A 72,089-nucleotide genomic window follows, 5' to 3' on the forward strand; every position below is an offset into this window, starting at 1 on the left:
TAGCGGTGTAGTTATTTACATGTTTATATGGATAGCGGTGTAGATATTTCCATGTATATACACATGGCTGTGTAGATATTTCCATGTTTATACAGATGGCGGTGTAGATATTTCCATGTTTATACAGATAATTTTGTAAGTATTTCCATGTTTATACAGATGGCGGTGTAGATATTTCCATGTTTATAGAGATAGCAGTGGAGATATTTCCATGTTTATACAGATAGCGGTGTAGATATTTCCATGTTTATACTGATCGCGGTTTAGATATTTCCATGTTTATACAGATGGCGGTTTAGATATTTCCATATTTATACAGATGCCTGTGTAGATATTTCCATGTGTATACAGATGGTATTGTAGGTATTTCCATGTTTATACAGATTGTGGTGTAGATATTTCCATGTTTATTCGGATGACTGTGTTGATATTTCCATGTTTTTACAGATGGCAGTGTAAATATTTCAATGTTTATAGAGATGGCGCAGTAGATATTTCCATGTTTATACAGATAAAGGTTCAGACAATTCCATGTTTATACAGACAGCAGTGGAGATATTACCATGTTTATACACATAGCGGTGTACATATTTCCATGTTTATAGAGACAGCGGTGTAGGTATTTCCATGTTTATACAGATAGCGGTGCGGATATTTCCATGTTTATACAGATGCCTATGCAGATATTTCCATATTTATACAGAGTGCTGTGTAGATATTTCCATGTTTATACAGATGGCAGTGTAGATATTTCCATGTTCTTTCACATGACTGTGTAGTTATTTCTATGTTTATACAGATGGCTTTGCAGGTATTTACTTGTTTATAGACATAGCGGTGTAGATATTTCCATGTTTATACAGATAGCGGTGTAAATATTTCCATGTTTTATACAGATCGTGCTGTAGATATTTCCATGTTTATACAGATACCGGTGTAGATATTTCCATGTTTATACAGACCGCAGTGTAGATATTTCCATGTCTATACAGATGGCGGTGTTGATGTTTCCATCTATTCACAGATTGCCGTGTAGGTATTTCCATGTGTATTCAGATGTCATTGTAGATATTTCCATGTTTATACAGATGGTGGTGTAAATATTTCCATGTTTCAACAGATGGCGTTGTAGGTATTTCCATGTTTATACATATAACGGTGTAGATATTTCCATGTTTATACAGATAGCAGTGTAAATATTTCCATGTTTATACAGATCACGGTGTAGATATTTCCATGTTTATAGAGCTAGTGGTGAAGATATTTCCATGTTTATACAGATAGCGGTTTAGATATTTCCATGTTTATAAAGACCGCGGTGTAGATATTTCCATGTTTATACAAATTGCGTTGCAGATATTTCCATGTTTGAACAGATGGCGGTGTTGACATTTCCATCTATACACAGATGACCGTGTAGCTATTTCCATGTTTAAACAGATGGCGGTGCAGATATTTCCATGTATATGTATATGGTGGTGTAGATATTTCCATGTTTATATCGATAGCGGTGTAGATATTTCCATGTATATACACATGGCTTTGTAGATATTTCCATGTTTATACAGATGGCGGTGTAGATATTTCCATGTTTAAACAGATATCTTTGTAAGAATTTCCATGTTTATACAGATGGCAGTGTAGATATTTCCATGTTCCTTCACATGACTGTGAAGGTATTTCCATGATTATACAGATGGCTTTGTAGATATTTCCATGTTTATAGAGATAGCGGTGCAGATATTTCCATGTTTATACAGATAGCGTTGTATATATTTCCATGTTTATACAGATTGTGGTGTAGATATTTCCATGTTTATACGGATACCGGTGTAGATTTTTCCATGTTTATACAGACCGCAGTGTAGATATTTCCATGTTTATAGAGATAGCAGTGTAGATACTTCCATGTTTGTACAGATGGCAGAGTTGATGTTTCCATCTATAAACAGATTGCCGTGTAGGTATATTCATGTGTATACAGATGGCATTGTAGATATTTCCATGTTTATACAGATGGTGGTGAAGATATTTCCATGTTTACACAGATGACTGTATAGGTATTTCCATGTTTATACAGATGGCGGTGTAGATATTTCCAAGTTTATAGAGATAGCGGTGTAGATATTTCCATATTTATATACATAACGGTGTAGAAGTTTCCATGTTTATACAGATAGTGGTGTAAATATTTCCATGTTTATAAAGATCACGGTGTAGATATTTCCATGTTTTTAGAGATAGTGGTGTAGATATTTGCATGTTTATATAGATAGCGGTGTAGATATTTCCATGTTTATACAGACCGCGGTGTAGATATTTCCATGTTCATACAGATAGCAGTGCAGATATTTCCATGTTTGTACAGATGGCGGTGTTGATATTTCCATCTATACACAGATGACCGTGTAGATATTTCCATGTTTATACAGATGGCGGCGCAGATATTTCCATGGATATGGAGATGGCGGTGTAGATATTTCCATGTTTATACAGATAACGGTGTAGCTATTTCCATGTTTATATAGATAGCGGTGTAGATATTTCCATGTATGTACACATGGCTGTGTAGATATTTCCATGTTTATACAGATGGCGGTGTAGATATTTCCATGTTTATACAGATAACTTTGTAAGTATTTCCATGTTTACACAGATGGCGGTGTAGATATTTCGATGTTTATAGAGATAGCAATGGAGATATTTATATGTTTATAAAGATAGCGGTGTAGATATTTCCATGTTTATACTGATCGTGGTGTAGATATTTCCATGTTTATAGACATGGCGGTGTAGAGAATTCCATGTTCATAGACATAGCGGTGTTGATTTTTACATGTTTATAGAGATAGCGGTGTGGATATTTCCATGTTTATAAAGGTAGGGGTGTAGATATTTCCATGTTTATAGAGATGGCGGTGTATATATTTCCATGTTTATACAGATCACGGTGTAGATATTTCCTTGTTTATACAAATAGCGGTGTAGTTATTTCCACGTTTATACAGATAGTGGTGTAGATATTTCCATGTATATACAGATGACTGTGTAGATATTTCCATGTTTATACAGATGGCTGTGTAGATATTAAATTGTTTATACAGATGACTTTGTAGGTATTAACATGTTTATACAGATGGCGGTGTAGTTATTTCCATGTTTATAGAGATAGCTGTGTAGATATTTCCATGTTTATACAGATAGCAGTGTAGATATTTCCAGGTTTATACAGATCGCGGTGTAGATATTTCCATGTTTATACAGATTGCGGTGAATATATTTCCATGCTTATACAGATAGCGGTGTAGATATTTCCATGTTTTTACAGATATCAGTGTAGATATTTCCATGTTTACACAGATTGCGGTGTAGATATTTCCATCTTTCTACAGATGGCATTGTAGATATTTCCATGTTTATACAGATGGCGGTGTAGATATTTCCATGTTTATATAGATGGTGGTGTAGATATTGCCATGTTTATACAGAGAGCGGTGTAGATATTTCCATGTTTATTCAGATCGCGGTGAAGATATTTCCATGTTTATATAGATCGCGGTGTGGATATTTCCATGTTTATACAGATCGCAGTGTAGATATTTCCATGCTTATAGAGATTGCGGTGTAGGTATTTCCATGTTTATAGACATAGCGGTGTAGATATTTCCATGTTTATATAGATGGCGTTGTAGATATTTCCATGTTTATACTGATAGCGATGTTGGTATTTCCACGTTTATACAGATAGCGATGTAGTTATTTCCATGTTTACACAGCTCGCGGTGCAGATATTTATATCTTTATACAGATGGCTTTGTAGATATTTCCTTATTCACACAGATGGCGGTGTAGATATTTCCATGCTTATACAGATGGTGAAGTAGTAAGTTCCATGTTTATGGAGATGGCAGTGTAGATATTTTCATGTTTATAGAGATGGCGGTTTAGACATTTCCATGTTTATAGAGGTAACAGTGTAGATATTTACATGTTTATACAGATGGCTGTGTAGATATTTCCATCTATACACAGATGGCCATGTAGATATTTCCATGTTTCTACAGATGGCGGCATAGATATTTCCATGGACATACAGATGGCGGTGTAGATATTTCCATGTTTATACAGATGGCGGTGTAGATATTTCCATGTTTACAGAGATGGTGGTGTAGATATTTCCGTGTTTATACACGTGGCGGAGTAGATAATTCCATCTTTATGGAGATGGCAGTGTAGATATTTTCATGTTTATAGAGATGGCGGTATAGATATTTCCATGTTTATACAGATCGCGGTGAAGATATTTCCATCTTTATACAGTTCGCGGTGAACATATTTCCATGTTTATACAGATCGCGGTGTAGATATTTCCATGTTTATACAGATAGCGGTGTAGATATTTCCATGTTTATACAGATAGCGGTGTAGATATTTCCACGTTTATAGAGATAGCGGTGTAGGTATTTCCATGTTTATAGACATAGCGGTGTAGATATTTCCATGTTTATATAGATGGCATTGTTGATATTTCCATGTTTATACCTATAGCGGTGTTGGTATTTCCACGTTTATACAGATAGCGATGTAGTTATTTCCATGTTTATACAGCTCGCGGTGCAGATATTTATATCTTTATCCAGATGTCTTTGTAGATATTTCCTTATTCACACAGATGTCGGTGTAGATATTTCCATGTTTATACAGATGGCGAAGTAGTTAGTTCCATGTTTATGGAGATGGCAGTGTAGATATTTTCATGTTTATAGAGATGGCGGTGTAGATATTTCCATGTTTATAGAGATAGTAGTGTAGATATTTACATGTTTATACAGATGGCTGTGTAGATATTTCCATGTATACACAGATGGCCGTGTAGATATTTCCATGTTTATACAGATGGCGGCATAGATATTTGCATGGACATGCAGATGGCGGTGTACATATTTCCATGTTTATACAGATAGCGGTGTAGATATTTCCATGTTTACACAGATGGTGGTGTAGATATTTCCGTGTTTATACACATGGCGGAGTAGATACTTCCATCTTTATGGAGATGGCAGTGTAGATATTTTCATGTTTATAGAGATGGCGGTGTAGATATTTCCATATTTATAGACATAGCGGTGTACATATTTCCATCTTTCTACAGATGGAAGTGTAGATATTTCCATGTTTATTCAGATGGGCATGTAGATATTTCCATATTTATCCAAATGTGTGTGTTGATATTTCCATGTGTACACAGATGGTATTGTAGGTATTTCCATGTATATACAGATGGTGGTGTAGATATTTCCATGTTTATTCAGATGACTGTGTAGATATTTCCATGTTTTTACAGATGGCAGTGTAGATACTTCAATCTTTATAGAGATGGCGCTGTAGATATTTCCATGTATAAACAGATAACGGTGGAGATATTTCCATGTTTATACAGATAGCAGTGGAGATATTTCCATGTTTATACTCATAGCGGTGTACATATTTCCATGTTTATAGAGACAGCGGTGTAGGTATTTCCATGTTTATACAGATAGCGATGCAGATATTTCCATGTTTACACAGATGCCTATGCAGACATTTCCATATTTATAGAGAGGGCTGTGTAGATATTTCTATGTGTATACAGATGGCAGTGTAGATATTTACATGTTCCTACACATGACTGCGTAGGTATTTCAATCTTTATACAGATGGCTTTGTAGATATTTCCATGTTTATAAAGATAGCGGTGCAGAAATTTCCATGTTTATACAGATAGCGGTGTATATATTTCCATGTTTATACAGATCGTGGTGTAGATATTTCCATGTTTATACAGATACCGGTGTAAATATTTCCATGTTTATACAGACCGCAGTGTAGATAATTCCATGTTTATTGAGATAGCAGTGTAGATATTTTCAAGTTTGTACAGACGGCGGTGTTGATGATTCCATCTATACACAGATTGCCGTGTAGGTATTTCCATGTGTATACAAATGGCATTGTAGATATTTCCAAGTTTAAACAGTTGGTGGTGTAGATATTTCCATGTTTACACAGATGACTCTGTAGGTATTTACATGTTAATACAGATGGCGGTGTAGACATTTCCATATTTATACAGATAACGGTGTAGAAATTTCCATGTTTATACAGATATCGGTGTAAATCTTTCCATGTTTATACAGATCACGGTGTAGATATTTCCATGTTTATAGAGATAGCGGTGTAGATATTTCCATGTTTATACAGATAGTGGTGTAGATATTTCCATGTTTATACAGACCACAGTGTAGATATTTCCATGCTTATACAGATATCGGTGCAGATATTTCCAAGTTTGTACAGATGGCGGTGTTGATATTCCAATCTATACACAGATGACCGTGTAGATATTTCCATGTTTATACAGATGGTGGCGCAGATATTTCCATGGATATGTAGATGGCCGTGTAGATATTTCCATGTTTATACAGCTAGCGGTGAAGTTATTTCCATGTTTATATAGATAGCGGTGTAGATATTTCCATGTATGTACACATGGCTGTGTAGATATTTCCATGTTTATACAGCAGGCGATGTAGATATTTCCATGTTTACAGTGATAACTTTGTAAGTATTTCCATGTTTATACAGATGGCGGTGTAGATATATCCATCTTTAAACAGATAACGGTGGAGATATTTAGATGTTTATACAGACAGCAGTGGAGATATTTCCATGTTTATACACATAGCGGTGTACATATTTCCATGTTTATAGAGACAGCGGTGTAGGTATTTCCATGTTTATACAGATAGCGGTGCAGATATTTCCATGTTTACACAGAGGACTATGCAGATATTTCCATATTTATACAGAGGGCTGTGTAGATATTTCTATGTTTATACAGATGGCAGTGTAGATATTTCCATGTTCCTACACATGAATGTGTAGGTATTTCCATCTTTATACAGATGGCTTTGTAGATATTTCCATGTTTATAGAGATAGCGGTGCAGATATTTCCATGTTTATACACATAGCGCTGTATATATTTCCATGTTTATACAGATCGTGGTGTAGATATTTCCATGTTTATACAGATACCGGTGTAGATATTTCCATGTTTTTACAGACCGCAGTGTAGATAATTCCATGTTTATAGAGATAGCAGTGTAGATATTTTCATGTTTGTACAGATGGCGGTGTTGATGATTCCATCTATGCACAGATTGCTGTGTAGGTATTTCCATGTGTATACAGATGGCATTGTAGATATTTCCATGTTTATACAGATGGTGGTGTAGATATTTCCATGTTTACACTGATGACTGTATAGGTATTTCCATGTTTATAGAGATGGCGGTGTAGATATTTCCATGTTTGTAGAGATAGAGGTGTGGACATTTCCATATTTATACAGATAACGGTGTAGAAATTTCCATGTTTATACAGATAGCGGTGTAAATATTTCCATGTTTATACATATCACGGTGTAGATATTTCCATGTTTATAGAGATAGCGGTGTAGGTATTTCCATGTTTATAGAGATAGCGGTGTAGATATTTCCATGTTTATACAGACCACGGTGTAGGTATTTCCATGTTTATACAGATAGCGGTGCAGATATTTCCATGTTTGTACAGATGGCGGTGTTGATATGTCCATCTATACACAGATGACCATGTAGATATTTCCATGTTTATACAGATGGCGGCACAGATATTTCCATGGATATGTAGATGGCGGTTTAGATATTTCCATGTTTATACAGATAGCGGTGTAGATATTTCCATGTTTATATAGATAGCGGTGTAGATATTTCCATGTATGTACACATGGCTGTGAAGATATTTCCATGTTTATACAGAAGGTGGTGTAGATATTTCCATGTTTATAGAGATAACTTTGTAAGTATTTCCATGTTTATACAGATGGCGGTGCAGATATTTCGATGTTTATAGAGATAGCAGTGGAGGTATTTCCATGTTTATACAGATAGCGGTGTAGATATTTCCATGTTTACACTGATCGTGGTGTAGATATTTCCATGTTCATAGAGATAGCGGTGTTGATTTTTCCATGTTTATAGAGATAGCGGTGTGGATATTTCCATGTCTATACAGATAGTGGTGTCGATATTTCCATGTTTATAGAGATGGCGGTGTAGATATTTCCATGTTTATACAGATCACGGTGTAGATATTTCCTTGTTTATACAGATACCGGTGTAGTTATTTCCATGTTTATACAGACCGCAGTGCAGATAATTCCATGTTTATAGAGATAGCAGTATAGATATTTTCATGTTTGTACAGACGGCGGTGTTGATGTTTCAATCTATGCACAGATTGCTGTGTAGGTATATCCATGTGTATACAGATGGCATTGTAGATATTTCCATGTTTATACAGATGGTGGTGTAGATATTTCCATGTTTACACAGATGACTGTATAGGTATTTCCATGTTTATACAGATGGCGGTGTAGATATTTCCATGTTTATAGAGATAGCTGTGTAGATATTTCCATGTTTATACAGATAGCGGTGTAAATATTTCCATGTTTATACAGATCGCGGTGTAGATATTTCCATGTTTATACAGATCGCGGTGAAGATATTTTCATATTTATACAGATCGCGGTGTAGATAATTCCATGTTTATACAGATAGCGGTGTAGATATTTGCAAGTTTACACAGATCGTGGTGAAGATGTTTCCATGTTTATACAGACAGCAGTGGAGATATTTCCATGTTTATACACATAGCGGTGTACATATTTCCATGTTTATAGAGACAGCGGTGTAGGTATTTCCATGTTTATACAGAGAACGGTGCAGATATTTCCATGTTAACACAGATGCCTATGCAGATATTTCCATATTTATACAGAGGGCTGTGTAGATATTTCTACGTTTATACAGATGGCAGTGTAGATATTTCCATGTTCCTACACATGACTGTGTAGGTATTTCCATCTTTATACTCATGGCTTTGTAGATATTTCCATGTTTATAGAGATAGCGGTGCAGATATTTCCATGTTTATACACATAGCGCTGTATATATTTCCATGTTTATACAGATCATGGTGTAGATATTTCCATGTTTATACAGATACCGGTGTAGATATTTCCATGTTTATACAGACCGCAGTGTAGATAATTCCATGTTTTTAGAGATAGCAGTGTAGACATTTTCATGTTTGTACAGACGGCGGTGTTGATGTTTCCATCTATGCACAGATTGCTGGGTAGGTATATCCATGTGTATACAGATGGCATTGTAGATATTTCCATGTTTATACAGATGGTGGTGTAGATATTTCCATGTTTACACAGATGACTGTATAGGTATTTCCATGTTTATACAGATGGCGGTGTAGATATTTCCATGTTTGAAGAGATAGAGGTGTGGACATTTCCATATTTATACAGATAAAGGTGTAGAAATTTCCATGTTTATACAGATAGCGGTGTAAATATTTCCATGTTTATACATATCACGGTGTAGATATTTCCATGTTTATAGAGATAGCGGTGTAGATATTTCCATGTTTATAGAGATAGCGGTGTAGATATTTCCATGTTTATACAGACCACGGTGTTGATATTTCCATGTTTATACAGATAGCGGTGCTGATATTTCCGTGTTTGTACAGATGGCGGTGTTGATATGTCCATCTATACACAGATGACCATGTAGATATTTCCATGTTTATACAGATGGCGGCACAGATATTTCCATGGATATGTAGATGGCGGTTTAGATATTTCCATGTTTATACAGATAGCGGTGTAGTTATTTCCATGTTTATATAGATAGCGGTGTAGATATTTCCATGTATGTACACATGGCTGTGTAGATATTTCCATGTTTATACAGATGGTGGTGTAGATATTTCCATGTTTATAGAGATAACTTTGTAAGTATTTCCATGTTTATACAGATGGCGGTGCAGATATTTCGATGTTTATAGAGATAGCAGTAGAGATATTTCCATGTTTATACAGATAGCGGTGTAGATATTTCCATGTTTACACTGATCGTGGTGTAGATATTTCCATGTTTATAGAGATGGTGGTGTAGATATTTCCATGTTCATAGAGATAGCGGTGTTGATTTTTCCATGTTTATAGAGATAGCGGTGTGGATATTTCCATGTCTATACAGATAGCGGTGTCGATATTTCCATGTTTATAGAGATGGCGGTGTAGATATTTCCATGTTTACACAGATTGCGGTGTAGATATTTCCGTCTTTCTACAGATGGCATTGTAGATATTTCCATGTTTATACAGATGGCGGTGCAGATATTTCCATGTTTATATAGATGGTGGTGTAGATAGTGCCATGTTTATACAGATGGCGGTGTAGATATTTGCAAGTTTATACAGATCGTGGTGAAGATATTTCTATGTTTATTCAGATCGCGGTGTAGATGTTTCCGTGTTTATACAGATCGCGGTGTAGATATTTCCATGTTTATAGAGATTGCGGTGTAGATATTTCCATGTTTATACAGATAGCGGTGTAGATATTTCCATCTTTATATAGATGGCGTTGTAGATATTTCCATGTTTATACCGATAGCGGTGTTGATATTTCCACGTTTATACAGATAGCGATGTAGTTATTTCCATGTTTATACAGCTCGCGGTGCAGATATTTATATCTTTGTACAGATGGCATTGTAGATATTTCCTTATTCACACAGATGGAGGTGTAGATATTTCCATGTTTATACAGACAGCGGTGTAGATATTTCCATGTTTACACAGATGGTGGTGTAGATATTTCCGTGTTTATACACAAGGCGGAGTAGATACTTCCGTCTTTATGGAGATGGCAGTGTAGATATTTTCATATTTATAGAGATGGCGGTGTAGATATTTCCATATTTATAGAGATAGCGGTGTAGATATTTCCATCTTTCTACAGATGGCAGTGTAGGTATTTCCATGTTTATACAGATGGCGGTGTAGATATTTCCGTATTTATACAGATGTCTGTGTAGATATTTCCATGTGTATTCTGATGGTATTGTAGTTATTTCCATGTTTATACAGATGGTGGTGTAGGTATTTCCATGTTTATTCAGATGACTGTGTAGATATTTCCATGTTTTTACAGATGGCAGTTTAGATATTTCAATGTTTATAGAGATGGCGCTGTAGATATTTCCATGCTTATACAGATCGCGGTGTAGATATTTTCATGTTTATACAGATGGCCGTGTGGATATTTCCATGTTTTTACAGATATCTGTGTAGATATTTCCATGTTTACACAGATTGCGGTGTAGATATTTCCATGTTTATACAGATAGCGGTGTAGATATTTCCATCTTTATATAGATGGCGTTGTAGATATTTCCATGTTTATACCGATAGCGGTGTTGATATTTCCACGTTTATACAGATAGCGATGTAGTTATTTCCATGTTTATACAGCTCGCGGTGCAGATATTTATATCTTTGTACAGATGGCATTGTAGATATTTCCTTATTCACACAGATGGAGGTGTAGATATTTCCATGTTTATACAGACAGCGGTGTAGATATTTCCATGTTTACACAGATGGTGGTGTAGATATTTCCGTGTTTATACACAAGGCGGAGTAGATACTTCCGTCTTTATGGAGATGGCAGTGTAGATATTTTCATATTTATAGAGATGGCGGTGTAGATATTTCCATATTTATAGAGATAGCGGTGTAGATATTTCCATCTTTCTACAGATGGCAGTGTAGGTATTTCCATGTTTATACAGATGGCGGTGTAGATATTTCCGTATTTATACAGATGTCTGTGTAGATATTTCCATATTTATACAGATGTCTGTGTAGATATTTCCATGTGTATACTGATGGTATTGTAGTTATTTCCATGTTTATACAGATGGTGGTGTAGGTATTTCCATGTTTATTCAGATGACTGTGTAGATATTTCCATGTTTTTACAGATGGCAGTTTAGATATTTCAATGTTTATAGAGATGGCGCTGTAGATATTTCCATGCTTATACAGATCGCGGTGTAGATATTTCCATGTTTATACAGATGGCGGTGTGGATATTTCCATGTTTTTACAGATATCTGTGTAGATATTTCCATGTTTACACAGATTGCGGTGTAGATATTTCCATCTTTCTACAGATGGCATTGTAGATATTTCCATGTTTATACAGATGGCGGTGTAGATATTACCAAGTTTATATAGATGGCGGTGTAGATATTACCATGTTTATACAGATAGCGGTGTAGATATTTCCATGTTTATACAGATCGTGGTGAAGATATTTCCATGTTTATACAGATCGAGGTGAAGATATTTCCATGTTTATACAGATCGCGGTGTAGATATTTCCATGTTTATACAGATTGCGGTGTAGATATTTCCATGTTTATACAGAAATCGGTGTGGATATTTCCATGTTTATACAGATAGCGGTGTAGATATTTCCATGTTTATAGAGATAGCGGTGTAGGTATTTCCATATTTATAGACATAGCGGTGTAGATATTTCCATGTTTATATAGATGGCGTTGTAGATATTTCCATGTTTATACCGATAACGGTGTTGATATTTCCACGTTTATACAGATAGCGATGTAGATATTTCCATGTTTATACGGCTCGCGGTGCAGATATTTATATCTTTATACAGATGGCATTGTAGATATTTCCTTATTCACACACATGGCGGTGTAGATGTTTCCATGTTTATACAGATGGCAGAGTAGTTAGTTCCATGTTTATGGAGATGGCAGTGTAGATATTTTCATGTTTATAGAGATGGCGGTGTAGATATTTCCATGTGTATACAGATGGCATTGTATACATTTCCATGTTTATACAGATGACTGTATAGATATTTCCATGTTTTTACAGATGGCAGAGCAGATATTTCCATGTTTATAGAGATGACTGTATAGGTATTTCCATGTTTTTACAGATGGCAGAGCAGATATTTCCATGTTTATAGAGATAGCGGTGTAGATATTTCCAGGTTTGTACAGATGGCGGTGTTGATATTTCCATCTATACACAGATGGCCGTGTAGATATTTCCATGTTTATACAGATGGCGGCGTAGATATTTCCATGGATATGCAGATGGCCGTGTAGATATTTCCATGTTTATACAGACAGCGGTGTAGATATTTCCATGTTTACACAGATGGTGGTGTAGATATTTCCGTGTTTATACACAAGGCGGAGTAGATACTTCCATCTTTATGGAGATGGGAGTGTACATATTTTCATGTTTATAGAGATGGCGGTGTAGATATTTCCATATTTATAGAGATAGCAGTGTTGATATTTCCATCTTTCTACAGATGGCAGTGTAGATATTTCAATGTTTACAGAGATGGCGCTGTTGATATTTCCATGTTTATACAGATCGCGGTGAAGATATTTCCATGTTTATAGAGATGGCGCTGTTGATATTTCCATGTTTATACAGATCGCGGTGTAGATATTTCCATGTTTATACAGATGGTGGTGTAGATATTTCCGTATTTATACAGATGTCTGTGTAGATATTTCCATATTTATACAGATGTCTTCTTAGATATTTCCATTTGTATACTGATGGTATTGTAGGTATTTCCATGTTTATACAGATGGTTCTGTAGATATTTCCATGTTTATTCAGATGACTGTGTAGATATTTCCATGTTTTTACAGCTGGCAGTGTAGATATTTCAATGTTTAAAGAGATGGCGCTGTAGATATTTCCATGCTTATACAGATCGCGGTGTAGATATTTCCATGTTTATACAGATGTCGGTGTAGATATTTCCATGTTTTTACAGATATCTGTGTAGATATTTCCATGTTTACACAGATTGCGAAGTAGATATTTCCATCTTTCTACAGATGGCATTGTAGATATTTCCATGTTTATACAGATGGCGGTGTAGATATTTCCATGTTTATATAGATGGTGGTGTAGATATTACCATGTTTATACAGATAGCGGTGTAGATATTTCCATGTTTATACAGATCGTGGTGAAGGTATTTCCATGTTTATACAGATCGAGGTGAAGATATTTCCATGTTTATACAGATCGCGGTGTAGATATTTCCATGCTTATACAGATCGCGGTGTAGATATTTCCATGTTTATACAGAAAGCGGTGTGGATATTTCCATGTTTATAGAGATAGCGGTGTAGATATTTCCATGTTTATAGAGATAGCGGTGTAAGTATTTCCATATTTATAGACATAGCGGTGTAGATATTTCCATGTTTATACAGATGGCGTTGTAGATATTTCCATGTTTATACCGATAGCAGTGTTGATATTTCCACGTTTATACAGATAGCGATGAAGATATTTCCATGTTTATACAGCTCGCGGTGCAGATATTTATATCTTTATACAGATGGCATTGTAGATATTTCCTTATTCACACAGATGGCGGTGTAGATGTTTCCATGTTTATACAGATGGCAGAGTAGTTAGTTCCATGTTTATGGAGATGGCAGTGTAGTTATTTTCATGTTTATAGAGATGGCGGTGTAGATATTTCCATATTTATAGAGATAGCGGTGTAGATATTTCCATCTTTCTACAGATGGCAGTGTAGATATTTCCATGTTTATACAGATGGCGGTGTAGATATTTCCATATTTATACTGCTGTCTGTGTAGATATTTCCATGTGTATACTGATGGTATTGTAGGTATTTCCATGTTTATACAGATGGTGGTGTAGATATTTCCATGTTTATTCAGATGACTGTGTAGATATTTCCATGTTTTCACAGATGGCGCTGTAGATATTTCCATGTTTATACAGATCGCGGTGTAGATATTTCCATGTTTATACAGATGGCGTTGTAGATATTTCCATGTTTTTACAAATATCGGTGTAGATATTTCCATGTTTACACAGATTGCGGTGTAGATATTTCCATCTTTCTACAGATGGCATTGTAGATATTTCCATGTTTATACAGATGGTGCTGTAGATATTTCCAAGTTTATATACATGGTGGTGTAGATATTACCGTGTTTATACAGATAGCGGTGTAGATATTTCCATGTTTATACAGATCGTGGTGAAGATATTTCCATGTTTATACAGATCGAGGTGAAGGTATTTCCATGTTTATACAGATCGCGGTGTAGATATTTCCATGTTTATACAGATCGCGGTGTAGATATTTCCATGTTTATACAGATAGCGGTGTAGATATTTCCATGTTTATACAGAGAGCGGTGTAGATATTTCCATGTTTATAGAGATAGCCGTGTAGGTATTTCCATGTTTATAGACATAGCGGTGTAGATATTTCCATGTTTATAAAGATGGCGTTATAGATATTTCCATCTTTATACCGATAGCGGTGTTGACTTTTCCATGTTTATACAGATAGCGATGTAGATATTTCCATGTTTATACAGCTCGCGGTGCAGATATTTATATCTTTATACACATGGCATTGTAGATATATCCTTATTCACACAGATGGCGGTGTAGATGTTTCCATGTTTATACAGATGGCGGAGTAGTTTGTTCCATGTTTATGGAGATGGCAGTGTAGATATTTCCATGTTTATACAGATGGAGGTGTAGATATTTCCATGTTTTTACAGATATCTGTGTAGATATTTCCATGTTTACACCGATTGCGGTGTAGATATTTCCATCTTTCTACAGTTGGCATTGTAGATATTTCCATGTTTATACAGATGGCGGAGTAGATATTTCCATGTTTATATAGATGGTGGTGTAGATATTACCATGTTTATACAGATAGCGGTGTAGATATTTCCATGTTTATACAGATCGTGGTGAAGATATTTCCATGTTTACAGATCGAGGTGAAGATATTTCCATGTTTTTACAGATCGAGGTGAAGATATTTCCATGTTTATACAGATCACGGTGTAGATATTTCCATGTTTATACAGATCACGGTGTAGATATTTCCATGTTTATACAGACGGCAGTGTAGATATTTCCATGTTTATGCAGATCGTGGTGAAGATATTTCCATGTTTATACAGACCGAGGTGAAGATATTTCCATGTTTATAGAGATAGCGTTGTAGATATTTCCATGTTTGTACAGATGGCGGTGTTGATATTTCCATCTATACACAGATGGCCGTGTAGATATTTCCATGTATATACAGATGGCGGCATAGATATTTCCATGGACAAGCAGATGGCGGTGTAGATATTTCCATGTTTATACAGACAGCGGTGTAGATATTTCCATGTTTATACAGATCGCGGTGTAGATATTTCCATGTTTATACAGATGGTGGTGTAGATATTTCCGTATTTATACAGATGTCTGTGTAGATATTTCCATATTTATACAGATGTCTTCTTAGATATTTCCATGTGTATACTGATGGTATTGTAGGTATTTCCATGTTTATACAGATGGTTCTGTAGATATTTCCATGTTTATTCAGATGACTGTGTAGATATTTCCATGTTTTTACAGCTGGCAGTGTAGATATTTCAATGTTTAAAGAGATGGCGCTGTAGATATTTCCATGCTTATACAGATCGCGGTGTAGATATTTCCATGTTTATACAGATGTCGGTGTAGATATTTCCATGTTTTTACAGATATCTGTGTAGATATTTCCATGTTTACACAGATTGCGAAGTAGATATTTCCATCTTTCTACAGATGGCATTGTAGATATTTCCATGTTTATACAGATGGCGGTGTAGATATTTCCATGTTTATATAGATGGTGGTGTAGATATTACCATGTTTATACAGATAGCGGTGTAGATATTTCCATGTTTATACAGATCGTGGTGAAGGTATTTCCATGTTTATACAGATCGAGGTGAAGATATTTCCATGTTTATACAGATCGCGGTGTAGATATTTCCATGCTTATACAGATCGCGGTGTAGATATTTCCATGTTTATACAGAAAGCGGTGTGGATATTTCCATGTTTATAGAGATAGCGGTGTAGATATTTCCATGTTTATAGAGATAGCGGTGTAAGTATTTCCATATTTATAGACATAGCGGTGTAGATATTTCCATGTTTATACAGATGGCGTTGTAGATATTTCCATGTTTATACCGATAGCAGTGTTGATATTTCCACGTTTATACAGATAGCGATGAAGATATTTCCATGTTTATACAGCTCGCGGTGCAGATATTTATATCTTTATACAGATGGCATTGTAGATATTTCCTTATTCACACAGATGGCGGTGTAGATGTTTCCATGTTTATACAGATGGCAGAGTAGTTAGTTCCATGTTTATGGAGATGGCAGTGTAGTTATTTTCATGTTTATAGAGATGGCGGTGTAGATATTTCCATATTTATAGAGATAGCGGTGTAGATATTTCCATCTTTCTACAGATGGCAGTGTAGATATTTCCATGTTTATACAGATGGCGGTGTAGATATTTCCATATTTATACTGCTGTCTGTGTAGATATTTCCATGTGTATACTTTTGGTATTGTAGGTATTTCCATGTTTATACAGATGGTGGTGTAGATATTTCCATGTTTATTCAGATGACTGTGTAGATATTTCCATGTTTTCACAGATGGCGCTGTAGATATTTCCATGTTTATACAGATCGCGGTGTAGATATTTCCATGTTTATACAGATGGCGTTGTAGATATTTCCATGTTTTTACAAATATCGGTGTAGATATTTCCATGTTTACACAGATTGCGGTGTAGATATTTCCATCTTTCTACAGATGGCATTGTAGATATTTCCATGTTTATACAGATGGTGCTGTAGATATTTCCAAGTTTATATACATGGTGGTGTAGATATTACCGTGTTTATACAGATAGCGGTGTAGATATTTCCATGTTTATACAGATCGTGGTGAAGATATTTCCATGTTTATACAGATCGAGGTGAAGGTATTTCCATGTTTATACAGATCGCGGTGTAGATATTTCCATGTTTATACAGATCGCGGTGTAGATATTTCCATGTTTATACAGATAGCGGTGTAGATATTTCCATGTTTATACAGAGAGCGGTGTAGATATTTCCATGTTTATAGAGATAGCCGTGTAGGTATTTCCATGTTTATAGACATAGCGGTGTAGATATTTCCATGTTTATAAAGATGGCGTTATAGATATTTCCATCTTTATACCGATAGCGGTGTTGACTTTTCCATGTTTATACAGATAGCGATGTAGATATTTCCATGTTTATACAGCTCGCGGTGCAGATATTTATATCTTTATACACATGGCATTGTAGATATATCCTTATTCACACAGATGGCGGTGTAGATGTTTCCATGTTTATACAGATGGCGGAGTAGTTTGTTCCATGTTTATGGAGATGGCAGTGTAGATATTTCCATGTTTATACAGATGGAGGTGTAGATATTTCCATGTTTTTACAGATATCTGTGTAGATATTTCCATGTTTACACCGATTGCGGTGTAGATATTTCCATCTTTCTACAGTTGGCATTGTAGATATTTCCATGTTTATACAGATGGCGGAGTAGATATTTCCATGTTTATATAGATGGTGGTGTAGATATTACCATGTTTATACAGATAGCGGTGTAGATATTTCCATGTTTATACAGATCGTGGTGAAGATATTTCCATGTTTACAGATCGAGGTGAAGATATTTCCATGTTTTTACAGATCGAGGTGAAGATATTTCCATGTTTATACAGATCGCGGTGTAGATATTTCCATGTTTATACAGATCACGGTGTAGATATTTCCATGTTTATACAGACAGCAGTGTAGATATTTCCATGTTTATGCAGATCGTGGTGAAGATATTTCCATGTTTATACAGACCGAGGTGAAGATATTTCCATGTTTATAGAGATAGCGTTGTAGATATTTCCATGTTTGTACAGATGGCGGTGTTGATATTTCCATCTATACACAGATGGCCGTGTAGATATTTCCATGTATATACAGATGGCGGCATAGATATTTCCATGGACAAGCAGATGGCGGTGTAGATATTTCCATGTTTATACAGACAGCGGTGTAGATATTTCCATGTTTATACAGATGGTGGTGTAGATATTTCCGTGTTTATACACATGGCGGAGTAGATACTTGCATCTTTATGGAGATGGCAGTGTAGATATTTTCATGTTTATAGAGATGGCGGTTAGATATTTCCATATTCATAGAGATAGCGGTGTAGATATTTCCATCTTTCTACAGATGGCAGTGTAGATATTTCCATGTTTATACAGATGGTGGTGTGGATATTTCCATATTTATACAGATGTCTGTGTAGATATTTCCATGTGTATACTGATGGTATTTTAGCTATTTCCATGTTTATACAGATGGTGGTGTAGTTTTTTCCATGTTTATTCAGATGACTGTGTAGATATTTCCATGTTTTTACAGATGGCAGTGTGGATATTTCAATGTTTATAGAGATGGCGCTGTAGATATTTCCATGTTTATACAGATAACGGTGGAGATATTTCCATGTTTATAGAGATAGCGGTGTAGGTATTTCCATGTTTATAGACTTAGCGGTGTAGATATTTCCGTGTTTATATAGATGGCGTTGTAGATATTTCCATGTTTATACCGATATCGGTGTTGATATTTCCACGTTTATACAGATAGCGATGTAGATATTCCCATGTTTATACAGCTCGCGGTGCAGATATTTATATCTTTATACAGATGGCATTGTAGATACTTCCATATTCACACAGATGGCGGTGTAGATGTTTCCATGTTTATACAGTTGGCAGAGTAGTTTGTTCCATGCTTTTTGGAGATGGCAGTGTAGATATTTCCATCTTTAGAGAGATGGCGTTGCAGATATTTCCATGTTTATAGACATAGCGGTGTAGATATTTCCATGTTTCTACAGATGGCGGTGTTGATATTTTCATCCATACACAGATGGCCCTGTAGATATTTCCATGTTTATACAGATAGCGGCGCAGATATTTCCATGGACATGCAGATGGCGGTGTAGATATTTCCGTGTTTATACAGACAGCGGTGTAGATATTTCCATGTTTACACAGTTGGTGGTGTATATATTTCCGTGTTTATACACATGGCAGAGTAGATACTTCCATCTTTATGGAGATGGTAGTGTAGATATTTTCATGTTTATACAGATCGCGGTGTAGATATTTCCATGTTTATACAGATCACGGTGTAGATATTTCCATGTTTATACAGACAGCAGTGTAGATATTTCCATGTTTATGCAGATCGTGGTGAAGATATTTCCATGTTTATACAGACCGAGGTGAAGATATTTCCATGTTTATAGAGATAGCGGTGTAGATATTTCCATGTTTGTACAGATGGCGGTGTTGATATTTCCATCTATACACAGATGGCCGTGTAGATATTTCCATGTATATACAGATGGCGGCATAGATATTTCCATGGACAAGCAGATGGCGGTGTAGATATTTCCATGTTTATACAGACAGCGGTGTAGATATTTCCATGTTTATACAGATGGTGGTGTAGATATTTCCGTGTTTATACACATGGCGGAGTAGATACTTGCATCTTTATGGAGATGGCAGTGTAGATATTTTCATGTTTATAGAGATGGCGGTTAGATATTTCCATATTCATAGAGATAGCGGTGTAGATATTTCCATCATTCTACAGATGGCAGTGTAGATATTTCCATGTTTATACAGATGGTGGTGTGGATATTTCCATATTTATACAGATGTCTGTGTAGATATTTCCATGTGTATACTGATGGTATTTTAGCTATTTCCATGTTTATACAGATGGTGGTGTAGTTATTTCCATGTTTATTCAGATGACTGTGTAGATATTTCCATGTTTTTACAGATGGCAGTGTGGATAATTCAATGTTTATAGAGATGGCGCTGTAGATATTTCCATGTTTATACAGATAACGGTGGAGATATTTCCATGTTTATAGAGATAGCGGTGTAGGTATTTCCATGTTTATAGACTTAGCGGTGTAGATATTTCCGTGTTTATATAGATGGCGTTGTAGATATTTCCATGTTTATACCGATATCGGTGTTGATATTTCCACGTTTATACAGATAGCGATGTAGATATTCCCATGTTTATACAGCTCGCGGTGCAGATATTTATATCTTTATACAGATGGCATTGTAGATACTTCCATATTCACACAGATGGCGGTGTAGATGTTTCCATGTTTATACAGTTGGCAGAGTAGTTTGTTCCATGCTTTTTGGAGATGGCAGTGTAGATATTTCCATCTTTAGAGAGATGGCGTTGCAGATATTTCCATGTTTATAGACATAGCGGTGTAGATATTTCCATGTTTCTACAGATGGCGGTGTTGATATTTTCATCCATACACAGATGGCCCTGTAGATATTTCCATGTTTATACAGATAGCGGCGCAGATATTTCCATGGACATGCAGATGGCGGTGTAGATATTTCCGTGTTTATACAGACAGCGGTGTAGATATTTCCATGTTTACACAGTTGGTGGTGTATATATTTCCGTGTTTATACACATGGCAGAGTAGATACTTCCATCTTTATGGAGATGGTAGTGTAGATATTTTCATGTTTATACAGATGGCGGTGTAGATATTTCCATATTTATAGAGATAGCAGTGTAGATATTTCCATCTTTCTACAGATGGCAGTGTAGATATTTCCATGTTTATACAGATGGCAGTGTTGATATTTCCATATTTATACAGATGTCTGTGTAGATATTTCCATGTGTATACAGATGGCATTGTAGATACTTCCATGTTTATACAGATGACTGTATAGGTATTTCCATGTTTTTACAGATGGCAGAGCAGATATTTCCATGTTTATAGAGATAGCGGTGTAGATATTTCCATGTTTGTACAGATGGCGGTGTTGATATTTCCATCTATACACAGATGGTGGTGTAGTTATTACCATGTTTATACAGATGGCGGCGTAGATATTTCCATGGACATGCAGATGGCGGTGTAGATATTTCCATGTTTATACGGACAGCGGTGTAGATATTTCCATGTTTACACAGATGGTGGTGTAGACAATTCCGTGTTTATACACATGGCGGAGTAGGTACTTCCATCTTTATGGAGATGGCAGTGTAGATATTTTCAAGTTTATAGAGATGGCGGTGTAGATATTTCCATATTTATACAGATAGCGGTGTAGATATTTCCATCTTTCTACAGATGGCAGTGTAGATATTTCCATGTTTATACAGATGGCGGTGTAGATATTTCCATATTTATACAGATGTCTGTGTAGATATTTCCATGTGTATACTGATGGTATTGTAGGTATTTCCATGTTTATACAGATGGTGGTGTAGATATTTCCATGTTTTTACAGATGGCAGTGTGGATATTTCAATGTTTATAGAGATGGCGCTGTAGATATTTCCATGTTTATAGAGATCGCGGTGTAGATATTTCCATGTTTATACAGATGGCGGTGTAGATATTTCCATGATTTTACAGATATCGGTGTAGATATTTCCATGTTTACACAGATTGCGGTGTAGATATTTCCATCTTTCTACAGGTGGCATTGTAGATATTTCCATGTTTATACAGATGGCGGTGAAGATATTTCCATGTTTATATAGATGGTGGTGTATATATTACCATGTTTATACAGATAGCGGTGTAGATATTTCCATGTTTATACAGATCGAGGTGAAGATATTTCCATGTTTATACAGATCGAGGTGAAGATATTTCCATGTTTATACGGATCGCTGTGTAGATATTTCCATGTTTATACGGATCGCTGTGTAGATATTTCCATGTATATACAGATAGCGCTGTACTTATTTCCATGTTTATATAGAGAGCGGTGTAGATGTTTCCATGTATGTACACATGGCTGTGTAGATATTTCCATGTTTATACAGATGGCGGTGTAGATATTTCCATGTTTATACAGATAACTTTGTAAGTATTTCCAAGTTTATACAGATGGCGGTGTAGATATTTCGATGTTTACAGAGATAGCAGTGGAGATATTTCCATGTTTATACAGATAGCGGTGTAGTTATTTCCATGTTTATATAGATAGCGGTGTAGGTATTTCTATGTATATACACATGGCTGTGTAGATATTTCCAAGTTTTTACTGATGGCGGTGTAGATATTTCCATATTTATACAGATAACTTTGTAATTATTTCCATGTTTATACAGATGGCGGTGTAGATATTTCGATGTTTATAGAGATAGCAGTGGAGATATTTCCATGTTTATACAGATAGCGGTGTAGATATTTACATGTTTATACTGATCGCGGTGTAGATATTTCCATGTTTATAGAGATGGCGGTGTAGATATTTAAAATGTTCATAGAGATAGCGATGTTGATTTTTCCATGTTTGTAGAGATAGCTGTGAGGATATTTCCATGTTTATACAGATAGGGGTGTAGTTATTTCCATGTTTATAGAGATGGCGGTGTAGATATTTCCATGTTTATACAGATCACGGTGTAGATATTTCCATGTTTATACAGATCATTGTGTAGATATTTCCATGTTTATGCAGATCGTGGTGTTGATATTACCATGTTTATAGGGATAGTAGTGCAAATATTTCCACATTTATAAAGATAGCGGTGTAGTTATTAGCAGGTTTATACAGATAGCGGTGTAGATATTTCCATGTATAAACAGATGTCTGTGTATATATTTCCATGTTTTAACAGATGGTGATGTAGATATTTCCTTGTTTATACAAATAGCGGTGTAGTTATTTCCATGTTTATACAGATAGCGGTGTAGATATTTCCATGTATATACAGATGGCTGTGTAGATATTTCCATGTTTATACAGATGGCTGTGTAGATATTTCCATGTTTATACAGATGACTTTGTAGGTATTTCCATGTTTATACAGATAGCGGTGTAGATATTTCGATGTTTATACAGATCGCGGTGTAGATATTTCCATGTTTATACAGCCAGCAGTGGAGATATTTCCATGTTTATACACATAGCGGTGTACATATTTCCATGATTATAGAGACAGCGGTGTAGGTATTCCCATGTTTATACAGATAGCGGTGCAGATATTTCCATGTTTACACAGATGCCTATGCAGATATTTCCATATTTATACAGAGGGCTGTGTAGATATTTCTATGTTTATACAGATGGCAGTGTAGATATTTAAATGTTCCTACACATGACTGTGTAGTTATTTCCATGTTTATGCAGATGTCTTTATAGATATTTCCATGTTTATAGAGATAGCGGTGCAGATATTTCCATGTTTATACAGATATCGGTGTAAGTATTTCCATGTTTATACAGATTGCGGTGTAGATATTTCCATGTTTCTACAGATGGCGGTGTAGATATTTCCTTGTATATACAGACAGCAGTATAGATATTTCCATGTTTATTCAGGTAGCGGTGTAGATATTTCCATGTTTACAGAGATAGCGGTGTAGTTATGTCCATCTTTGCACAAATTGCCGTGAATATATTTCCATGTTTACGCAGATAGCTGTGTAGATATTTACAAGTTTACACAGATAGCTGTGTAGATATTTCCATGTTTACGCACATAGCGTTGAAGATATTTCCATGTTTATACAGATTGCGGTGTAGATATGTCCATGTTTATACAGAAAGCGGTGTAGATATTTTCATGTTTATACAGATATCGGTCTAGATATTTCCATGTTTACAGAGACTGCGGTATAGATATTTCCATGTTTATACAGATAGCGGTGTAGATATTTGTATGTTTACAGAGATAGCAGTGTAGATATTTCCATCTTTGCACAGATTGCTGTGAAGATATTTCCATTTTTACACAGATAGCTGTGTAGATATTTCCAAGTTTACACAGATAGCTGTTTAGATATTTCCATGTTTACACAGGTAGCGTTGTAGATATTTCCATGTTTATACAGATAGCGGTGTAGATATTTCCATGTTTATACAGATAGCGGTGTAGATATTTCCATGTTTAAGCAGATAGCGGTGGAGATATTTCCCTGTTTATACAGATAGCGATGTAGATATTTCCATGTTTATACAGATAGCGGTGTAGATATTTCCATGTTTATAGAGATAGCAGCGTAGATATTTCCATGTTTATACAGATGGCTGTGTAGATATTTCCATGTGTGTACAGATGGCGGTGTAGATATTTCCATGTTTATACAGATGGCGCTGTAGATATTTCCATGTCTATGCAGATGTCAGTGTAGGTATTTCCATGTTTATACAGATATCGGTGTAGATATTTCCTTATTTACAGAAATAGCGGTGTAGGTATTTCCATCTTTGCACAGATTGCGGTGTAGGTATTGCCAAATTTACACAGATAGCGGTGTAGATATTTCCAAGTTTACACAGATAGCTGTGTAGATATTTCCATGTTTACAGAGATAGCATTGTAGATATTTCCGTGTTTATACAGATTGCGGTGTAGTTATTTCCATGTTGATACAGATAACGGTGTAGTTATTTCCATGTTTAAACAGGTAGCGGTGTAGAAATTCCCATGTTTATACAGATCGCATTGTGGACATTTCCATTTTTCTACAGATGTCAGTGTAGATATTTCCAAGTTTATACAGATGGCAGTGTAGATATTTCCATGTTTATACAGATGTCTGTGTAGGTATTTCGATGTTTATGCAGATGGCGGTGTAGATATTTCCATGTTTATAGAGATGGCGGTGTAGTTATTTCTATGTTTATAGAGATAGCGGTGTAAATATCTCCATGTTTATAGAGATGGTGGTGTAAGTATTTTCATGTTCATAGAGATGGCGGTGTAGATACAGCCATGTTTCTTAATATGGCAGTGTAGATATTTTCATGTTTACATAGATGGCGGTGTAGATATTTCCCTGTTTACAGAGATTGCGGTGTAGATATTTCCATGTTTATAGTGTAAGTGGTGTAGGTATTTCCATGTTTATAGAGATAGCGGTGTAGACATTTCCATATTTATACAGGTAGCGGTGTAGGTATTTCCATGTTTATACAGATGGCGGTGTAGATATTTCCATGTTTCTAAAGATGGCGGTGTAGATATTTCCTTGTTTATACAGATAGCGGTGTAGATATTTCCATGTATATACAGATAGCGTTGTAGATATTTCCATGTTTACACAGATAGCGGTGGACATATTTCCCTGTTTATACAGATAGCGATGTAGATATTTCCATGTTTATACAGATAGCGGTGTAGATATTTCCATGTTTATAGAGATAGCGGTGTAGATATTTCCATGTTTATACAGATGGCTGTGTAGATATTTCCATGTGTATACAGATGGCAGTGAAGATACTTCCATGTTTATGCACATAGCGGTGTATATATTTCCATGTTTACAGATACAGCGGTAAAGATATTTCCATCTTTGCACAGATTGGGGTGTAGACATTGCAAACTTTACACAGATAGAGGTGTAGATATTTCCAAGTTTACACAGATACCCGTGTCGATATTTCCATGTTTACAGAGATATCATTGTAGATATTTCCATGTTTATACAGATAGCGGTGTACATATTTCCATGTTTATAGAGATAGAGGTGTAGATATTTTCATGTTTATTCAGATTGCGGTGGAGATATGTCCATGCTTATACAGATAGCAATGGAGATATTTCCACGTTAATACACATAGCGTTTTAGATATTTCCATGTTTATACAGATAGCGGTGTAGATATTTCCATGTTTATACAGATGTCTGTGCCGATATTTCCATGTTTATGCAGAGTTCTCTGTAGATATTTCCATGTTTATATAGATGACAGTGTAGATATTTCCAGGTTTGTACAGATGACTGTGCAGATATTTCCATGTTAATACAGATGGCGGTGTAGATATTTCCATGTTTATAGAGATAGCGGTGTAGATATTTCCATGTTTATTGAGACAGCGGTGTAAATATTTCCATATTTATACAGATAGTGGTGTAGATATTTCCATGTTTTTACAGATAGCGGTGTAGATATTTCCATCTTTATTCAGAGAGTGCTGTACATATTTCCATGTTTATACAGATCACTGTGTAGATATTTCCATGTTTGTACAGATAACGTTGTAGATATTTCCATCTTTATACAAACGGTGGTGTAGATATTTCCATGTTCCTACACATGACTGTGTAGTTATTTCCATGTTTATACAGATGGAGGTGTAGATATTTCCATATTTATAGAGATAGCAGTGTAGATATTTCCAGGTTTATACAGATAGCGGTGTAAATATTTCCATGTTTATACAGATCGTGGTGTAGATATTTCCATGTTTATACAGATACCGGTGTAGATATTTCCATCTTTATACAGACTGCAGTGTAGGTATTTCTATGTTTATACAGATAGCGGTGTAGATATTTCCATGTTTGTACAGATGGTGGTGTTGATATTTCCATCTGTACACACATTGCCGTGTAGATATTTCCATCTTTATACAGATGGCGTTGTAGATATTTCAATGGATATGCAGATGGCGGTGTGGATATTTCCATGTTTATAGAGATAGCGGTGTAGGTATTTCCATGTTTATAGACATAGCGGTGTAGATATTTCCATGTTTATATAGATGGCGTTGTAGATATTTCCACGTTTATACCGATAGCGGTGTTGGTATTTCCACGTTTATACAGATAGCGATGTAGATATTTCCATGTTTATACAGCTCGCGGTGCAGATATTTATATCTTTACACAGATGGCATTGTAGATATTTCCTTATTCACACAGATGGCGGTGTAGATGTTTCCATGTTTATACAGATGGCGGAGTAGTTTGTTCCATGCTTTTTGGAGATGGCAGTGTAGATATTTCCATCTTTAGAGAGATGGCGTTGCAGATATTTCCATGTTTATAGACATAGCGGTGTAGATATTTCCATGTTTCTACAGATGGCGGTGTTGATATTTTCATCCATACACAGATGGCCCTGTAGATATTTCCATGTTTATACAGATAGCGGCGCAGATATTTCCATGGACATGCAGATGGCGGTGTAGATATTTCCGTGTTTATACAGACAGCGGTGTAGATATTTCCATGTTTACACAGTTGGTGGTGTATATATTTCCGTGTTTATACACATGGCAGAGTAGATACTTCCATCTTTATGGAGATGGTAGTGTAGATATTTTCATGTTTATACAGATGGCGGTGTAGATATTTCCATATTTATAGAGATAGCAGTGTAGATATTTCCATCTTTCTACAGATGGCAGTGTAGATATTTCCATGTTTATACAGATGGCAGTGTTGATATTTCCATATTTATACAGATGTCTGTGTAGATATTTCCATGTGTATACAGATGGCATTGTAGATACTTCCATGTTTATACAGATGACTGTATAGGTATTTCCATGTTTTTACAGATGGCAGAGCAGATATTTCCATGTTTATAGAGATAGCGGTGTAGATATTTCCATGTTTGTACAGATGGCGGTGTTGATATTTCCATCTATACACAGATGGTGGTGTAGTTATTACCATGTTTATACAGATGGCGGCGTAGATATTTCCATGGACATGCAGATGGCGGTGTAGATATTTCCATGTTTATACGGACAGCGGTGTAGATATTTCCATGTTTACACAGATGGTGGTGTAGACAATTCCGTGTTTATACACATGGCGGAGTAGGTACTTCCATCTTTATGGAGATGGCAGTGTAGATATTTTCAAGTTTATAGAGATGGCGGTGTAGATATTTCCATATTTATACAGATAGCGGTGTAGATATTTCCATCTTTCTACAGATGGCAGTGTAGATATTTCCATGTTTATACAGATGGCGGTGTAGATATTTCCATATTTATACAGATGTCTGTGTAGATATTTCCATGTGTATACTGATGGTATTGTAGGTATTTCCATGTTTATACAGATGGTGGTGTAGATATTTCCATGTTTTTACAGATGGCAGTGTGGATATTTCAATGTTTATAGAGATGGCGCTGTAGATATTTCCATGTTTATAGAGATCGCGGTGTAGATATTTCCATGTTTATACAGATGGCGGTGTAGATATTTCCATGATTTTACAGATATCGGTGTAGATATTTCCATGTTTACACAGATTGCGGTGTAGATATTTCCATCTTTCTACAGGTGGCATTGTAGATATTTCCATGTTTATACAGATGGCGGTGAAGATATTTCCATGTTTATATAGATGGTGGTGTATATATTACCATGTTTATACAGATAGCGGTGTAGATATTTCCATGTTTATACAGATCGAGGTGAAGATATTTCCATGTTTATACAGATCGAGGTGAAGATATTTCCATGTTTATACGGATCGCTGTGTAGATATTTCCATGTTTATACGGATCGCTGTGTAGATATTTCCATGTATATACAGATAGCGCTGTACTTATTTCCATGTTTATATAGAGAGCGGTGTAGATGTTTCCATGTATGTACACATGGCTGTGTAGATATTTCCATGTTTATACAGATGGCGGTGTAGATATTTCCATGTTTATACAGATAACTTTGTAAGTATTTCCAAGTTTATACAGATGGCGGTGTAGATATTTCGATGTTTACAGAGATAGCAGTGGAGATATTTCCATGTTTATACAGATAGCGGTGTAGTTATTTCCATGTTTATATAGATAGCGGTGTAGGTATTTCTATGTATATACACATGGCTGTGTAGATATTTCCAAGTTTTTACTGATGGCGGTGTAGATATTTCCATATTTATACAGATAACTTTGTAATTATTTCCATGTTTATACAGATGGCGGTGTAGATATTTCGATGTTTATAGAGATAGCAGTGGAGATATTTCCATGTTTATACAGATAGCGGTGTAGATATTTACATGTTTATACTGATCGCGGTGTAGATATTTCCATGTTTATAGAGATGGCGGTGTAGATATTTAAAATGTTCATAGAGATAGCGATGTTGATTTTTCCATGTTTGTAGAGATAGCTGTGAGGATATTTCCATGTTTATACAGATAGGGGTGTAGTTATTTCCATGTTTATAGAGATGGCGGTGTAGATATTTCCATGTTTATACAGATCACGGTGTAGATATTTCCATGTTTATACAGATCATTGTGTAGATATTTCCATGTTTATGCAGATCGTGGTGTTGATATTACCATGTTTATAGGGATAGTAGTGCAAATATTTCCACATTTATAAAGATAGCGGTGTAGTTATTAGCAGGTTTATACAGATAGCGGTGTAGATATTTCCATGTATAAACAGATGTCTGTGTATATATTTCCATGTTTTAACAGATGGTGATGTAGATATTTCCTTGTTTATACAAATAGCGGTGTAGTTATTTCCATGTTTATACAGATAGCGGTGTAGATATTTCCATGTATATACAGATGGCTGTGTAGATATTTCCATGTTTATACAGATGGCTGTGTAGATATTTCCATGTTTATACAGATGACTTTGTAGGTATTTCCATGTTTATACAGATAGCGGTGTAGATATTTCGATGTTTATACAGATCGCGGTGTAGATATTTCCATGTTTATACAGCCAGCAGTGGAGATATTTCCATGTTTATACACATAGCGGTGTACATATTTCCATGATTATAGAGACAGCTGTGTAGGTATTCCCATGTTTATACAGATAGCGGTGCAGATATTTCCATGTTTACACAGATGCCTATGCAGATATTTCCATATTTATACAGAGGGCTGTGTAGATATTTCTATGTTTATACAGATGGCAGTGTAGATATTTAAATGTTCCTACACATGACTGTGTAGTTATTTCCATGTTTATGCAGATGTCTTTATAGATATTTCCATGTTTATAGAGATAGCGGTGCAGATATTTCCATGTTTATACAGATATCGGTGTAAGTATTTCCATGTTTATACAGATTGCGGTGTAGATATTTCCATGTTTCTACAGATGGCGGTGTAGATATTTCCTTGTATATACAGACAGCAGTATAGATATTTCCATGTTTATTCAGGTAGCGGTGTAGATATTTCCATGTTTACAGAGATAGCGGTGTAGTTATGTCCATCTTTGCACAAATTGCCGTGAATATATTTCCATGTTTACGCAGATAGCTGTGTAGATATTTACAAGTTTACACAGATAGCTGTGTAGATATTTCCATGTTTACGCACATAGCGTTGAAGATATTTCCATGTTTATACAGATTGCGGTGTAGATATGTCCATGTTTATACAGAAAGCGGTGTAGATATTTTCATGTTTATACAGATATCGGTGGAGATATTTCCATGTTTACAGAGACTGCGGTATAGATATTTCCATGTTTATACAGATAGCGGTGTAGATATTTGTATGTTTACAGAGATAGCAGTGTAGATATTTCCATCTTTGCACAGATTGCTGTGAAGATATTTCCATATTTACACAGATAGCTGTGTAGATATTTCCAAGTTTACACAGATAGCTGTTTAGATATTTCCATGTTTACACAGGTAGCGTTGTAGATATTTCCATGTTTATACAGATAGCGGTGTAGATATTTCCATGTTTATACAGATAGCGGTGTAGATATTTCCATGTTTAAGCAGATAGCGGTGGAGATATTTCCCTGTTTATACAGATAGCGATGTAGATATTTCCATGTTTATACAGATAGCGGTGTAGATATTTCCATGTTTATAGAGATAGCAGCGTAGATATTTCCATGTTTATACAGATGGCTGTGTAGATATTTCCATGTGTGTACAGATGGCGGTGTAGATATTTCCATGTTTATACAGATGGCGCTGTAGATATTTCCATGTCTATGCAGATGTCAGTGTAGGTATTTCCATGTTTATACAGATATCGGTGTAGATATTTCCTTATTTACAGAAATAGCGGTGTAGGTATTTCCATCTTTGCACAGATTGCGGTGTAGGTATTGCCAAATTTACACAGATAGCGGTGTAGATATTTCCAAGTTTACACAGATAGCTGTGTAGATATTTCCATGTTTACAGAGATAGCATTGTAGATATTTCCGTGTTTATACAGATTGCGGTGTAGTTATTTCCATGTTGATACAGATAGCGGTGTAGTTATTTCCATGTTTAAACAGGTAGCGGTGTAGAAATTCCCATGTTTATACAGATCGCATTGTGGACATTTCCATTTTTCTACAGATGTCAGTGTAGATATTTCCAAGTTTATACAGATGGCAGTGTAGATATTTCCATGTTTATACAGATGTCTGTGTAGGTATTTCGATGTTTATGCAGATGGCGGTGTAGATATTTCCATGTTTATAGAGATGGCGGTGTAGTTATTTCTATGTTTATAGAGATAGCGGTGTAAATATCTCCATGTTTATAGAGATGGTGGTGTAAGTATTTTCATGTTCATAGAGATGGCGGTGTAGATACAGCCATGTTTCTTAATATGGCAGTGTAGATATTTTCATGTTTACATAGATGGCGGTGTAGATATTTCCCTGTTTACAGAGATTGCGGTGTAGATATTTCCATGTTTATAGTGTAAGTGGTGTAGGTATTTCCATGTTTATAGAGATAGCGGTGTAGACATTTCCATATTTATACAGGTAGCGGTGTAGGTATTTCCATGTTTATACAGATGGCGGTGTAGATATTTCCATGTTTCTAAAGATGGCGGTGTAGATATTTCCTTGTTTATACAGATAGCGGTGTAGATATTTCCATGTATATACAGATAGCGTTGTAGATATTTCCATGTTTACACAGATAGCGGTGGACATATTTCCCTGTTTATACAGATAGCGATGTAGATATTTCCATGTTTATACAGATAGCGGTGTAGATATTTCCATGTTTATAGAGATAGCGGTGTAGATATTTCCATGTTTATACAGATGGCTGTGTAGATATTTCCATGTGTATACAGATGGCAGTGAAGATACTTCCATGTTTATGCACATAGCGGTGTAGATATTTCCATGTTTACAGATACAGCGGTAAAGATATTTCCATCTTTGCACAGATTGGGGTGTAGACATTGCAAACTTTACACAGATAGAGGTGTAGATATTTCCAAGTTTACACAGATACCCGTGTCGATATTTCCATGTTTACAGAGATATCATTGTAGATATTTCCATGTTTATACAGATAGCGGTGTACATATTTCCATGTTTATAGAGATAGAGGTGTAGATATTTTCATGTTTATTCAGATTGCGGTGGAGATATGTCCATGCTTATACAGATAGCAATGGAGATATTTCCACGTTAATACACATAGCGTTTTAGATATTTCCATGTTTATACAGATAGCGGTGTAGATATTTCCATGTTTATACAGATGTCTGTGCCGATATTTCCATGTTTATGCAGAGTTCTCTGTAGATATTTCCATGTTTATATAGATGACAGTGTAGATATTTCCAGGTTTGTACAGATGACTGTGCAGATATTTCCATGTTAATACAGATGGCGGTGTAGATATTTCCATGTTTATAGAGATAGCGGTGTAGATATTTCCATGTTTATTGAGACAGCGGTGTAAATATTTCCATATTTATACAGATAGTGGTGTAGATATTTCCATGTTTTTACAGATAGCGGTGTAGATATTTCCATCTTTATTCAGAGAGTGCTGTACATATTTCCATGTTTATACAGATCACTGTGTAGATATTTCCATGTTTGTACAGATAACGTTGTAGATATTTCCATCTTTATACAAACGGTGGTGTAGATATTTCCATGTTCCTACACATGACTGTGTAGTTATTTCCATGTTTATACAGATGGAGGTGTAGATATTTCCATATTTATAGAGATAGCAGTGTAGATATTTCCAGGTTTATACAGATAGCGGTGTAAATATTTCCATGTTTATACAGATCGTGGTGTAGATATTTCCATGTTTATACAGATACCGGTGTAGATATTTCCATCTTTATACAGACTGCAGTGTAGGTATTTCTATGTTTATACAGATAGCGGTGTAGGTATTTCCATGTTTATACAATAGCGGTGTAGATATTTCCATGTTTATATAGACCGCGGTGTAGATATTTCCATGTTTATACAGATAGCGGTGCAGATATTTCCATGTTTGTACAGATGGCGGTGTTGATATTTCCATCTATACACAGATGAACGTGGAGATATTTCCATGTTTATTCAGATGGCGTCACAGATATTTCTATGGATATGTAGATGGTGGTGTGGATATTTCCATGTATATGCAGATAGCACTGTACTTATTTCCATGTTTATATAGAGAGCGGTGTAGATATTTCCATGTATGTACAGATAACTTTGTAAGTATTAACATGTTTATACAGATGGCGGTGTAGATATTTCCATGTTTATACAGATATCTTTGTAAGTATTTCCAAGTTTATACAGATGGCGGTGTAGATATTTCGATGTTTATAGAGATAGCAGTGGAGATATTTCCATGTTTATACAGATAGCGGTGTAGTTATTTCCATGTTTATATAGATAGCGGTGTAGATATTTCCATGTATATACACATGGCTGTGTAGATATTTCCAAGTTTATACTGATGGCGGTGTAGATATTTCCATGTTTATACAGATAACTTTGTAAGTATTTCCATGTTTATACAGATGGCGGTGTAGATATTTCGATGTTTATAGAGATAGCAGTGGAGATATTTCCATGTTTATACAGATAGCGGTGTAGATATTTCCATGCTTATACTGATCGCGGTGTAGATATTTCCATGTTTATAGAGATGGCGGTGTAGATATTTCCATGTTCATAGAGATAGCGGTGTTGATTTTTCCATGTTTATAGAGATAGCTGTGAGGATATTTCCATGTTTATACAGATAGGGGTGTAGATATTTCCATGTTTATAGAGATGGCGGTGTAGGTATTTCCATGTTTATACAGATCACGGTGTAGATATTTCCATGTTTATAAAGATCATGGTGTAGATATTTCCATGTTTACACAGATCGCGGTGTTGATATTACCATGTTTATAGGGATAGAAGTGGAAATATTTCCACATTTATACAGATAGCGGTGTAGTTATTTCCATGTTTATATAGATAGCGGTGTAGATATTTCCATGTATATACACTTGGCTGTGTAGATATTTCCATGTTTATACAGATGGCTGTGTAGATATTTCCATGTTTATACAGATGACTTTGTAGGTATTTCCATGTTTATACAGATGTCGGTGTAGATATTTCCATGTTTATAGAGATAACTGTGTAGATATTTCCATGTTTATACAGATAGCGGTGTAGATATTTCCATGTTTATACAGATCGCGTTGTAGATATTTCATGTTTATACAGATCGCGGTGTAGATATTTCCATGTTTTTACAGATATCGGTGTAGATATTTCCATGTTTACACAGATTGCGGTGTAGATATTTCCATGTTTCTACAGATGGCATTGTAGATATTTCCATGTTTATACAGATGACTGTATAGGTATTTCCATGGTTTTACAGATGGCGATGCAGATATTTCCAAGTCTATAGAGATAGCGGTGTAGATATTTCCATGTTTATACAGATGGCGGTGTTGATATTTCCATCTATACACAGATGGCCGTGTAGATATTTCCATGTTTATTCAGATGGCGGCGTAGATATTTCCAAGGACATGCAGATGGCGGTGTAGTTATTTCCATGTTTATACAGATAGCGGTGTAGGTATTTCCATGTTTACACAGATGGTGGTGTAGATATTTCCGTGTTTATACACATGGCGGAGTAGATACTTCCATCTTTATGGAGATGGCAGTGTAGATATTTTCATGTTCATACAGATGGCGGTGTAGATATTTCCATATTTATAGAGATAGCGGTGTAGATATTTCCATCTTTCTACAGATGGCAGTGTAGATATTTCCATGTTTATACAGATGGCCGTGTAGATATTTCCATATTTATACAGATGTCTGTGTAGATATTTCCATGTGTATACAGATGGTATTGTAGCTATTTCCATGTTTATACAGATTGTGGTGTAGATATTTCCATGTTTATTCAGATGACTGTGTAGATATTTCCATGTTTTTACAGATGGCAGTGTAGATATTTCAATGTTTATATAGATGGCGCTGTTGATATTTCCATGTTTATACAGACAACAGTGGAGATATTTCCATGTTTATACAGAGAGCAGTGGAGATATTTCCATGTTTATACACATAGCGGTGTACATATTTCCATGTTTATAGAGACAGCGGTGTAGGGATTTCCATGTTTATACAGATAGTGGTGCAGATGTTTCCATGTTTACACAGATGTCTATGCAGATATTTCCATATTTATACAGAAGGCTGTGTAGATATTTCTATATTTATACAGATGGCAGTGTTAATATTTAAATGTTCCTACACATGACTGTGTAGGTGTTTCCATGTTTATACAGATGTCTTTGAAGTTACTTCCATGTTTATAGAGATAGTGGTGCAGATATTTCCATGTTTATACAGATAGCGGTGAATATACTTCCATGTTTATACAGATCATGGTGTAGATATTTCCATGTTTATACAGATACCGGTGTAGATATTTCCATGTTTATACAGACCGCAGTGTAGATATTTCCATGTTTATACAGATGGCCGTGTAGATATTTCCATATTTATACAGATGTCTGTGTAGATATTTCCATGTGTATACAGATGGTATTGTAGATATTTCCATGTTTATACAGATGGTGGTGTTGATATTTCCATGTTTATTCAGATGACTGTGTAGATATTTCCATGTTTTTGCAGATGGCAGTGTAGATATTTCAATGTTTATATAGATGGCGCTGTTGATATTTCCATGTTTATACAGATAACGGTGGAGATATTTCCATGTTTATACAGAGAGCAGTGGAGATATTTCCATGTTTATACACATAGCGGTGTACATATTTCCATGTTTATAGAGACAGCGGTGTAGGTATTTCCATGTTTATACAGATAGTTGTGCAGATATTTCCATGTTTACACAGATGCCTATGCAGATATTTCCATATTTATACAGAGGGCTGTGTAGATATTTCTATATTTATACAGATGGCAGTGTTAATATTTAAATGTTCCTACACATGACTGTGTAGGTATTTCCATGTTTATACAGATGTCTTTGAAGTTAGTTCCATGTTTATAGAGATAGCGGTGCAGATATTTCCATGTTTATACAGATAGCGGTGAATATATTTCCATGTTTATACAGATCATGGTGTAGATATTTCCATGTTTATACAGATACCGGTGTAGATATTTCCATGTTTATACAGACCGCAGTGTAGATATTTCCATGTTTATAGAGATAGCATTGTAGATATTTCCATGTTTGTACAGATGGCGGTGTTGATGTTTCCATCTATACACTGATTGCTGTGTGGGTATTTCCATGTGTATACAGATGGCATTGTAGATATTTCCATGTTTATACAGATGGTGGTGTAGATATTTCCAGGTTTACACAGATGATTGTATAGGTATTTCCATGTTTATACAGATGGCGGTGTAGATATTTCCAAGTTTATAGAGATAGCGGTGTAGATATTTCCATATTTATACAGATAACGGTGTAGAAGTTTCCATGTTTATACAGATAGCGGTGTAAATATTTCCATGTTTATACAGATCACGGTGTAGATATTTCCATGTTTATAGAGATAGCAGTGTAGATATTTCCACATTTATACCGATAGCGGTGTTGATATTTCAATGTCTATACAGACCGCGGTGCAGATATTTCCATGTTTATACAGATAGCGGTGCAGATATTTCCATGTTTGTACAGATGGCGGTGTTAATATTTCCATCTATACACAGATGGCCGTGTAGATATTTCCATGTTTATACAGATGGCGGCGCAGATATTTGCATGGATATGTAGACGGCGGTGTAGATATTTCCATGTTTATACAGATAGCGGTGTAGTTATTTCCATGTTTATATAGATAGCGGTGTAGATATTTCCATGTATGTACACATGGCTGTGTAGATATTTCCATGTTTATACAGATGGCGGTGTAGATATTTCCATGTTTATACAGATAACTTTGTAAGTATTTCCATGTTTATACAGATGGCGGTGTAGATATTTCGATGTTTATAGAGATAGCAGTGGAGATATTTCCATGTTTATACAGATAGCGGTGTAGATATTTCCATGTTTATACTGATCGTGGTGTAGACATTTCCATGTTTATAGAGATGGCGGTGTAGATATTTCCATGTTCATAGAGATAGCGGTGTTGATTTTTCCATGTTTATAGAGATAGCGGTGTGGATATTTCCATGTTTATACAGATAGGGTTGTAGATATTTCCCTGTTTATAGAGATGGCGGTGTAGATATTTCCATGTTTATACAGATCACGGTGTAGATATTTCCTTGTTTATACAAATAGCGGTGTTTTTATTTCCATGTTTATACAGATAGTGGTGTAGATATTTCCATGTATATACAGATGGCTGTGTAGATATTTCCATGTTTATACAGATGGCTGTGTAGATATTTCCATGTTTATACAGATGACTTTGTAGGTATTTCCATGTTTATACAGATGGCGGTGTAGATATTTCCATGTTTATAGAGATATCTGTGTAGATATTTCCATGTTTATACAGATAGCGGTGTAGATATTTCCATGTTTATACAGATCGCGGTGTAGATATTTCCATGTTTATACAGATCGCGGTGTAGATATTTCCATGTGTATACAGATCGCGGTGTAGATATTTCCATGTTTTTACAGATATCCGTGTAGATATTTCCATGTTTACACAGATTGCGGTGTAGATATTTCCATCTTTCTACAGATGGCATTGTAGATATTTCCATGTTTATACAGATGACTGTATAGGTATTTCCATGGTTTTACAGATGGCGATGCAGATATTTCCATGTCTATAGACATAGCGGTGTAGATATTTCCATGTTTATACAGATGGCGGTGTTGATATTTCCATCTATACACAGATGGCCGTGTAGATATTTCCGTGTTTATTCAGATGGCGGCGTACATATTTCCAAGTACATGCAGATGGCGGTGTAGTTATTTCCATGTTTATACAGATAGCGGTGTAGGTATTTCCATGTTTACACAGATGGTGGTGTAGATATTTCCGTGTTTATACACATGGCGGAGTAGATACTTCCATCTTTATGGAGATGGCAGTGTAGATATTTTCATGTTCATAGAGATGGCGGAGTAGATACTTCCATCTTTGCGGAGATGGCATTGTAGACATTTTCATGTTCATAGAGATGGCCGTGTAGATATTTCCATATTTATACAGATGTCGGTGTAGATATTTCCATGTGTATACAGACGGTATTGTAGCTATTTCCATGTTTATACAGATGGTCGTGTAGATATTTCCATGTTTATTCAGATGAATGTGTAGATATTTCCATGTTTTTACAGATGGCAGTGTAGATATTTCAATGTTTATATAGATGGCGCTGTTGATATTTCCATGTTTATACAGATAACGGTGGAGATATTTCCATGTTTATACAGAGAGCAGTGGAGATATTTCCATGTTTATACACATAGCGGTGTACATATTTCCATGTTTATAGAGACAGCGGTGTAGGTATTTCCATGTTTATACAGATAGCGGTGCAGATATTTCCATGTTTACACAGATGCCTATGCAGATATTTCCATATTTATACAGAGGGCTGTGTAGATATTTCTATATTTATACAGATGGCCGTGTAGATATTTAAATGTTCCTACACATGACTGTGTAGGTATTTCCAAGTTTATACAGATGTCTTTGTAGTTATTTCCATGTTTATAGAGATAGCGGTGCAGATATTTCCATGTTTATACAGATAGCGGTGTATATATTTCCATGTTTATACAGATCATGGTGTAGATATTTCCATGTTTATAGAGACCGCAGTGTAGATATTTCCATGTTTATACAGACCGCAGTGTAGATATTTCCATGTTTGTACAGATGGCGGTGTTGATGTTTCCATCTATACACTGATTGCCGTGTAGGAATTTCCATGTGTATACAGATGGCATTGTAGATATTTCCATGTTTATACAGATGGTGGTGTAGATATTTCCATGTTTACACAGATGACTGTATAGGTATTTCCATGTTTATACAGATGGTGGTGTAGATATTTCCAAGTTTATTGAGATAGCGGTGTAGATATTTCCATATTTATACAGATAACGGTGTAGAAGTTTCCATGTTTATACAGATAGCAGTGTAAATATTTCCATGTTTATACAGATCACGGTGTAGATATTTCCATGTTTATAGAGATAGCGGTGTAGATATTTCCATGTTTATACCGATAGCGGTGTTGATATTTCCATGTTTATACAGACCGCGGTGTAGATATTTCCATGTTTATACAGATAGCAGTGCAGATATTTCCATGTTTGTACAGATGGCGGTGTTGATATTTCCATCTATACACAGATGACCGTGTAGATATTTCCATGTTTATACAGATGGCGGCGCAGATATTTCCATGGATATGTAGATGGCGGTGTAGATATTTCCATGTTTATACAGATAGCGGTGTAGTTATTTCCATGTTTATATAGATAGCGGTGTAGATATTTCCATGTATGTACACATGGCTGTGTAGATATTTCCATGTTTATACAGATGGCGGTGTAGATATTTCCATGTTTATACAGATAACTTTGTAAGTATTTCCATGTTTATACAGATGGCGGTGTAGATATTTCGATGTTTATAGAGATAGCAGTGGAGATATTTCCATGTTTATACAGATAGCGGTGTAGTTATTTCCATGTTTATACTGATCGTGGTCTAGACATTTCCATGTTTATAGAGATGGCGGTGTAGATATTTCCATGTTCATAGAGATAGCGGTGTTGATTTTTCCATGTTTATAGAGATAGCGGTGTGGATATTTCCTTGTTTATACAGATAGGGTTGTAGATATTTCCCTGTTTATAGAGATGGCGGTGTAGATATTTCCATGTTTATACAGATCACAGTGTAGATATTTCCTTGTTTATACAAATAGCGGTGTAATTATTTCCATGTTTATACAGATCGCGGTGTAGATATTTCCATGTTTATACAGATCACGGTGTAGATATTTCCTTGTTTATACAAATAGCGGTGTAGTTATTTCCATGTTTAAACAGATAGCGGTGTAGATATTTCCATGTTTATACAGATGGCTGTGTAGATATTTCCATGTTTATACAGATGGCTGTGTACATATTTACATTTTTATACAGATGAATTTGTAGGTATTTCCATGTTTATACACATGGCGGTGTAGCTATTTCCATGTTTATAGAGATAACTGTGTAGATATTTCCATGTTTATACAGATAGCGGTGTAGATATTTCCATGTTTATGCAGATCGCGGTGTAGATATTTCCATGTTTATACAGATCGCGGTGTAGATATTTCCATGTTTATACAGATAGCGGTGTAGATATTTCCATGTTTTTACAGATATCGGTGTAGATATTTCCATGTTTACCCAGATTGCGGTGTAGATATTTCCATCTTTCTACAGATGGCATTGTAGATATTTCCATGTTTATACAGATGACTCTATAGGTATTTCCATGTGTTTACAGATGGTGGTGCAGATATTTCCATGTCTATAGAGATAGCGGTGTAGATATTTCCATGTTTGTACAGATGGCGGTGTTGATATTTCCATCTATACACAGATGGCCGTGTAGATATTTCCATGTTTATTCAGATGGCGGCGTAGATATTTCCAAGGACATGCAGATGTCGGTGTAGTTATTGCCATGTTTATACAGATAGCGGTGTAGGTATTTCCATGTTTACACAGATGGTGGTGTAGATATTTCTGTGTTTATACACATGGCGGAGTAGATACTTCCATCTTTATGGAGATGGCAGTGTCGATATTTTCATGTTCATAGAGATGGCGGTGTAGATATTTCCATATTTATAGAGATAGCGGTGTAGATATTTCCATCTTTCTACAGATGGCACTGTAGATATTTCCATGTTTATACAGATGGCCGTGTAGATATTTCCATATTTATACAGATGTCGGTGTAGATATTTCCATGTGTATACAGATGGTATTGTAGCTATTTCCATGTTTATACAGATGGTGGTGTAGATATTTCCATGTTTATTCAGATGAATGTGTAGATATTTCCATGTTTTTACAGATGGCAGTGTAGATATTTCAATGTTTGTAGAGATGGCGCTGTTGATATTTCCATGTTTATACAGATAACGGTGGAGATATTTCCATGTTTATACAGAGAGCAGTGGAGATATTTCCATGTTTATACACATAGCGGTGTATATATTTCCATGTTTATAGAGACAGCGGTGTAGGTATTTCCATGTTTATACAGATAGCGGTGCAGATATTTCCATGTTTACACAGATGCCTATGCAGATATTTCCATATTTATACAGAGGGCTGTGTAGATATTTCTATATTTATACAGATGGCAGTGTAGATATTTAAATGTTCCTACACATGACTGTGTAGGTATTTCCAAGTTTATACAGATGTCTTTGTAGTTATTTCCATGTTTATAGATATAGCGGTGCAGATATTTCCATGTTTATACAGATAGCGGTGTATATATTTCCATGTTTATACAGATCATGGTGTAGATATTTCCATGTTTAAAGAGACCGCAGTGTAGATATTTCCATGTTTATAGAGATAGCAGTGTAGATATTTCCATGTTTGTACAGATGGCGGTGTTGATGTTTCCATCTATACACTGATTGCCGTGTAGGTATTTCCATGTGTATACAGATGGCATTGTAGATATTTCCATGTTTATACAGATGGTGGTGTAGATATTTCCATGTTTACACAGATGACTGTATAGGTATTTCCATGTTTATACAGATGGTGGTGTAGATATTTCCAAGTTTATTGAGATAGCGTTGTAGATATTTCCATATTTATACAGATAACGGTGTAGAAGTTTCCATGTTTATACAGATAGCGTTGTAAATATTTCCATGTTTATACAGATCACGGTGTAGATATTTCCATGTTTATAGAGATAGCGGTGTAGATATTTCCATGTTTATACCGATAGCGGTGTTGATATTTCCATGTTTATACAGACCGCGGTGTAGATATTTCCATGTTTATACAGATAGCGGTGCAGATATTTGCATGTTTGTACAGATGGCGGTGTTGATATTTCCATCTATACACACATGACCGTGTAGATATTTCCATGTTTATACAGATGGCGGCGCAGATATTTCCATGGATATGTAGATGGCGGTGTAGATATTTCCATGTTTATACAGATAGCTGTGTAGTTATTTCCATGTTTATATAGATAGCGGTGTAGATATTTCCATGTATGTACACATGGCTGTGTAGATATTTCCATGTTTATACAGATGGCGGTGTAGATATTTCCATGTTTATACAGATAACTTTGTAAGTATTTCCATGTTTATACAGATGGCGGTGTAGATATTTCGATGTTTATAGAGATAGCAGTGGAGGTATTTCCATGTTTATAAAGATAGCGGTGTAGATATTTCGATGTTTATAGAGATAGCAGTGTAGATATTTCCATGTTTATACAGATAGCGGTGTAGATATTTCCATGTTTATACTGATCGTGGTGTAGACATTTCCATGTTTATAGAGATGGCGGTGTAGATATTTCCACGTTCATAGAGATAGCGGTGTTGATTTTTCCATGTTTATAGAGATAGCGGTGTGGATATTTCCATGTTTATACAGATAGGGGTGTAGATATTTCCCTGTTTATAGAGATGGCGGTGTATATATTTCCATGTTTATACAGATCACAGTGTAGATATTTCCTTGTTTATTCAAATAGCGGTGTAGTTATTTCCATGTTTATACAGATAGTGGTGTAGATATTTCCATGTATATACAGATGGCTGTGTAGATATTTCCATGTTTATACAGATGGCTGTGTAGATATTTCCATGTTTATACAGATGACTTTGTAGTTATCTCCATGTTTATACAGATGGTGGCGTAGATATTTCCATGTTTATAGAGATAACTCTGTAGATATTTCCATGTTTATACAGATCGCGGTGTAGATATTTCCATGTTTATACAGATCGCGGTGTAGATATTTCCATGTTTATACAGATCGCGGTGTAGATTTTCCATGTTTATACAGATATCGGTGTAGATATTTCCATGTTTACACTGATTGCGGTGTAGATATTTCCATCTTTCTACAGATGGCATTGTAGATATTTCCATGTTTATACAGATGACTGTATAGTTATTTCGATGTTTTTACAGATGGCGGTGCAGATATTTCCATGTCTATAGAGAGAGCGGTGTAGATATTTCCAGGTTTGTACAGATGGCGGTGTTGATATTTCCAGCTATACACAGATGGCCGTGTAGATATTTCCATGTTTATTCAGATGGCGGCGTAGATATTTCCAAGGACATGCAGATGGCGGTGTAGTTATTTCCATGTTTATACAGATAGCGGTGTAGGTATTTCCATGTTTACACAGATGGTGGTGTAGATATTTCCGTGTTTATACACATGGCGGAGTAGATACTTCCATCTTTATGGAGATGGCAGTGTAGATATTTTCATGTTCATACAGATGGCAGTGTAGATATTTCCATATTTATAGAGATAGCGGTGTAGATATTTCCATCTTTCTACAGATGGCAGTGTAGATATTTCCATGTTTATACAGATGGCCGTGTAGATATTTCCATATTTATACAGATGTCGGTGTAGATATTTCCATGTGTATACAGATGGTATTGTAGCTATTTCCATGTTTATACAGATGGTGGTGTAGATATTTCCATGTTTATTCAGATGACTGTGTAGATATTTCCATGTTTTTACAGATGGCAGTGTAGATATTTCAACGTTTATATAGATGGCGCTGTTGATATTTCCATGTTTATACAGTTAACTGTGGAGATATTTCCATGTTTATACAGAGAGCAGTGGAGATATTTCCATGTTTATACACATAGCGGTGTACATATTTCCATGTTTATAGAGACAGCGGTGTAGGTATTTCTATGTTTATTCAGATAGCGGTGCAGATATTTCCAAGTTTACACAGATGCCTATGCAGATATTTCCATATTTATACAGAGGGCTGTGTAGATATTTCTATATTTATACAGATGGCAGTGTAGATATTTAAATGTTCCTACACATGACTGTGTAGGTATTTCCATGTTTATACAGATGTCTTTGTAGTTATTTCCATGTTTATAGAGATAGCGGTGCAGATATTTCCATGTTTATACAGATAGCGGTGTATATATTTCCATGTTTCTACAGATCATGGTGTAGATATTTCCATGTTTATACAGATACCTGTGTAGATATTTCCATGTTTATACAGACCGTAGTGTAGATATTTCCATGTTTATAGAGATAGCAGTGTAGATATTTCCATGTTTGTACAGATGGCGGTGTTGATGTATCCATCTATACACTGATTGCAGTGTAGGTATTTCCATGTGTATACAGAAGGCATTGTAGATATTTCCATGTTTATACAGATGGTGGTGTAGATATTTCCATGTTTACACAGATGACTGTATAGGTATTTCCATGTTAATACAGATGGCGGTGTAGATATTTCCAAGTTTATAGAGATAGCGTTGTAGATATTTCCATATTTATACAGATAACGGTGTAGAAGTTTCCATGTTTATACAGATAGCGGTGTAAATATTTCCATGTTTATACAGATCACGGTGTAGATATTTCCATGTTTATAGAGATAGCGGTGTAGATATTTCCATGTTTATACCGATAGCGGTGTTGATATTTCCATGTTTATACAGACCGCGGTGTAGATATTTCCATGTTTATACAGATAGCGGTGCAGATATTTCCATGTTTGTAGAGATGGCGGTGTTGATATTTCCTTCTATACACAGATGACCGTGTAGATATTTCCATGTTTATACAGATGGCGGCGCAGATATTTCCATGGATATGTAGATGGCGGTGTAGATATTTCCATGTTTATACAGATAGCGGTGTAGTTATTTCCATGTTTATATAGATAGCGGTGTAGATATTTCCATGTATGTACACATGGCTGTGTAGATATTTCCATGTTTATACAGAAGGCGGTGTAGATATTTCCATGTTTATACAGATAACTTTGTAAGTATTTCCATGTTTATACAGATGGCGGTGTAGATATTTCGATGTTTATAGAGATAGCAGTGGAGATATTTCCATGTTTATACAGACAGCGGTGTAGATATTTCCATGTTTATACTGATCGTGGTGTAGACATTTCCATGTTTATAGAGATGGCGCTGTTGATATTTCCATGTTCATAGAGATAGCGGTGTTGATTTTTCCATGTTTATAGAGATAGCGGTGTGGATATTTCCATGTTTATACAGATAGGGCTGTAGATATTTCCCTGTTTATAGAGATGGCGGTGTAGATATTTCCATGTTTATACAGATCACGGTGTAGATATTTCCTTGTTTATACAAATAGCGGTGTAGTTATTTCCATGTTTATACAGATAGTGGTGTAGATATTTCCATGTATATAGAGATGGCTGTGTAGATATTTCCATGTTTATACAGATGACTTTGGAGGTATTTACATGTTTATACAGATGGCGGTGTAGATATTTCAATGTTTATAGAGATAACCGTGTAGATATTTCCGTGTTTATACAGATCACGGTGTAGATATTTCCATGTTTATACAGATCGCGGTGTAGATATTTCCATGTTTATACAGTTCACGGTGTAGATATTTCCATGTTTATACAGATAGCGGTGTAGATATTTCCATGTTTTTACAGATATCGGTGTAGATATTTCCATGTTTACACAGATTGCGGTGTAGATATTTCCATCTTTCTACAGATGGCATTGTAGATATTTCCATGTTTATACAGATGACTGTATAGGTATTTCCATGTTTTTACAGATGGCGGTGCAGATATTTCCATGCCTATAGAGATAGCGGTGTAGATATTTCCATGTTTGTACAGATGGCGGTGTTGATATTTCCATCTATACACAGATGCCGTGTAGATATTTCCATGTTTATTCAGATGGCGGCGTAGATATTTCCAAGGACATGCAGATGGCGGTGTAGTTATTTCCATGTTTATACAGATAGCGGTGTAGGTATTTCCATGTTTACACAGATGGTGGTGTAGATATTTCCGTGTTTATATGCATGGCGGAGTAGATACTTCCATCTTTATGGAGATGGCAGTGTAGATATTTTCATGTTCATAGACATGGCGGTGTAGATATTTCCATATTTATAGAGATAGCGGTGTAGATATTTCCATCTTTCTACAGATGGCAGTGTAGATATTTCCATGTTTATACAGATGACTTTGTAGGTATTTCCATGTTTATACAGATGGCGGTGAAGATATTTCCATGTTTATAGAGATAACTGTGTAGATATTACCATGTTTATACAGATCGCGGTGTAGATATTTCCATGTTTATACAGATCGCGGTGTAGATATTTCCATGTTTATACAGATCGTGGTGTAGACATTTCCATGTTTATACAGATATCGGTGTAGATATTTCCATGTTTACACAGATTGCGGTGTAGATATTTCCATCTTTCTACAGATGGCATTGTAGATATTTCCATGTTTATACAGATGACTGTATAGGTATTTCCATGTTTTTAGAGATGGCGGTGCAGATATTTCCATGTCTATAGAGATAGCGGTGTAGATATTTCCATGTTTGTACAGATGGCGGTGTTGATATTTCCAGCTATACACAGATGGCCGTGTAGATATTTCCATGTTTATTCAGATGGCGGCGTAGATATTTCCAAGGACATGCAGATGGCGGTGTAGTCATTTCCATGTTTATACAGATAGCGGTGTAGGTATTTCCATGTTTACACAGATGGTGGTGTAGATATTTCCGTGTTTATACACATGGCAGAGTAGATACTTCCATCTTTATGGAGATGGCAGTGTAGATATTTTCATGTTCATAGAGATGGCGGTGTAGATATTTCCATATTTATAGAGATAGCGGTGTAGATATTTCCATCTTTCTACAGATGGCAGTGTAGATATTTCCATGTTTATACAGATGGCCGTGTAGATATTTCCATATTTATACAGCTGTCTGTGTAGATATTTCCATGTGTATACAGATGGTATTGTAGCTATTTCCATGTTTATACAGATGGTGGTGTAGATATTTCCATGTTTATTCAGATGACTGTGTAGATATTTCCATGTTTTTACAGATGGCAGTGTAGATATTTAAATGTTTATATAGATGGCGCTGTTGATATTTCCATGTTTATACAGATAACGGTGGAGATATTTCCATGTTTATAAAGAGAGCAGTGGAGATATTTCCATGTTTATACACATAGCGGTGTACATATTTCCATGTTTATAGAGACAGCGGTGTAGGTATTTCCATGTTTATACAGATAGCGGTGCTGTTATTTCCATGTTTACACAGATGCCTATGCAGATATTTCCATATTTATACAGAGGGCTGTGTAGATATTTCTATATTTATACAGATGGCAGTGTAGATATTTAAATGTTCCTACACATGACTGTGTAGGTATATCCATGTTTATACAGATGTCTTTGTAGTTATTTCCATGTTCATAGAGATAGCGGTGCAGATATTTCCATGTTTGTACAGATGGCGGTGTTGATATTTCCATCTATACACAGATGACCGTGTAGATATTTCCATGTTTATACAGATTGCGGCGCTGATATTTCCATGGATATGTAGATGGCGGTGTAGACATTTCCATGTTTATACAGATAGCGGTGTAGTTATTTCCATGTTTATATAGATAGCGGTGTAGATATTTCCATGTATGTACACATGGCTGTGTAGATATTTCCATGTTTATACAGATGGCGGTGTAGATATTTCCATGTTTATACAGATAACTTTGTAAGTATTTCCATGTTTATACAGATGGCGGTGTAGATATTTCGATGTTTATAGAGATAGCAGTGGAGATATTTCCATGTTTATACAGATAGCGGTGTAGTTATTTCCATGTTTATACTGATCGTGGTCTAGACATTTCCATGTTTATAGAGATGGCGGTGTAGATATTTCCATGTTCATAGAGATAGCGGTGTTGATTTTTCCATGTTTATAGAGATAGCGGTGTGGATATTTCCCTGTTTATACAGATAGGGGTGTAGATATTTCCCTGTTTATAGAGATGGCGGTGTAGATATTCCATGTTTATACAGATCACAGTGTAGATATTTCCATCTTTCTACAGATGGCAGTGTAGATATTTCCATGTTTATACAGATGGCAGTGTTGATATTTCCATATTTATACAGATGTCTGTGTAGATATTTCCATGTGTATACAGATGGCATTGTAGATACTTCCATGTTTATACAGATGACTGTATAGGTATTTCCATGTTTTTACAGATGGCAGAGCAGATATTTCCATGTTTATAGAGATAGCGGTGTAGATATTTCCATGTTTGTACAGATGGCGGTGTTGATATTTCCATCTATACACAGATGGTGGTGTAGTTATTACCATGTTTATACAGATGGCGGCGTAGATATTTCCATGGACATGCAGATGGCGGTGTAGATATTTCCATGTTTATACGGACAGCGGTGTAGATATTTCCATGTTTACACAGATGGTGGTGTAGACAATTCCGTGTTTATACACATGGCGGAGTAGGTACTTCCATCTTTATGGAGATGGCAGTGTAGATATTTTCAAGTTTATAGAGATGGCGGTGTAGATATTTCCATATTTATACAGATAGCGGTGTAGATATTTCCATCTTTCTACAGATGGCAGTGTAGATATTTCCATGTTTATACAGATGGCGGTGTAGATATTTCCATATTTATACAGATGTCTGTGTAGATATTTCCATGTGTATACTGATGGTATTGTAGGTATTTCCATGTTTATACAGATGGTGGTGTAGATATTTCCATGTTTTTACAGATGGCAGTGTGGATATTTCAATGTTTATAGAGATGGCGCTGTAGATATTTCCATGTTTATAGAGATCACGGTGTAGATATTTCCATGTTTATACAGATGGCGGTGTAGATATTTCCATGATTTTACAGATATCGGTGTAGATATTTCCATGTTTACACAGATTGCGGTGTAGATATTTCCATCTTTCTACAGGTGGCATTGTAGATATTTCCATGTTTATACAGATGGCGGTGAAGATATTTCCATGTTTATATAGATGGTGGTGTATATATTACCATGTTTATACAGATAGCGGTGTAGATATTTCCATGTTTATACAGATCGAGGTGAAGATATTTCCATGTTTATACAGATCGAGGTGAAGATATTTCCATGTTTATACGGATCGCTGTGTAGATATTTCCATGTTTATACGGATCGCTGTGTAGATATTTCCATGTATATACAGATAGCGCTGTACTTATTTCCATGTTTATATAGAGAGCGGTGTAGATGTTTCCATGTATGTACACATGGCTGTGTAGATATTTCCATGTTTATACAGATGGCGGTGTAGATATTTCCATGTTTATACAGATAACTTTGTAAGTATTTCCAAGTTTATACAGATGGCGGTGTAGATATTTCGATGTTTACAGAGATAGCAGTGGAGATATTTCCATGTTTATACAGATAGCGGTGTAGTTATTTCCATGTTTATATAGATAGCGGTGTAGGTATTTCTATGTATATACACATGGCTGTGTAGATATTTCCAAGTTTTTACTGATGGCGGTGTAGATATTTCCATATTTATACAGATAACTTTGTAATTATTTCCATGTTTATACAGATGGCGGTGTAGATATTTCGATGTTTATAGAGATAGCAGTGGATATATTTCCATGTTTATACAGATAGCGGTGTAGATATTTACATGTTTATACTGATCGCGGTGTAGATATTTCCATGTTTATAGAGATGGCGGTGTAGATATTTAAAATGTTCATAGAGATAGCGATGTTGATTTTTCCATGTTTGTAGAGATAGCTGTGAGGATATTTCCATGTTTATACAGATAGGGGTGTAGTTATTTCCATGTTTATAGAGATGGCGGTGTAGATATTTCCATGTTTATACAGATCACGGTGTAGATATTTCCATGTTTATACAGATCATTGTGTAGATATTTCCATGTTTATGCAGATCGTGGTGTTGATATTACCATGTTTATAGGGATAGTAGTGCAAATATTTCCACATTTATAAAGATAGCGGTGTAGTTATTAGCAGGTTTATACAGATAGCGGTGTAGATATTTCCATGTATAAACAGATGTCTGTGTATATATTTCCATGTTTTAACAGATGGTGATGTAGATATTTCCTTGTTTATACAAATAGCGGTGTAGTTATTTCCATGTTTATACAGATAGCGGTGTAGATATTTCCATGTATATACAGATGGCTGTGTAGATATTTCCATGTTTATACAGATGGCTGTGTAGATATTTCCATGTTTATACAGATGACTTTGTAGGTATTTCCATGTTTATACAGATAGCGGTGTAGATATTTCGATGTTTATACAGATCGCGGTGTAGATATTTCCATGTTTATACAGCCAGCAGTGGAGATATTTCCATGTTTATACACATAGCGGTGTACATATTTCCATGATTATAGAGACAGCGGTGTAGGTATTCCCATGTTTATACAGATAGCGGTGCAGATATTTCCATGTTTACACAGATGCCTATGCAGATATTTCCATATTTATACAGAGGGCTGTGTAGATATTTCTATGTTTATACAGATGGCAGTGTAGATATTTAAATGTTCCTACACATGACTGTGTAGTTATTTCCATGTTTATGCAGATGTCTTTATAGATATTTCCATGTTTATAGAGATAGCGGTGCAGATATTTCCATGTTTATACAGATATCGGTGTAAGTATTTCCATGTTTATACAGATTGCGGTGTAGATATTTCCATGTTTCTACAGATGGCGGTGTAGATATTTCCTTGTATATACAGACAGCAGTATAGATATTTCCATGTTTATTCAGGTAGCGGTGTAGATATTTCCATGTTTACAGAGATAGCGGTGTAGTTATGTCCATCTTTGCACAAATTGCCGTGAATATATTTCCATGTTTACGCAGATAGCTGTGTAGATATTTACAAGTTTACACAGATAGCTGTGTAGATATTTCCATGTTTACGCACATAGCGTTGAAGATATTTCCATGTTTATACAGATTGCGGTGTAGATATGTCCATGTTTATACAGAAAGCGGTGTAGATATTTTCATGTTTATACAGATATCGGTGGAGATATTTCCATGTTTACAGAGACTGCGGTATAGATATTTCCATGTTTATACAGATAGCGGTGTAGATATTTGTATGTTTACAGAGATAGCAGTGTAGATATTTCCATCTTTGCACAGATTGCTGTGAAGATATTTCCATTTTTACACAGATAGCTGTGTAGATATTTCCAAGTTTACACAGATAGCTGTTTAGATATTTCCATGTTTACACAGGTAGCGTTGTAGATATTTCCATGTTTATACAGATAGCGGTGTAGATATTTCCATGTTTAAGCAGATAGCGGTGGAGATATTTCCCTGTTTATACAGATAGCGATGTAGATATTTCCATGTTTATACAGATAGCGGTGTAGATATTTCCATGTTTATAGAGATAGCAGCGTAGATATTTCCATGTTTATACAGATGGCTGTGTAGATATTTCCATGTGTGTACAGATGGCGGTGTAGATATTTCCATGTTTATACAGATGGCGCTGTAGATATTTCCATGTCTATGCAGATGTCAGTGTAGGTATTTCCATGTTTATACAGATATCGGTGTAGATATTTCCTTATTTACAGAAATAGCGGTGTAGGTATTTCCATCTTTGCACAGATTGCGGTGTAGGTATTGCCAAATTTACACAGATAGCGGTGTAGATATTTCCAAGTTTACACAGATAGCTGTGTAGATATTTCCATGTTTACAGAGATAGCATTGTAGATATTTCCGTGTTTATACAGATTGCGGTGTAGTTATTTCCATGTTGATACAGATAACGGTGTAGTTATTTCCATGTTTAAACAGGTAGCGGTGTAGAAATTCCCATGTTTATACAGATCGCATTGTGGACATTTCCATTTTTCTACAGATGTCAGTGTAGATATTTCCAAGTTTATACAGATGGCAGTGTAGATATTTCCATGTTTATACAGATGTCTGTGTAGGTATTTCGATGTTTATGCAGATGGCGGTGTAGATATTTCCATGTTTATAGAGATGGCGGTGTAGTTATTTCTATGTTTATAGAGATAGCGGTGTAAATATCTCCATGTTTATAGAGATGGTGGTGTAAGTATTTTCATGTTCATAGAGATGGCGGTGTAGATACAGCCATGTTTCTTAATATGGCAGTGTAGATATTTTCATGTTTACATAGATGGCGGTGTAGATATTTCCCTGTTTACAGAGATTGCGGTGTAGATATTTCCATGTTTATAGTGTAAGTGGTGTAGGTATTTCCATGTTTATAGAGATAGCGGTGTAGACATTTCCATATTTATACAGGTAGCGGTGTAGGTATTTCCATGTTTATACAGATGGCGGTGTAGATATTTCCATGTTTCTAAAGATGGCGGTGTAGATATTTCCTTGTTTATACAGATAGCGGTGTAGATATTTCCATGTATATACAGATAGCGTTGTAGATATTTCCATGTTTACACAGATAGCGGTGGACATATTTCCCTGTTTATACAGATAGCGATGTAGATATTTCCATGTTTATACAGATAGCGGTGTAGATATTTCCATGTTTATAGAGATAGCGGTGTAGATATTTCCATGTTTATACAGATGGCTGTGTAGATATTTCCATGTGTATACAGATGGCAGTGAAGATACTTCCATGTTTATGCACATAGCGGTGTAGATATTTCCATGTTTACAGATACAGCGGTAAAGATATTTCCATCTTTGCACAGATTGGGGTGTAGACATTGCAAACTTTACACAGATAGAGGTGTAGATATTTCCAAGTTTACACAGATACCCGTGTCGATATTTCCATGTTTACAGAGATATCATTGTAGATATTTCCATGTTTATACAGATAGCGGTGTACATATTTCCATGTTTATAGAGATAGAGGTGTAGATATTTTCATGTTTATTCAGATTGCGGTGGAGATATGTCCATGCTTATACAGATAGCAATGGAGATATTTCCACGTTAATACACATAGCGTTTTAGATATTTCCATGTTTATACAGATAGCGGTGTAGATATTTCCATGTTTATACAGATGTCTGTGCCGATATTTCCATGTTTATGCAGAGTTCTCTGTAGATATTTCCATGTTTATATAGATGACAGTGTAGATATTTCCAGGTTTGTACAGATGACTGTGCAGATATTTCCATGTTAATACAGATGGCGGTGTAGATATTTCCATGTTTATAGAGATAGCGGTGTAGATATTTCCATGTTTATTGAGACAGCGGTGTAAATATTTCCATATTTATACAGATAGTGGTGTAGATATTTCCATGTTTTTACAGATAGCGGTGTAGATATTTCCATCTTTATTCAGAGAGTGCTGTACATATTTCCATGTTTATACAGATCACTGTGTAGATATTTCCATGTTTGTACAGATAACGTTGTAGATATTTCCATCTTTATACAAACGGTGGTGTAGATATTTCCATGTTCCTACACATGACTGTGTAGTTATTTCCATGTTTATACAGATGGAGGTGTAGATATTTCCATATTTATAGAGATAGCAGTGTAGATATTTCCAGGTTTATACAGATAGCGGTGTAAATATTTCCATGTTTATACAGATCGTGGTGTAGATATTTCCATGTTTATACAGATACCGGTGTAGATATTTCCATCTTTATACAGACTGCAGTGTAGGTATTTCTATGTTTATACAGATAGCGGTGTAGATATTTCCATGTTTGTACAGATGGTGGTGTTGATATTTCCATCTGTACACACATTGCCGTGTAGATATTTCCATCTTTATACAGATGGCGTTGTAGATATTTCAATGGATATGCAGATGGCGGTGTGGATATTTCCATGTTTATAGAGATAGCGGTGTAGGTATTTCCATGTTTATAGACATAGCGGTGTAGATATTTCCATGTTTATATAGATGGCGTTGTAGATATTTCCACGTTTATACCGATAGCGGTGTTGGTATTTCCACGTTTATACAGATAGCGATGTAGATATTTCCATGTTTATACAGCTCGCGGTGCAGATATTTATATCTTTACACAGATGGCATTGTAGATATTTCCTTATTCACACAGATGGCGGTGTAGATGTTTCCATGTTTATACAGATGGCGGAGTAGTTTGTTCCATGCTTTTTGGAGATGGCAGTGTAGATATTTCCATCTTTAGAGAGATGGCGTTGCAGATATTTCCATGTTTATAGACATAGCGGTGTAGATATTTCCATGTTTCTACAGATGGCGGTGTTGATATTTTCATCCATACACAGATGGCCCTGTAGATATTTCCATGTTTATACAGATAGCGGCGCAGATATTTCCATGGACATGCAGATGGCGGTGTAGATATTTCCGTGTTTATACAGACAGCGGTGTAGATATTTCCATGTTTACACAGTTGGTGGTGTATATATTTCCGTGTTTATACACATGGCAGAGTAGATACTTCCATCTTTATGGAGATGGTAGTGTAGATATTTTCATGTTTATACAGATGGCGGTGTAGATATTTCCATATTTATAGAGATAGCAGTGTAGATATTTCCATCTTTCTACAGATGGCAGTGTAGATATTTCCATGTTTATACAGATGGCAGTGTTGATATTTCCATATTTATACAGATGTCTGTGTAGATATTTCCATGTGTATACAGATGGCATTGTAGATACTTCCATGTTTATACAGATGACTGTATAGGTATTTCCATGTTTTTACAGATGGCAGAGCAGATATTTCCATGTTTATAGAGATAGCGGTGTAGATATTTCCATGTTTGTACAGATGGCGGTGTTGATATTTCCATCTATACACAGATGGTGGTGTAGTTATTACCATGTTTATACAGATGGCGGCGTAGATATTTCCATGGACATGCAGATGGCGGTGTAGATATTTCCATGTTTATACGGACAGCGGTGTAGATATTTCCATCTTTCTACAGATGGCAGTGTAGATATTTCCATGTTTATACAGATGGCGGTGTAGATATTTCCATATTTATACAGATGTCTGTGTAGATATTTCCATGTGTATACTGATGGTATTGTAGGTATTTCCATGTTTATACAGATGGTGGTGTAGATATTTCCATGTTTTTACAGATGGCAGTGTGGATATTTCAATGTTTATAGAGATGGCGCTGTAGATATTTCCATGTTTATAGAGATCGCGGTGTAGATATTTCCATGTTTATACAGATGGCGGTGTAGATATTTCCATGATTTTACAGATATCGGTGTAGATATTTCCATGTTTACACAGATTGCGGTGTAGATATTTCCATCTTTCTACAGGTGGCATTGTAGATATTTCCATGTTTATACAGATGGCGGTGAAGATATTTCCATGTTTATATAGATGGTGGTGTATATATTACCATGTTTATACAGATAGCGGTGTAGATATTTCCATGTTTATACAGATCGAGGTGAAGATATTTCCATGTTTATACAGATCAAGGTGAAGATATTTCCATGTTTATACGGATCGCTGTGTAGATATTTCCATGTTTATACGGATCGCTGTGTAGATATTTCCATGTATATACAGATAGCGCTGTACTTATTTCCATGTTTATATAGAGAGCGGTGTAGATGTTTCCATGTATGTACACATGGCTGTGTAGATATTTCCATGTTTATACAGATGGCGGTGTAGATATTTCCATGTTTATACAGATAACTTTGTAAGTATTTCCAAGTTTATACAGATGGCGGTGTAGATATTTCGATGTTTACAGAGATAGCAGTGGAGATATTTCCATGTTTATACAGATAGCGGTGTAGTTATTTCCATGTTTATATAGATAGCGGTGTAGGTATTTCTATGTATATACACATGGCTGTGTAGATATTTCCAAGTTTTTACTGATGGCGGTGTAGATATTTCCATATTTATACAGATAACTTTGTAATTATTTCCATGTTTATACAGATGGCGGTGTAGATATTTCGATGTTTATAGAGATAGCAGTGGAGATATTTCCATGTTTATACAGATAGCGGTGTAGATATTTACATGTTTATACTGATCGCGGTGTAGATATTTCCATGTTTATAGAGATGGCGGTGTAGATATTTAAAATGTTCATAGAGATAGCGATGTTGATTTTTCCATGTTTGTAGAGATAGCTGTGAGGATATTTCCATGTTTATACAGATAGGGGTGTAGTTATTTCCATGTTTATAGAGATGGCGGTGTAGATATTTCCATGTTTATACAGATCACGGTGTAGATATTTCCATGTTTATACAGATCATTGTGTAGATATTTCCATGTTTATGCAGATCGTGGTGTTGATATTACCATGTTTATAGGGATAGTAGTGCAAATATTTCCACATTTATAAAGATAGCGGTGTAGTTATTAGCAGGTTTATACAGATAGCGGTGTAGATATTTCCATGTATAAACAGATGTCTGTGTATATATTTCCATGTTTTAACAGATGGTGATGTAGATATTTCCTTGTTTATACAAATAGCGGTGTAGTTATTTCCATGTTTATACAGATAGCGGTGTACATATTTCCATGTATATACAGATGGCTGTGTAGATATTTCCATGTTTATACAGATGGCTGTGTAGATATTTCCATGTTTATACAGATGACTTTGTAGGTATTTCCATGTTTATACAGATAGCGGTGTAGATATTTCGATGTTTATACAGATCGCGGTGTAGATATTTCCATGTTTATACAGCCAGCAGTGGAGATATTTCCATGTTTATACACATAGCGGTGTACATATTTCCATGATTATAGAGACAGCGGTGTAGGTATTCCCATGTTTATACAGATAGCGGTGCAGATATTTCCATGTTTACACAGATGCCTATGCAGATATTTCCATATTTATACAGAGGGCTGTGTAGATATTTCTATGTTTATACAGATGGCAGTGTAGATATTTAAATGTTCCTACACATGACTGTGTAGTTATTTCCATGTTTATGCAGATGTCTTTATAGATATTTCCATGTTTATAGAGATAGCGGTGCAGATATTTCCATGTTTATACAGATATCGGTGTAAGTATTTCCATGTTTATACAGATTGCGGTGTAGATATTTCCATGTTTCTACAGATGGCGGTGTAGATATTTCCTTGTATATACAGACAGCAGTATAGATATTTCCATGTTTATTCAGGTAGCGGTGTAGATATTTCCATGTTTACAGAGATAGCGGTGTAGTTATGTCCATCTTTGCACAAATTGCCGTGAATATATTTCCATGTTTACGCAGATAGCTGTGTAGATATTTACAAGTTTACACAGATAGCTGTGTAGATATTTCCATGTTTACGCACATAGCGTTGAAGATATTTCCATGTTTATACAGATTGCGGTGTAGATATGTCCATGTTTATACAGAAAGCGGTGTAGATATTTTCATGTTTATACAGATATCGGTGGAGATATTTCCATGTTTACAGAGACTGCGGTATAGATATTTCCATGTTTATACAGATAGCGGTGTAGATATTTGTATGTTTACAGAGATAGCAGTGTAGATATTTCCATCTTTGCACAGATTGCTGTGAAGATATTTCCATTTTTACACAGATAGCTGTGTAGATATTTCCAAGTTTACACAGATAGCTGTTTAGATATTTCCATGTTTACACAGGTAGCGTTGTAGATATTTCCATGTTTATACAGATAGCGGTGTAGATATTTCCATGTTTATACAGATAGCGGTGTAGATATTTCCATGTTTAAGCAGATAGCGGTGGAGATATTTCCCTGTTTATACAGATAGCGATGTAGATATTTCCATGTTTATACAGATAGCGGTGTAGATATTTCCATGTTTATAGAGATAGCAGCGTAGATATTTCCATGTTTATACAGATGGCTGTGTAGATATTTCCATGTGTGTACAGATGGCGGTGTAGATATTTCCATGTTTATACAGATGGCGCTGTAGATATTTCCATGTCTATGCAGATGTCAGTGTAGGTATTTCCATGTTTATACAGATATCGGTGTAGATATTTCCTTATTTACAGAAATAGCGGTGTAGGTATTTCCATCTTTGCACAGATTGCGGTGTAGGTATTGCCAAATTTACACAGATAGCGGTGTAGATATTTCCAAGTTTACACAGATAGCTGTGTAGATATTTCCATGTTTACAGAGATAGCATTGTAGATATTTCCGTGTTTATACAGATTGCGGTGTAGTTATTTCCATGTTGATACAGATAACGGTGTAGTTATTTCCATGTTTAAACAGGTAGCGATGTAGAAATTCCCATGTTTATACAGATCGCATTGTGGACATTTCCATTTTTCTACAGATGTCAGTGTAGATATTTCCAAGTTTATACAGATGGCAGTGTAGATATTTCCATGTTTATACAGATGTCTGTGTAGGTATTTCGATGTTTATGCAGATGGCGGTGTAGATATTTCCATGTTTATAGAGATGGCGGTGTAGTTATTTCTATGTTTATAGAGATAGCGGTGTAAATATCTCCATGTTTATAGAGATGGTGGTGTAAGTATTTTCATGTTCATAGAGATGGCGGTGTAGATACAGCCATGTTTCTTAATATGGCAGTGTAGATATTTTCATGTTTACATAGATGGCGGTGTAGATATTTCCCTGTTTACAGAGATTGCGGTGTAGATATTTCCATGTTTATAGTGTAAGTGGTGTAGGTATTTCCATGTTTATAGAGATAGCGGTGTAGACATTTCCATATTTATACAGGTAGCGGTGTAGGTATTTCCATGTTTATACAGATGGCGGTGTAGATATTTCCATGTTTCTAAAGATGGCGGTGTAGATATTTCCTTGTTTATACAGATAGCGGTGTAGATATTTCCATGTATATACAGATAGCGTTGTAGATATTTCCATGTTTACACAGATAGCGGTGGACATATTTCCCTGTTTATACAGATAGCGATGTAGATATTTCCATGTTTATACAGATAGCGGTGTAGATATTTCCATGTTTATAGAGATAGCGGTGTAGATATTTCCATGTTTATACAGATGGCTGTGTAGATATTTCCATGTGTATACAGATGGCAGTGAAGATACTTCCATGTTTATGCACATAGCGGTGTAGATATTTCCATGTTTACAGATACAGCGGTAAAGATATTTCCATCTTTGCACAGATTGGGGTGTAGACATTGCAAACTTTACACAGATAGAGGTGTAGATATTTCCAAGTTTACACAGATACCCGTGTCGATATTTCCATGTTTACAGAGATATCATTGTAGATATTTCCATGTTTATACAGATAGCGGTGTACATATTTCCATGTTTATAGAGATAGAGGTGTAGATATTTTCATGTTTATTCAGATTGCGGTGGAGATATGTCCATGCTTATACAGATAGCAATGGAGATATTTCCACGTTAATACACATAGCGTTTTAGATATTTCCATGTTTATACAGATAGCGGTGTAGATATTTCCATGTTTATACAGATGTCTGTGCCGATATTTCCATGTTTATGCAGAGTTCTCTGTAGATATTTCCATGTTTATATAGATGACAGTGTAGATATTTCCAGGTTTGTACAGATGACTGTGCAGATATTTCCATGTTAATACAGATGGCGGTGTAGATATTTCCATGTTTATAGAGATAGCGGTGTAGATATTTCCATGTTTATTGAGACAGCGGTGTAAATATTTCCATATTTATACAGATAGTGGTGTAGATATTTCCATGTTTTTACAGATAGCGGTGTAGATATTTCCATCTTTATTCAGAGAGTGCTGTACATATTTCCATGTTTATACAGATCACTGTGTAGATATTTCCATGTTTGTACAGATAACGTTGTAGATATTTCCATCTTTATACAAACGGTGGTGTAGATATTTCCATGTTCCTACACATGACTGTGTAGTTATTTCCATGTTTATACAGATGGAGGTGTAGATATTTCCATATTTATAGAGATAGCAGTGTAGATATTTCCAGGTTTATACAGATAGCGGTGTAAATATTTCCATGTTTATACAGATCGTGGTGTAGATATTTCCATGTTTATACAGATACCGGTGTAGATATTTCCATCTTTATACAGACTGCAGTGTAGGTATTTCTATGTTTATACAGATAGCGGTGTAGATATTTCCATGTTTGTACAGATGGAGGTGTTGATATTTCCATCTGTACACACATTGCCGTGTAGATATTTCCATCTTTATACAGATGGCGTTGTAGATATTTCAATGGATATGCAGATGGCGGTGTGGATATTTCCATGTTTATAGAGATAGCGGTGTAGGTATTTCCATGTTTATAGACATAGCGGTGTAGATATTTCCATGTTTATATAGATGGCGTTGTAGATATTTCCACGTTTATACCGATAGCGGTGTTGGTATTTCCACGTTTATACAGATAGCGATGTAGATATTTCCATGTTTATACAGCTCGCAGTGCAGATATTTATATCTTTACACAGATGGCATTGTAGATATTTCCTTATTCACACAGATGGCGGTGTAGATGTTTCCATGTTTATACAGATGGCGGAGTAGTTTGTTCCATGCTTTTTGGAGATGGCAGTGTAGATATTTCCATCTTTAGAGAGATGGCGTTGCAGATATTTCCATGTTTATAGACATAGCGGTGTAGATATTTCCATGTTTCTACAGATGGCGGTGTTGATATTTTCATCCATACACAGATGGCCCTGTAGATATTTCCATGTTTATACAGATAGCGGCGCAGATATTTCCATGGACATGCAGATGGCGGTGTAGATATTTCCGTGTTTATACAGACAGCGGTGTAGATATTTCCATGTTTACACAGTTGGTGGTGTATATATTTCCGTGTTTATACACATGGCAGAGTAGATACTTCCATCTTTATGGAGATGGTAGTGTAGATATTTTCATGTTTATACAGATGGCGGTGTAGATATTTCCATATTTATAGAGATAGCAGTGTAGATATTTCCATCTTTCTACAGATGGCAGTGTAGATATTTCCATGTTTATACAGATGGCAGTGTTGATATTTCCATATTTATACAGATGTCTGTGTAGATATTTCCATGTGTATACAGATGGCATTGTAGATACTTCCATGTTTATACAGATGACTGTATAGGTATTTCCATGTTTTTACAGATGGCAGAGCAGATATTTCCATGTTTATAGAGATAGCGGTGTAGATATTTCCATGTTTGTACAGATGGCGGTGTTGATATTTCCATCTATACACAGATGGTGGTGTAGTTATTACCATGTTTATACAGATGGCGGCGTAGATATTTCCATGGACATGCAGATGGCGGTGTAGATATTTCCATGTTTATACGGACAGCGGTGTAGATATTTCCATGTTTACACAGATGGTGGTGTAGACAATTCCGTGTTTATACACATGGCGGAGTAGGTACTTCCATCTTTATGGAGATGGCAGTGTAGATATTTTCAAGTTTATAGAGATGGCGGTGTAGATATTTCCATATTTATACAGATAGCGGTGTAGATATTTCCATCTTTCTACAGATGGCAGTGTAGATATTTCCATGTTTATACAGATGGCGGTGTAGATATTTCCATATTTATACAGATGTCTGTGTAGATATTTCCATGTGTATACTGATGGTATTGTAGGTATTTCCATGTTTATACAGATGGTGGTGTAGATATTTCCATGTTTTTACAGATGGCAGTGTGGATATTTCAATGTTTATAGAGATGGCGCTGTAGATATTTCCATGTTTATAGAGATCGCGGTGTAGATATTTCCATGTTTATACAGATGGCGGTGTAGATATTTCCATGATTTTACAGATATCGGTGTAGATATTTCCATGTTTACACAGATTGCGGTGTAGATATTTCCATCTTTCTACAGGTGGCATTGTAGATATTTCCATGTTTATACAGATGGCGGTGAAGATATTTCCATGTTTATATAGATGGTGGTGTATATATTACCATGTTTATACAGATAGCGGTGTAGATATTTCCATGTTTATACAGATCGAGGTGAAGATATTTCCATATTTATACAGATCGAGGTGAAGATATTTCCATGTTTATACGGATCGCTGTGTAGATATTTCCATGTTTATACGGATCGCTGTGTAGATATTTCCATGTATATACAGATAGCGCTGTACTTATTTCCATGTTTATATAGAGAGCGGTGTAGATGTTTCCATGTATGTACACATGGCTGTGTAGATATTTCCATGTTTATACAGATGGCGGTGTAGATATTTCCATGTTTATACAGATAACTTTGTAAGTATTTCCAAGTTTATACAGATGGCGGTGTAGATATTTCGATGTTTACAGAGATAGCAGTGGAGATATTTCCATGTTTATACAGATAGCGGTGTAGTTATTTCCATGTTTATATAGATAGCGGTGTAGGTATTTCTATGTATATACACATGGCTGTGTAGATATTTCCAAGTTTTTACTGATGGCGGTGTAGATATTTCCATATTTATACAGATAACTTTGTAATTATTTCCATGTTTATACAGATGGCTGTGTAGATATTTCGATGTTTATAGAGATAGCAGTGGAGATATTTCCATGTTTATACAGATAGCGGTGTAGATATTTACATGTTTATACTGATCGCGGTGTAGATATTTCCATGTTTATAGAGATGGCGGTGTAGATATTTAAAATGTTCATAGAGATAGCGATGTTGATTTTTCCATGTTTGTAGAGATAGCTGTGAGGATATTTCCATGTTTATACAGATAGGGGTGTAGTTATTTCCATGTTTATAGAGATGGCGGTGTAGATATTTCCATGTTTATACAGATCACGGTGTAGATATTTCCATGTTTATACAGATCATTGTGTAGATATTTCCATGTTTATGCAGATCGTGGTGTTGATATTACCATGTTTATAGGGATAGTAGTGCAAATATTTCCACATTTATAAAGATAGCGGTGTAGATATTAGCAGGTTTATACAGATAGCGGTGTAGATATTTCCATGTATAAACAGATGTCTGTGTATATATTTCCATGTTTTAACAGATGGTGATGTAGATATTTCCTTGTTTATACAAATAGCGGTGTAGTTATTTCCATGTTTATACAGATAGCGGTGTAGATATTTCCATGTATAAACAGATGTCTGTGTATATATTTCCATGTTTTAACAGATGGTGATGTAGATATTTCCTTGTTTATACAAATAGCGGTGTAGTTATTTCCATGTTTATACAGATAGCGGTGTAGATATTTCCATGTATATACAGATGGCTGTGTAGATATTTCCATGTTTATACAGATGGCTGTGTAGATATTTCCATGTTTATACAGATGACTTTGTAGGTATTTCCATGTTTATACAGATAGCGGTGTAGATATTTCGATGTTTATACAGATCGCGGTGTAGATATTTCCATGTTTATACAGCCAGCAGTGGAGATATTTCCATGTTTATACACATAGCGGTGTACATATTTCCATGATTATAGAGACAGCGGTGTAGGTATTCCCATGTTTATACAGATAGCGGTGCAGATATTTCCATGTTTACACAGATGCCTATGCAGATATTTCCATATTTATACAGAGGGCTGTGTAGATATTTCTATGTTTATACAGATGGCAGTGTAGATATTTAAATGTTCCTACACATGACTGTGTAGTTATTTCCATGTTTATGCAGATGTCTTTATAGATATTTCCATGTTTATAGAGATAGCGGTGCAGATATTTCCATGTTTATACAGATAGCGGTGTAGATATTTGTATGTTTACAGAGATAGCAGTGTAGATATTTCCATCTTTGCACAGATTGCTGTGAAGATATTTCCATTTTTACACAGATAGCTGTGTAGATATTTCCAAGTTTACACAGATAGCTGTTTAGGTATTTCCATGTTTACACAGGTAGCGTTGTAGATATTTCCATGTTTATACAGATAGCGGTGTAGATATTTCCATGTTTATACAGATAGCGGTGTAGATATTTCCATGTTTAAGCAGATAGCGGTGGAGATATTTCCCTGTTTATACAGATAGCGATGTAGATATTTCCATGTTTATACAGATAGCGGTGTAGATATTTCCATGTTTATAGAGATAGCAGCGTAGATATTTCCATGTTTATACAGATGGCTGTGTAGATATTTCCATGTGTGTACAGATGGCGGTGTAGATATTTCCATGTTTATACAGATGGCGCTGTAGATATTTCCATGTCTATGCAGATGTCAGTGTAGGTATTTCCATGTTTATACAGATATCGGTGTAGATATTTCCTTATTTACAGAAATAGCGGTGTAGGTATTTCCATCTTTGCACAGATTGCGGTGTAGGTATTGCCAAATTTACACAGATAGCGGTGTAGATATTTCCAAGTTTACACAGATAGCTGTGTAGATATTTCCATGTTTACAGAGATAGCATTGTAGATATTTCCGTGTTTATACAGATTGCGGTGTAGTTATTTCCATGTTGATACAGATAGCGGTGTAGTTATTTCCATGTTTAAACAGGTAGCGGTGTAGAAATTCCCATGTTTATACAGATCGCATTGTGGACATTTCCATTTTTCTACAGATGTCAGTGTAGATATTTCCAAGTTTATACAGATGGCAGTGTAGATATTTCCATGTTTATACAGATGTCTGTGTAGGTATTTCGATGTTTATGCAGATGGCGGTGTAGATATTTCCATGTTTATAGAGATGGCGGTGTAGTTATTTCTATGTTTATAGAGATAGCGGTGTAAATATCTCCATGTTTATAGAGATGGTGGTGTAAGTATTTTCATGTTCATAGAGATGGCGGTGTAGATACAGCCATGTTTCTTAATATGGCAGTGTAGATATTTTCATGTTTACATAGATGGCGGTGTAGATATTTCCCTGTTTACAGAGATTGCGGTGTAGATATTTCCATGTTTATAGTGTAAGTGGTGTAGGTATTTCCATGTTTATAGAGATAGCGGTGTAGACATTTCCATATTTATACAGGTAGCGGTGTAGGTATTTCCATGTTTATACAGATGGCGGTGTAGATATTTCCATGTTTCTAAAGATGGCGGTGTAGATATTTCCTTGTTTATACAGATAGCGGTGTAGATATTTCCATGTATATACAGATAGCGTTGTAGATATTTCCATGTTTACACAGATAGCGGTGGACATATTTCCCTGTTTATACAGATAGCGATGTAGATATTTCCATGTTTATACAGATAGCGGTGTAGATATTTCCATGTTTATAGAGATAGCGGTGTAGATATTTCCATGTTTATACAGATGGCTGTGTAGATATTTCCATGTGTATACAGATGGCAGTGAAGATACTTCCATGTTTATGCACATAGCGGTGTAGATATTTCCATGTTTACAGATACAGCGGTAAAGATATTTCCATCTTTGCACAGATTGGGGTGTAGACATTGCAAACTTTACACAGATAGAGGTGTAGATATTTCCAAGTTTACACAGATACCCGTGTTGATATTTCCATGTTTACAGAGATATCATTGTAGATATTTCCATGTTTATACAGATAGCGGTGTACATATTTCCATGTTTATAGAGATAGAGGTGTAGATATTTTCATGTTTATTCAGATTGCGGTGGAGATATGTCCATGCTTATACAGATAGCAATGGAGATATTTCCACGTTAATACACATAGCGTTTTAGATATTTCCATGTTTATACAGATAGCGGTGTAGATATTTCCATGTTTATACAGATGTCTGTGCCGATATTTCCATGTTTATGCAGAGTTCTCTGTAGATATTTCCATGTTTATATAGATGACAGTGTAGATATTTCCAGGTTTGTACAGATGACTGTGCAGATATTTCCATGTTAATACAGATGGCGGTGTAGATATTTCCATGTTTATAGAGATAGCGGTGTAGATATTTCCATGTTTATTGAGACAGCGGTGTAAATATTTCCATATTTATACAGATAGTGGTGTAGATATTTCCATGTTTTTACAGATAGCGGTGTAGATATTTCCATCTTTATTCAGAGAGTGCTGTACATATTTCCATGTTTATACAGATCACTGTGTAGATATTTCCATGTTTGTACAGATAACGTTGTAGATATTTCCATCTTTATACAAACGGTGGTGTAGATATTTCCATGTTCCTACACATGACTGTGTAGTTATTTCCATGTTTATACAGATGGAGGTGTAGATATTTCCATATTTATAGAGATAGCAGTGTAGATATTTCCAGGTTTATACAGATAGCGGTGTAAATATTTCCATGTTTATACAGATCGTGGTGTAGATATTTCCATGTTTATACAGATACCGGTGTAGATATTTCCATCTTTATACAGACTGCAGTGTAGGTATTTCTATGTTTATACAGATAGCGGTGTAGATATTTCCATGTTTGTACAGATGGTGGTGTTGATATTTCCATCTGTACACACATTGCCGTGTAGATATTTCCATCTTTATACAGATGGCGTTGTAGATATTTCAATGGATATGCAGATGGCGGTGTGGATATTTCCATGTTTATAGAGATAGCGGTGTAGGTATTTCCATGTTTATAGACATAGCGGTGTAGATATTTCCATGTTTATATAGATGGCGTTGTAGATATTTCCACGTTTATACCGATAGCGGTGTTGGTATTTCCACGTTTATACAGATAGCGATGTAGATATTTCCATGTTTATACAGCTCGCGGTGCAGATATTTATATCTTTACACAGATGGCATTGTAGATATTTCCTTATTCACACAGATGGCGGTGTAGATGTTTCCATGTTTATACAGATGGCGGAGTAGTTTGTTCCATGCTTTTTGGAGATGGCAGTGTAGATATTTCCATCTTTAGAGAGATGGCGTTGCAGATATTTCCATGTTTATAGACATAGCGGTGTAGATATTTCCATGTTTCTACAGATGGCGGTGTTGATATTTTCATCCATACACAGATGGCCCTGTAGATATTTCCATGTTTATACAGATAGCGGCGCAGATATTTCCATGGACATGCAGATGGCGGTGTAGATATTTCCGTGTTTATACAGACAGCGGTGTAGATATTTCCATGTTTACACAGTTGGTGGTGTATATATTTCCGTGTTTATACACATGGCAGAGTAGATACTTCCATCTTTATGGAGATGGTAGTGTAGATATTTTCATGTTTATACAGATGGCGGTGTAGATATTTCCATATTTATAGAGATAGCAGTGTAGATATTTCCATCTTTCTACAGATGGCAGTGTAGATATTTCCATGTTTATACAGATGGCAGTGTTGATATTTCCATATTTATACAGATGTCTGTGTAGATATTTCCATGTGTATACAGATGGCATTGTAGATACTTCCATGTTTATACAGATGACTGTATAGGTATTTCCATGTTTTTACAGATGGCAGAGCAGATATTTCCATGTTTATAGAGATAGCGGTGTAGATATTTCCATGTTTGTACAGATGGCGGTGTTGATATTTCCATCTATACACAGATGGTGGTGTAGTTATTACCATGTTTATACAGATGGCGGCGTAGATATTTCCATGGACATGCAGATGGCGGTGTAGATATTTCCATGTTTATACGGACAGCGGTGTAGATATTTCCATGTTTACACAGATGGTGGTGTAGACAATTCCGTGTTTATACACATGGCGGAGTAGGTACTTCCATCTTTATGGAGATGGCAGTGTAGATATTTTCAAGTTTATAGAGATGGCGGTGTAGATATTTCCATATTTATACAGATAGCGGTGTAGATATTTCCATCTTTCTACAGATGGCAGTGTAGATATTTCCATGTTTATACAGATGGCGGTGTAGATATTTCCATATTTATACAGATGTCTGTGTAGATATTTCCATGTGTATACTGATGGTATTGTAGGTATTTCCATGTTTATACAGATGGTGGTGTAGATATTTCCATGTTTTTACAGATGGCAGTGTGGATATTTCAATGTTTATAGAGATGGCGCTGTAGATATTTCCATGTTTATAGAGATCGCGGTGTAGATATTTCCATGTTTATACAGATGGCGGTGTAGATATTTCCATGATTTTACAGATATCGGTGTAGATATTTCCATGTTTACACAGATTGCGGTGTAGATATTTCCATCTTTCTACAGGTGGCATTGTAGATATTTCCATGTTTATACAGATGGCGGTGAAGATATTTCCATGTTTATATAGATGGTGGTGTATATATTACCATGTTTATACAGATAGCGGTGTAGATATTTCCATGTTTATACAGATCGAGGTGAAGATATTTCCATGTTTATACAGATCGAGGTGAAGATATTTCCATGTTTATACGGATCGCTGTGTAGATATTTCCATGTTTATACGGATCGCTGTGTAGATATTTCCATGTATATACAGATAGCGCTGTACTTATTTCCATGTTTATATAGAGAGCGGTGTAGATGTTTCCATGTATGTACACATGGCTGTGTAGATATTTCCATGTTTATACAGATGGCGGTGTAGATATTTCCATGTTTATACAGATAACTTTGTAAGTATTTCCAAGTTTATACAGATGGCGGTGTAGATATTTCGATGTTTACAGAGATAGCAGTGGAGATATTTCCATGTTTATACAGATAGCGGTGTAGTTATTTCCATGTTTATATAGATAGCGGTGTAGGTATTTCTATGTATATACACATGGCTGTGTAGATATTTCCAAGTTTTTACTGATGGCGGTGTAGATATTTCCATATTTATACAGATAACTTTGTAATTATTTCCATGTTTATACAGATGGCGGTGTAGATATTTCGATGTTTATAGAGATAGCAGTGGAGATATTTCCATGTTTATACAGATAGCGGTGTAGATATTTACATGTTTATACTGATCGCGGTGTAGATATTTCCATGTTTATAGAGATGGCGGTGTAGATATTTAAAATGTTCATAGAGATAGCGATGTTGATTTTTCCATGTTTGTAGAGATAGCTGTGAGGATATTTCCATGTTTATACAGATAGGGGTGTAGTTATTTCCATGTTTATAGAGATGGCGGTGTAGATATTTCCATGTTTATACAGATCACGGTGTAGATATTTCCATGTTTATACAGATCATTGTGTAGATATTTCCATGTTTATGCAGATCGTGGTGTTGATATTACCATGTTTATAGGGATAGTAGTGCAAATATTTCCACATTTATAAAGATAGCGGTGTAGTTATTAGCAGGTTTATACAGATAGCGGTGTAGATATTTCCATGTATAAACAGATGTCTGTGTATATATTTCCATGTTTTAACAGATGGTGATGTAGATATTTCCTTGTTTATACAAATAGCGGTGTAGTTATTTCCATGTTTATACAGATAGCGGTGTAGATATTTCCATGTATATACAGATGGCTGTGTAGATATTTCCATGTTTATACAGATGGCTGTGTAGATATTTCCATGTTTATACAGATGGCGGAGTAGTTTGTTCCATGCTTTTTGGAGATGGCAGTGTAGATATTTCCATCTTTAGAGAGATGGCGTTGCAGATATTTCCATGTTTATAGACATAGCGGTGTAGATATTTCCATGTTTCTACAGATGGCGGTGTTGATATTTTCATCCATACACAGATGGCCCTGTAGATATTTCCATGTTTATACAGATAGCGGCGCAGATATTTCCATGGACATGCAGATGGCGGTGTAGATATTTCCGTGTTTATACAGACAGCGGTGTAGATATTTCCATGTTTACACAGTTGGTGGTGTATATATTTCCGTGTTTATACACATGGCAGAGTAGATACTTCCATCTTTATGGAGATGGTAGTGTAGATATTTTCATGTTTATACAGATGGCGGTGTAGATATTTCCATATTTATAGAGATAGCAGTGTAGATATTTCCATCTTTCTACAGATGGCAGTGTAGATATTTCCATGTTTATACAGATGGCAGTGTTGATATTTCCATATTTATACAGATGTCTGTGTAGATATTTCCATGTGTATACAGATGGCATTGTAGATACTTCCATGTTTATACAGATGACTGTATAGGTATTTCCATGTTTTTACAGATGGCAGAGCAGATATTTCCATGTTTATAGAGATAGCGGTGTAGATATTTCCATGTTTGTACAGATGGCGGTGTTGATATTTCCATCTATACACAGATGGTGGTGTAGTTATTACCATGTTTATACAGATGGCGGCGTAGATATTTCCATGGACATGCAGATGGCGGTGTAGATATTTCCATGTTTATACGGACAGCGGTGTAGATATTTCCATGTTTACACAGATGGTGGTGTAGACAATTCCGTGTTTATACACATGGCGGAGTAGGTACTTCCATCTTTATGGAGATGGCAGTGTAGATATTTTCAAGTTTATAGAGATGGCGGTGTAGATATTTCCATATTTATACAGATAGCGGTGTAGATATTTCCATCTTTCTACAGATGGCAGTGTAGATATTTCCATGTTTATACAGATGGCGGTGTAGATATTTCCATATTTATACAGATGTCTGTGTAGATATTTCCATGTGTATACTGATGGTATTGTAGGTATTTCCATGTTTATACAGATGGTGGTGTAGATATTTCCATGTTTTTACAGATGGCAGTGTGGATATTTCAATGTTTATAGAGATGGCGCTGTAGATATTTCCATGTTTATAGAGATCGCGGTGTAGATATTTCCATGTTTATACAGATGGCGGTGTAGATATTTCCATGATTTTACAGATATCGGTGTAGATATTTCCATGTTTACACAGATTGCGGTGTAGATATTTCCATCTTTCTACAGGTGGCATTGTAGATATTTCCATGTTTATACAGATGGCGGTGAAGATATTTCCATGTTTATATAGATGGTGGTGTATATATTACCATGTTTATACAGATAGCGGTGTAGATATTTCCATGTTTATACAGATCGAGGTGAAGATATTTCCATGTTTATACAGATCGAGGTGAAGATATTTCCATGTTTATACGGATCGCTGTGTAGATATTTCCATG

This window comes from Pan troglodytes, chromosome 18, assembly GCF_028858775.2.
Source record: "Pan troglodytes isolate AG18354 chromosome 18, NHGRI_mPanTro3-v2.0_pri, whole genome shotgun sequence".
In the NCBI taxonomy this organism is placed as follows: Eukaryota; Metazoa; Chordata; class Mammalia; order Primates; family Hominidae; genus Pan; species Pan troglodytes.